General features: G+C 42.2%; 2 protein-coding genes and 1 long non-coding RNA gene across 5 annotated transcripts; 1 reads left to right on the top strand and 2 right to left on the bottom strand.

The window, feature by feature from the left end:
• The first annotated feature begins 377 nt into the window (after positions 1 to 377).
• On the top strand, positions 378 to 56,017 carry RTF2 (replication termination factor 2). The gene is made up of 9 exons (XM_079979859.1): positions 378 to 533; positions 1,917 to 2,011; positions 2,116 to 2,209; positions 2,758 to 2,897; positions 3,956 to 4,034; positions 49,487 to 49,600; positions 51,896 to 51,950; positions 53,368 to 53,460; positions 55,012 to 56,017. The coding sequence occupies exons 1-9, from the start codon at positions 465 to 467 to the stop codon at positions 55,200 to 55,202; spliced, it is 930 nt and encodes a 309-aa protein (XP_079835985.1). The 5' UTR covers positions 378 to 464; the 3' UTR covers positions 55,203 to 56,017.
• Positions 24,712 to 37,010, bottom strand: LOC307217779 (beta-1,3-galactosyl-O-glycosyl-glycoprotein beta-1,6-N-acetylglucosaminyltransferase 7-like). 3 transcript variants are annotated; one of them, XM_079979655.1, is made up of 6 exons: positions 36,650 to 37,010; positions 31,444 to 31,607; positions 30,883 to 31,016; positions 28,655 to 29,693; positions 27,102 to 27,197; positions 24,712 to 26,107 (listed from the first exon to the last, which is right to left on the bottom strand). In XM_079979655.1, exons 4-6 carry the CDS (start codon positions 29,631 to 29,633, stop codon positions 25,878 to 25,880), a joined length of 1,305 nt encoding a protein of 434 aa, XP_079835781.1. In that variant the 5' UTR covers positions 29,634 to 29,693; positions 30,883 to 31,016; positions 31,444 to 31,607; positions 36,650 to 37,010; the 3' UTR covers positions 24,712 to 25,877. The 3 variants fall into 3 exon arrangements, with proteins under 3 accessions (XP_079835781.1, XP_079835782.1, XP_079835783.1); XM_079979656.1 differs by lacking the exons at positions 30,883 to 31,016; positions 36,650 to 37,010 and having other exon boundaries at positions 31,444 to 32,151; XM_079979657.1 differs by lacking the exons at positions 24,712 to 26,107; positions 27,102 to 27,197; positions 36,650 to 37,010 and adding an exon at positions 27,221 to 27,679 and having other exon boundaries at positions 31,444 to 32,455.
• Positions 26,401 to 27,104, bottom strand: LOC307218091. Its single transcript, XR_013839759.1, has 2 exons — positions 27,006 to 27,104; positions 26,401 to 26,953 (listed from the first exon to the last, which is right to left on the bottom strand). It is a non-coding gene; the product is annotated as an uncharacterized lncRNA (long non-coding RNA).
• Positions 56,018 to 60,948: the final 4,931 nt, after the last annotated feature.

Here is a 60,948-nt window from a genome sequence, read left to right as displayed (position 1 = left end):
TTCTCAAGGAAGTTTGCCTAGGCTGCAGCTTTACTGCGATGCAAACACACTTTGGGGCCAGGCCCTTACTTTCAATTTGCAGGGGCCTGGATAAATGTTTGTGGAAATAGCAAGCTAAATCCTCCAAGGGAACAAAAACTCTTTGACAGAATGTCTGGTTTTTACAACGACTATTTTAAACGTGTAATGCATTTTATTGTATTCTGCTTCGCGTATTTTATCTTTTTTGCAATGGCTTCGGCTGCACCAAATAAAACAACAGCCGCACCGAATCACCGAAAGCATTCCGGGAAGTGCATTGCTGGTTGCCAGGTTGCCCTTGGCAACGCCGGCCGCCTACGTCATCTCCCCTCGCCCTCCCCATTTCCCGTTCTGCGCCGGAAATGGACGGCCTCCGTCGCCCGGAAGCTCCTTTGTTTTGGAGGAACCCGGAAGTTCGGCAGCGGAGTAGCTGAGGGAGAGAAATGGGTTGCGACGGGGGGACGATCCCCAAGAGGCACGAGCTGGTGAAAGGGCCCCGCAAGATCGAGAAGGTGAGGCCGGGAAAGGCCTTGGCTCTGGTCCTCTGGGATAGAGGAAGGGTGGGCCGGAGGGCGCGCTGAGGCCTTGGGGGGCCAAGGGAAAGATGGTTTTCGGAGACGGCGGGGTAGTCCCAGCCTCAGAAGCTGCCGTGAGGTAGCTAAGCTTTTGGGAAACCTTTGCCACAAAGGAAAAGAGTGGGTGGACAAAGCATAATGCCTTTTGCAGGAGTGATCCCTCTTTCTGAACGGCTGTTAAGGATGTGTGCTTCCCGCCAGACCCCTCCTTGTTTTACCTTTCTGCTTTCCCTGTCCCTTTGACTATTCTGTTGCACATCTCAATAACAGATGTGGTCTGTTCTGGAGGGTCCGCACTTGCAGCAGCCCTCCGTTCTATCTTTCAAAAACACAGAAAAAGAAGCTGGCACATTCAACACAGGGATGTCTTAACACAGGGATGTCCAACAGGTTGATCACGAAGCTAAACAACTATGTTGAAGCCTCCCCAGAAAAAGCTCATCAACTGTGGGTCTTCCTCCCTCCCAAAAAGCTCAACAATTTAGATTATTCTCCCCCCCCAAAAAAAAAAATAGCTCAACAACTTCGGGTCTTACACCCCAAAAAAACTCAACAACTTTGGTCAATTCAATGGGTAGATCACTGCCAGTGTTTTTATAGTGGGAGTAGATCGCAGTTCTTGGGACATCCCTGACTTTACATATTACTTCACTGCAACCACATGTTAAGTATGGTGTTGCTGATCTTCATGCAGCTGTCATCATGAAGGATCGTACTTGGGTTGTGAGATGTTAACATGCTCATGAACATGAATCATAGAACATTATCATAGAAGGTAAAATGGGGGCAGAACTGAGTGAAAAGGGCCCTGTCAGCATTTAAGAAATTGGAGGGGCACATTTTTTTCTTCTCTACCCCTTTGTCTGAGGGTTGTGTTCTCTTGGGGTTGTTTACTTCCTTGAGGCTGGGCTGTGTGTCATGAGAGCTTTCTGACTGCTCTGCAGAATGCTGGTGAGCAAATGTTTGACACAAAATCTTAAAAGACAATGAAGATTCAGAAATTGTTTTGTCTGAGTAGCAACCTTTGACTAAACAAAGAAAATAATTTGGGGTTATTTTCTTCCATTCCCAGTGGGTTTTCTTTTTCTTCTCTTTCTTAAATGAAATTGCCCCAAAGCATTTCTCCAGTTGCTTATATTGGGTCAAAACCCCCTAGAAAGCTCTGATCATCTTTGTCGTTGCCAACTCTCTTTCAACTCATTTCAAACTGGTGTTTGGGGGTTTCACATAGAAGGGGAAAGCATAATGGAAGATGTCTGTAAAGTTTTTTTCTTTAAGAATTTCTTTCACAAAATGTTAATAATTTTATGTATTCCTCAGGTTGACAAAAATGCAGAATTGGTGGCCCAGTGGTACTACTGCACTCTGAGTCAAGAAAAGTTGAGCAGGCCTATAGTCGCTTGTGAACTTGGCAGGTAGGATTACATTTTTAAACTCCTTTTCAGTGAAACAATATTAATTTCTGAATAAATTGCAATCATGAAGTTTACCGAGTTTTACAGTATATTTTCTATTACAGACTATATAACAAAGATGCAATCATTGAATTTTTGCTGGATAAATCTTCCGATAAAGTCCTTGTCGAAGCAGCATCCCACATCAAGAGTATTAAGGTAAATTCACATGCTTGTAATCTGTCTGAACTTTTCTAGATATCAGAGCCTACAACTATTAGGCATAATTCAGAGAAAGTTTATTTTGTATAATTCCTTAATACAAATCCTATTGATTTTAATGAAACATTGAAGCTCCTACTTTCTCTAGCAGGCTTCTATTTTTTTAAAAAAACATTTAATAGTTCTATTAAATTGTTAAAAAGTAACAACGGAATAATTTCAATTAAAGCTCAGTATGCAGTGCCTAAGTACCAATAATTTAAAAATTGCTTGCTATGTCTTGTTGTCTCTGTCAGGTGAGTTGCTATTTTAGAAATTAACCAGGCTTGTAAGAGTTGAGTAGATCTGTGGCTAGAAAAGCAATTCATTTCCATTGCTTTTTTTTTAAAGAAACCTTCAGTCAGGAGTAGGAATTTAACCTTGAATGTTTTGCAAATGGTTTTATTAATATAGAATGATAAAGGGAAGAACTGCATTATTTCAGGAGGTCACTTCAACTTGCTTCCATTTAAAAACTTGTGTAAGAGACTTTTATTTCCTTTCAGAACGTCATAGAATTAAATCTCTCAGACAATCCTGCTTGGACTGGTGACAAGGGGAATACAAAAGGGGATAAATATGAAGACATCCAGAGTGCACGTTTCATTTGCCCTATAGTTGGGTTGGAAATGAACGGAAGGCATCGGTAAGTATTTAATATCCTGTGTGGTGGAGAAAAATTACTGTTCTTAGATGGTTAAGCAAGTTTTCAAAGAAACTAACTGCCACTGATTTCAATGGGGCATGCTACTTAGGAAGGTGGGAGTGGAATCACAGTCTGCTGCTGTCCTGTGGGGCTCTGAACAGGAGCATGATGTGCAGATATGTCACATGCACCCCAGTATTGTGCATGCTTACTCAGAGGTATCTCTCTCCCTGTGCTCATTAGGAATTACTTCCTAGTGAGTATACATAAGCCTTCAGGATTAATGACCAAAATCTAGACACATTAAATAGTTTGCTATGAGAAAAATCAAACCTTATTTGAATATCAAGGGACAACCTATTCAGGTCAAGTTGGGAAGCTTCTAAAGGCCTGCATATTGTAAGTTTTATCAGCGTTAATGTCATTGAAGAATATGGAAATGCCTATGAAATTTGAGTATCTGTAAAACTAAATATGTACTGTACTGTGACAGCACATGTTTGGCTTTTATTGCTTGCTTACTGAAATGGGATAGTTCTTACTACGTTAATGAATGAAGATTTTGCAGAGGCCTTTTCTTAATATGCACTTCCTGTGTTAACCACATGGGGGTGTTTTGGGATACACAGGCTAAATTGTCTGCTGGGGACAAATGGCAGTAACAAATGGATTATTATTATTATTATTATTATTATCACTTTTCTTTTGCATTCTTGTATGACTTGAAAAATTTTGCTTATAAATTCTGGCCTTGATCCAGCTAAATTTAGTTCGGATGTGCAGCTCATCCTATATACGCTCGAAATGTTACGTTCCACTGAGTGTGATAAGACTAAGTGTGTATATAACTGCAGCCTGGGTCCCATTAAAATAATTAATACAGGTTAGCCACAATTATCTTACACCCCATTGCTTACAGCAAATCTATACATGCTTACTCAGAAATTACTCCCGGTTAAGTGTGCATAGGATTGCAGTCTTAGTTAGAGCTGTCTGTAGCTTCATTGTTGCCTGTGTATTTAACCTCTGAACATCATTTTCTCTCTGCTTTGCCAAAGATTTTGCTTTCTACGCAACTGTGGGTGTGTCTTCTCTGAACGTGCTCTCAAAGAAATTAAAACTGAGGTTTGCCACAAGGTAAGCTTTGTCCCTTTCTCTCCTCTCCCTCCAGCTTTCTAGTATATGTTTGTGCTGCATCCCAGCCCAAAATTACTTTGAATTAAGCCAGGGTTGTGGAACTGGATTGTCCAGAGGGCCAGATCTAGAAGTGCCCTGCTCTCTGGGGGCCACTTTGGCAGGTGTGTAGGGAGTGTATCTGATCCCTGCTGAAAGCAATGCAACAGGGTAATGTGTTACATTCAAACAGTGCAGAATACAACCTGCAGCTGCAAAGAAACATTGAATTTAGCACTGTTTGAAACCATAGCTTATACCTGTGCTTTACCTGGTGTCTTATGACATCAGGCAGCTGACAGATGGGTATGATTTTGCCTAAATGACCTGGTGGGCGAATTGAGAAGGCCTGGTGGGCTTAATCAGCCCCACAACCAGATACTCCCCAGTGCTGACTTAAGCAGTCTTATAAACATACATAACTAGAGTCTACTTTGCAGCTCTTGGTTTTCTCTTTCATGCACATGTGCACTCAAAGAGAGGACACAATTTGTTTAACCCAGGGGGACTTTGGGGTCCTGTTTTCAGTAGACTGGTGAAAGTCATTCAAGTGTGTATCCTTTTACTGTGCCCCAGACTGACATCTCATTTTCTCTGTCTCCTCAGAGCTAAGAATTGGTCTTTTCTTTTTGTCTCTCTTTTTGTCAGTGAGAAGGTGGGTCTAGGGTGAGGTCTGTTGTGTTTGTTTTATGGCAGTCATAGGTTCAATTTAATGACCTTTTGTTCCTTGCAACTTTGTGATTTTGTAAAGTAATGTGAAAAAGTCATTGTTATGCATGTCGAAATGAAGCCAGCAGTGACCGATTCAGTCCTACCACAGAGAATACTGTGGACTTTGGTATAATGATGCTTTCTTGGCTTGCTACATTGAAAAGTCAATAGAAACTGATCTATTGATGTATTGATTCCTTTTAGAGCTGGCTGTTCCACTTGTGCTGGTTCCCTTTCTTGTTCATGGCAGCCAAATAACATTAAAACAGGCCTAAACAAGTTTTCTATGCTACTTTCTGTTGGAGCCCACTTGACTATTAAGTGATATCGAAAAGGAAATATGAGCTGCAATGACTGTTGGAACATCAATAGTTGTATTATATAACAATGGGCATACTGCCCATAACAATAAATCTTTGTGCAGTGGTTATCTTATAACTCGTAGAAGTTCGGCTTTCTACTGCGAATCCTGATCAGTGTTTGTTTTAAATGAAAACTGGATTTGCAAGAGTCATATTTAACACAGCTATATATATGAGCCCCATGACTGAGGATAAAAGAATGTAAATTGTGCCTGAAAAGTTTCCAAAAATGGCAAATGTGTGTGTTTAATGTCTTCACCCTGCAAATCTTTCAAGTCCAGCCTTTCAAACCTACCTGCCCACTGCTACCCAGCACTAGATAAAGATCTCTCAGTGGCTTTTCTCTGGAGCCCACCCTCCTCCGGCTAGGTGGACAACTAACAGCCTTTGTGGCCATAATGTGAGGCTTTCTTCCAAGACGTGTTTGCTTGGTGTCATGGTTAGTACCTTATAGGCGCCAGGCAAATGCTATCTTTTCCCTTTGAGCTTTTAATGGCACTTAATTACTTTGTTGTTATGGGACGCAGGTCGCGCTGTGGGTTTGCCGATCGAAAGGTCGGCGGTTCGAATCCCTGCGGCGGGGTGCGCTCCCGCTGCTCGGTCCCAGCGCCTGCCAACCTAGCAGTTCGAAAGCACCTCCGGGTGCAAGTAGATAAATAGGGACCGCTTACCAGCGGGAAGGTAAACGGCGTTTCCGTGTGCGGCTCTGGCTCGCCAGAGCAGCGATGTCACGCTGGCCACGTGACCCGGAAGTGTCTCCGGACAACGCTGGCCCCTGGCCTCTTAAGTGAGATGGGCGCACAACCCCAGAGTCTGTCAAGACTGGCCCGTACGGGCAGGGGTACCTTTACCTTTTAATTACTTTGTTCTCCCTCTTGAGCATAGTTTTTTATCACTTGTTTTACTGTTGGCCTCCTTTTTCTGCTGTTTTCTGCTGCATTTTTATTGTTTCGTGGATAATGGTTTTATTGTGCCGTATTATTGTTCATAGCCACTGATAAGATGAGATATAAATTCTGAAAACAAGCCTTTCATTCTTCGTCCTCTGCGAATAAGTCCAATGTCTACAAGTCACATCTGGTCCTTACCCATTTTGGAATTCAGGGAAATTCAGATTAACTAGATTTATTCACATCCTATATACCAGGGGTCAGCAAACCTTTTCAGGAGGGGACCAGTGCACTGTCCCTCAGACCTTCTGGGGGGCCGGACTATATTTTTTTGGGGGGTGGGGGAATGAACGAATTCCTATGCCCCACAAATAACCCAGAGATGCATTTTAAATAAAAGGGCACATTCTACTCATGTAAAAACACGTTGATTCCTGGATTGTCCATGGGCCGGATTTAGAAGGCGATTGGGCTGGATCTGGCCCCCAAGCCTTTGTTTGCTTACCCATACTATATACTAATAGTTAACTTTTTCTTAAAGTGCTGGTCTTTATGTAACCCAAATGGCACCATTTATGTCTAAGAAGTTCAGCAGGTTCAGGAGGATCCCAAGGTTTGCAGAAGTACCATATAACACCTGTCTTGAAAGTCCTACATTGGCTCCCAGTACGTTTCCGAGCACAATTCAAAGTGTTGGTGCTGACCTTTAAAGCCCTAAACGGCCTCGGTCCAGTATACCTGAAGGAGCGTCTCCACCCCCATCGTTCTGCCCGGACGCTGAGGTCCACCGCCGAGGGCCTTCTGGCGGTTCCCTTATTGCGAGAAGCAAAGCTGCAGGGAACCAGGCAGAGGGCCTTCTCGGTAGTGGCGCCCGCCCTGTGGAATGCCCTCCCACAAGATGTCAAAGCGATAAACAACTACCTGACATTCAGAAGACATCTTAAGGCAGCCCTGTTCAGGGAAGTTTTTAACGTGTGCTATTTTAGTGTATTTTTGGTTTCTATGGAAGCCGCCCAGAGTGGCTGGGGAGGCCCAGCCAGATGGGCGGGGTATAAATAATAAATTATTATTATTATTATTACAAAATAGTGTTGGTGTAGAAAGACCCCTAAGCTGAGGAAACACATCCTTGTTAGAACTGAGCATGCTCAGTAGTCATGGAATACTGACTTATTATTGGGGGAGTGGAAAATATGGGTGTATGTGTGAATGGAATGAAGTATCTCAAAAGAAGGCATGGCTGGCTGGTGCACTACACCAGGGGTTGTCAACCTGGCCCCTACCGCCCACTAGTGGGCGTTTCAGGATTCTAGATGGATGGTAGGGGGTTCTACGGCACAATCTGAATCCTCCTTCCATCGAGCACTGGTGGGCGGTGAGGAAATTTTACCATCAAGAAAGATGCATTAGTGGGCGGTAGGTATAAGAAGGTTGACTACCCTTACACTACACTGTTTTAATGCAGATCCCACTTGTTTATTTTATGGTTTTGTTTGCAGGATAGAAGCTAGGCGTGCACATATGTGGGGTTAAAGATGCCAAAGATTTCTTCTCACCTTTCCCCTGCGCATTAAACCCTGATAGGCATATTTTCAAATGAGCAAGGACAGTGGGGTCAACAAAGTTAGCTTTGCCCAATGACTCATGCACATGAGCTGTGACCCATACAAAGAGTTTTTAAATTGACTCTCTTCCAGTGTGACCACCAGCAACAACAAAACCCTCTGGAAACATTAATACTTCCTTTTATCTTAGGTTTTGTGTATGGGAGAGAGTAGTTGCACTAAGTAGTAAGGGAAGGTCTGCCAAAGCTTCTCACTCTCAGTCTATGATGGAATCAGTCTCTCTTATCGGACACCAGTGTGCATTTACATGCGTGTGCATATAGCCATTCTTATCTTGATGTCAGTTCATCTGAAGACCTGGCCTTTTCCTGGAAAGTCAAGATCTGGTGCCCTACATCCAAGGGCCAGATGTGTTGATTCATCTTCTCTTCAAGATCTTATCAAATGTAGCACAATCAAAATGGTTCTTGGATTTTCTGGTAAATTTTTGTGTGTGGGAAGGTTCCTCCCAAAATTCCTTAATGCACATGACACAAAGTCCCAGTGTGAGTTTGAAAACATTTTTCCTGCTGACTCTGTTTACAATGCCTCCTATGGTGGCTCACAAAAATCATAAAAACAATATCACAGGATCATAGAATTGTAGAGTTGGAAGAGACCCCAAGAGTCATCTAGTCCAACCGCCTGCAGTGCAGGAATCTCCGCTAGATCAAACATGACAGGTGGCCGTCAGTTACAATAGAGCACAATCTTAAATTTTATTTTATTTATTAAATTTGCAAGATTAGTATCGCACCTGTCAAAATGGTCCACCTCTTGCCTACTTCCCCAAAGTTGTTACAATCATAACATGAGGAGGAGGGAAAACCTAAACATCTTGAGCTACTTGCAAGAAATGTGGGATATAAAATGGACTAGATATATGTAAGTTCTCTCTGAATTGGGATTTTCAGAGCTACATAGGTTATGTTAATGCACCGGTGTTCAAGAATTCTTAAAACTGACAAGTTTTTTTTTTAGAACTGTCTGGTTTGCACCTCACTTTAAACCAGTTAAGTTTAAGCTTAACTATGACCAAGCAGTGTGCTGATGCATCATTCCTGTGCTAGGCCAAATGGTTGCTTAGTTCCCAGCAGCACAGCTGGAGGAGCAGCAAAGCAGCTATAATTTTAGCCCCACCAACATGCTACATGTTCACCTTTCAACCATGGTGCAAACCACCCAAGGTTTAGCAGTTGGTCACTGAGGGTGCTCTGTGAAACTTGAATTTTATGTAGACTTGGGCTGATTTATTGGCAGTTGACTACGTTCCTCTCCCAGCACTGGAATGTGAAGGCTTTTAAAATTGAGGTGTTAACTGAGGCTTGTTACCGCTCACGAGGTGACTGTTGTTGCAGCAGTCTTTCCTACAGTTTGGTAAAGGAGACTGGCATTATTCCCACATTGCAGATGAATGTGGGCTGGGGGTGGAAAGAGTATAGCAAGGAGGCTGAGAAAATAGAATTTCCTCAAGGCCGCCTGATAGACTGAGGTCTCCTGCTAGATAATGATTATCTCCTAGTTCCTTTTGTAACTTACTGTACCTCCATAAAGCAAGGAGGAGATAAGGCAAAAGAACAAATAGCATTAAGGAGGTCATAATATAGCCTTCAAATGATATGGGAATGATAAGCCCTTTTGTGGCATGGTAGTATCAGCTCAACCTCAGGGATCTAGATTTCTGAAGGTCTAGTCCAGGCCATTTTCTTTCTGATCAATGGAGAACAGCCTTTACCAAAGGTGTCATGGGCTTTGAAGACACTCAAACTCAGGGTGCAAGGGAGAAACGTGATAAGAAGAGGGCACACTTGGCAGATCCACACTGTGATCAACTCCTGCCCGGAAACCAATGTCCTCACTGTGGAAGGATATGTGGTTCCAGAATTGGCCTCCACAGTCACTTAAGGACTCATTGTTAAAACTGTGTTTATGGAAGACAATCTTTCTTTCTTACTTAAAAGGTAAAGGTAAAGGTACCCCTGCCCGTACGGGCCAGTCTTGACAGACTCTGGGGTTGTGCGCCCATCTCACTTAAGAGGCCAGGGGCCAGCGCTGTCCGGAGACACTTCCGGGTCACGTGGCCAGCGTGACATCGCTGCTCTGGCCAGAGGCAGAGCCAGAGCCGCACACGGAAACGCCGTTTACCTTCCCGCTGGTAAGCGGTCCCTATTTATCTACTTGCACCCGGAGGTGCTTTCGAGCTGCTAGGTTGGCAGGCGCTGGGACCGAGCAGCGGGAGCGCACCCCGCCGCAGGGATTCGAACCGCCGACCTTTCGATCGGCAAGCCCTAGGCACTGAGGCTTTAACCCACAGCGCCACCTGCGTCCCATTCTTACTTACTTACTCGGCTACAAAGAAAGAAGAAAGAAGCCCTCATGGAGTCAAGCTCTCATAGACTTCTGTGCCAAAAAGTTTCCAAGTGTATACTTCCAGGCCTGTCTATGACCTTGCTGAGCTGAGAAGGTTGAATTGAAGCCAGTGTAACCTCACGGAAGTTAGTAGCAGCATATAATTGGCTTTAGGTTGGTTTGTTTTTTATTTTAAGAAACTCTCAAAAACTCAGCTTTTCTTTCCTACTTACAGCAGCTTACAGTAAGCAGTGAATCATGATGTAAAGTAGGGAATTCCAGTGTAATCTAATACTTCGGCATGCTTCATATCTTCCTGCTTTGCTCAGTGCCTCTAAACATTTTCCAGGCAGGCCAGTGAGGCAGGTTGAGGCAGCTGTCCCATCCACTGCAGCCTTTTTGAGATGCTGTGCTTAGTCCTACCTGTCAGAAAGCTTGCAAAAACTGGCCAAGATGAAGTATCTGAACCACCTATGTCCCAGGTGGACTGGCATAGCCGCCTCTCTCTCCCCTTGTGTCGGCAGATGGCTAGAAACATTCTAGACAAACTGGAGGTCAGGAGGTTACACAGTGTAGTTGCTCTGTAGGATTCCCTACCACCACCAAAACTGATTAGAATAGTTTCTACAGCTCCGGCCACAGGATAGACTGTGACAGACTTACAGATCCCTATTGAGCATTGGGACTAGCAGGTATTGCTGTTGCCTGCACACAACTGGATTTCGTGGTCTCCTGATCACAGACCTACTGGGAAATGGGAACTGCAATGGGAGGGCATCAACATGGTCCTGAGGGTTACAGGAGTGTTGTCGATCAGGCTTAAGAGTAATTGTCCCATATTTAGGTTCAAATTGTAAGGTTTAATGCAATGGTGGGTTTGTCTGTATTACTGTCCAACAGTTATGGCCTTTTAAACCAGTACATTTTTAATCCAGTGTTTGCTAATAATCTGTCCTGCCATGTGCAGCGAAGTTTTGTATATAATAGCATCCTTCACGTTGTTTCTGACATTTCATTGCAATGATAGTTTTGGTTTCTCATAAGTGTATAATCAAGGAGGTGTTGTGCATGTGTTTGCTCCTTGTAAATAGACATGATTAGAATGAATTTTTGCTTATATGTAGAGGCTGAAATTTTGAAAGCAATCCAAGAAGCCTAGTCATGTAATAGTTGGATGAATGAGTCTCCTCAATTTCATCTGCCAATCTTCCCTGAAAACACTGCCATAGACGGCACAGAAATAAAAGAACAATTAAGGAATGTTGTAGAAAGTTAAGTGCTAATCCACAAACTGCTTAACCTTCAGTAGTCACAGTGATAATATATCAGTGATAATATTCCGAAATGATTGCCTGTCTCTTGTGTTTAGGGCTGCACCATGAATCAAAACATAGGGTCCAAATAAACATATTTGTACTTAAATTCTATATCCCAGTGATACTTGTTTGAAACAACTGAAAACCAGTTCTTATTTTCAAATAAATACAGTACCTTTGTTTTCAAGGCTTTAATATTTGTAGTTCCCGCACCCCTGATTGGCCTTAAAGAACAACCTGCTCATTTCGTCCAAAAGAATGTGGACAGCAGTATCATATTCAGACATCAATACACCAAAGTATCTGAAATCCCTTCTCGGTTTCTTCTGCTCTATTGTTAAAACTGAAAACAGACCACAGATTACCCACAGAAGCAAGATGAGGTATGACAAATGAGGCCAAAGGGAGTTGGTTGCTAAGTTTCTGGTAGTTAATGTTTTGTTTTTTATTTAAAGCAGCAATTAGCTTTATTCCCCAGGTGTTCCTCCTCCTTTAAGTATATGCTGAGACCCAATACAATACCTAGACCCAATACAGACTTGTTCAAAGCAAGAAATAATAATAATACATATAGTAATCTACATTTCTTTGATATGGCATATGTAATTTATGTGCAGCAACCCTTTGCATTGCCCTCAACATTCTAGCTACAAATGGGCTTTTTTTGACAGCTAAGTGTGGGTGTTGTGACTGTGGATCATAAGCTCCACCACAGACTTCATTACTTAATACAACAGAGGATAATTAAGTGTTCTTGTTTTATTCATTGCCTCCTTTGCACACACACCAGGATTTAGATTAAAGTTCATTGTTGTTATCACTCAGCACTCCATTCCTCACTTAGATTAAGTCACTTGATCCAGTTTGTGTCGTTTCGGTACTTCATGTCCCGTGACTTTTCCTTTATAGAATCTCCATCACCTATATGGTAGGGACTATCCAAAAGTTGCTACAACTCCCAACACCATTAGCAAGTATGGATGGGAGTTGTAGTTTAGTAATACCTGGAGGACGAAAATCTTCCCACGCCTGATCTACAGCATTGGCTTTAAAAGTTGGTAGTATTTTTGAAGCTGTCTAAACCTGTATTCTAAAGGTTAGTCGGAATATTAGGTCTATAACCCAGGGAGTTTTACAGTATTTCCTAAGAAATCCTGGGGTTTCTCAGAATCTTAACAAGAATTAAGAGTGGAAAGAGGTTTTTCCACATGACAGCTTGCTCGCTGCTGTCAGTCATACCTTAAAATGTGCAGCCTTAGGGCATGCCCTGTTTATGTGAAGTGACGATGCGATCCAACAAGTCTTGCTACTGCCCTGTGAATGGAGTGTATCACTGAACACTTCCCAGAATGTTCTGCAACACACAAGGCTTCTATGGCAGGAAACTCTTAGCAACACTGTTAGTAGGCAATCATAGCCCCACAATGTAGATCTTAATGAACAATCTTCATTCAAGTTGTAGTTTTATCCATTTTTAAGAACAGGTATTGACTCCCAAAGCAGCTCATATTGAAAGAGAGAAACAAGGTCCTGCCACCAGTTGTATAAATGAAAAAGGCAAAGTATGCTAGGGAAAGTGAGTGGAGAGTAAAGGTAAGGTAGAGGAGGCAGAACAGTTCTTCGGGGCCAGAACAAAGTGGTGAGCATTTTTATCCAGTTTGGGCCAGGGTGACCTTCCCCTTGAAAAACAAATTGATGTTTCTTTTTTCATTAGTTGATAGAAAGGTGCCAGAATGTCTTTCCCATTTTGTTTCTTCATTCCTAGGCAACTGGCAGTTCATGCCAAATGTTATTTCAGAAAAGGAACAGAGGTGGGGGACGACAGCTCCTCCTTTGATTTGTGAATGGGACCATGCTGGTCTCCCGTTTGCCAAGATGCAATTTCCTGAATTTCCTGGTTGATGACAGGGGTTAAAGTATACTGTTGTCAGCTCTGCAATGCCAGGGCTCTTTTTATGGATGCAGTGTAAATATAGGAGCGGTGGGCAGCCCCAAAGAGTGCTGTATAAGCAACATATAGCATATTTCAACATTTAGAGACTTGTAAGTCATTCATACTATGAAGAGACAAATTATAAATTTTTTTGAAGTTCTCTGAAAATTTAGAAATCAGAAAAAATCTGAGAAGGGATCTAATATTCACCTTCACCCTGCAGAGCGTTTGTTTTGCAATTGCTTTTCTCTGGAGTGCCTGTTCTCTTCATAGAAATAATCATAGAATCATAAAGCTGGAAGGGACCACAAGGGTCATCTAGTCCAACCCCCTGCAATGCAAGAATCCTTTGCCCAATGTAGGGCTTGAACCCATGACATTGAGATGAAGACTCATGCTTTACTGACTGAGCTATGCTCCCCATGTAGACTGGATTGTGTAAACAAAGTAGTCTGTGGCAGAGCCCTGAACGATAAATGGTCCTGACTCAGTGGGTTTTGTGTAGGTGTATTATGGGATGGCTTTTTGATCCCATCCAATTCCAATTATAATTTGAAATCCTAAATCTGAATGTAGTGCTGTTTGCATTCCATGATTCTATCCAAGTGTAGAATCTGAGCAGGGCATGATGTGAAAATTGGCATCCTGAGAATCTCCACTTTTTCTTTTTTAAAGTAAATTTCTATCTTTATGGCTAAGAAGACTAACTTCAAAAGTGGGTGGGGGGGTGAAACTTCAGCTGTCAGAGGTAGAGCAGATGATTTCAAATGATTGGGATAGTGTGTGGGTTGGTGAGAATCTGTTATAGATAAGATCATGACCTTTTCTTGATTAGCTTAAGCAAAATAACAGAACAATCCTTATTTGGCGTTTATTTTTTGGGATGGGAAAAATCTACCACAACATATATTTTCTCACTTAAAAATAATGTTTATATATGTACAGAGTTTTGTGGATTTAATGGATAGATTAATTTATTAAGACTGACATGATCAATTAACTTTAATTGGGTGATATTCTTGCCAACAAGCCAAGCATGCTTAATAACTTCCTTGGAAGATAAGTCTTTTGCTAGGCAGCCAGTTCACTCAATCATGAGCTTTTGTCTTGGTTGGCTATATATTAGTATATATTATTATCTGCCCATTATCTGACCTTGACAGATTAGAGAACTGGGCCAAAACAAACAAGATGAATTTTAACAGGGAGAAATGTAAAGTATTGCACTTGGGCAAAAAAAATGAGAGGCACAAATACAAGATGGGTGACACCTGGCTTGAGAGCAGTACATGTGAAAAGGATCTAGGAGTCTTGGTTGACCACAAACTTGACATGAGCCAATAGTGTGACGCGGCAGCTAAAAAAGCCAATGCAATTCTGGGCTGCATCAATAGGAGTATAGCATCTAGATCAAGGGAAGTAATAGTGCCACTGTATTCTGCTCTGGTCAGACCTCACCTGGAGTACTGTGTCCAGTTCTGGGCACCACAGTTCAAGAAGGACACTGACAAACTGGAACGTGTCCAGAGGAGGGCAACCAAAATGGTCAAAGGCCTGGAAACGATGCCTTATGAGGAACGGCTAAGGGAGCTGGGCATGTTTAGCCTGGAGAAGAGGAGGTTAACGGGTGATATGATAACCATGTCCAAATATATAAAAGGATGTCACATAGAGGAGGGAGAAAGGTTGTTTTCTGCTGCTCCAGAGAAGCGGACACGGAGCAATGGATCCAAACTACAAGAAAGAAGATTTCACCTAAACATTAGGAAGAACTTCCTGACAGTAAGAGCTGTTCGACAGTGGAATTTGCTGCCAAGGAGTGTGGTGGAGTCTCCTTCTTTGGAGGTCTTTAAGCAGAGGCTTGACAACCATATGTCAGGAGTGCTCTGATGGTGTTTCCTGCTTGGCAGGGGGTTGGACTCAATGGCCCTTGTGGTCTCTTCCAACTCTATGATTCTATGATTCCATAGTGAAACAAGCTTCTTCCTTAGAAATTCTGTTTATTCTGAGTTTCTTATTAAGCACTTTAACAAAATGTAGTAAGGCCCAGGCTAATAAACAAGCAATCTTAACAGCATTACAGCTGGGACTGTTGACATGTGAAAAATTTCAGGCATTGGTGTATGACGTATCAGCTTTATAATGTACAATGGCAGATCCAGCTTATGGGAGCAGTGAGTGTGCAGTCCCATGGAAATTATAAAGTCATGGAAAGTGCATAATGCAGAAAAAAGTCCCTTGAGGTGAATGTTCCCGGGATAGCCTGAAGGGATTCTGTACCTATAGCTGCTTGTTGTGCACAGTAATAAGCATTTTTCAAAATGTCACTTAAGTCTACAGTGCTGTGAGAAGTGGTGGATGGCATAAAGATTTCTGTGAAGGCAAAAATGTGTCCTGTCTTGAATAGGAGAAGGAAGGTCCATGTTACCTAGCTTTTATTTGTTCAGATAGCTGTTCTGCACCCGTTGTCCTCTTGCTGAGAAATAAACTGAAAGATTTTAAGCATTATTTCAGGAGCAGGATAATAGTTAATGGATTGAATTTGATGGTTTTCTTTTTAACAACAAACAGAATCCCTACATAGTCTCTGGCTGTAGTGAGTTCCAAAATACAGCTCTCCATCTGGGTGTACAAAGATGGGGAACAGTCTGAAGACACATGAGAATACCACTTTGCTGGAGCAAGCAGCTCTGGGTCTAGCCAGTGCCTGTATAGGTAGCTGTCTGAAAACCATGTGTACACTACATTGGGTTCCATGATGTTAAAATATAAATAATAAAGAGCATTGCCACAAAATTCTTGTCTAGGCAGCAATCTGATCATATACATACTTATTTGGAGGTAAGTTCTGGGGTCTTTAGAACTCTCACAGAAGTGTGCAGAAGCCTGGAGCTGTGGAAACCAGGGAGTTGCATTACTTTAGAAACATGTGTAGGTATAGATGAGGGGTGGCCAATGTTTTGGGCTCCAGATGTTGTGGACTTCAGTTAGCTCTAGCTAGCTGGACCAGTGGTCAGGAATGACGAGAGTTGTAGTCTAACATATCTGGAGGACAACCAAGTTGTCTACCTCTGAGATGAATAGCTATGGGAATTTTGTGTGAAGATGTGTAGTATGCCCAAAAGATACCATATCAAGGACATCTGATCTTCTTTTCCTTCCTCCCTTCTCTCTTTTTCCTGATCTGTTGCTCATTTGTTTTAGACAACTGTAAATGCAGATTTCAAAGAACCAAGGTATTTTAATTTGGAGAATTTTTTTTTACAAAAGAAGGTTGAAATTGCAAGGACAGTGTTGAAGAACAAAGGGGAGATTGCAGTATTAAGCAGGGATGAATAAGACAGTGGTGGGATAAACCATTTCAAACAGATTCTTCTTTGCTGCCATGGTTTTCAGAAGCCTTATTCTCTTTTCTAGTCTCCTGTTTGTATGGTAGAATTGTATTTTAAAAATGCTTGTGTGTGAGATAGTTGTGAATGGTATGATGGGGAAGAGCGATAGCTTAATGGTTGAAGAAGATGTTTTGTATGCAGAAGGTCTTGTGCTGAACATGTCTAGCTTAAAAGGATATCTGGCAGTAAGACTGAAAAAAACAAAGAGCCACTAATAGTCAGCATAGATAATACTGGGTTACATGGATGACTAGTCTGTTGGTATAAAGTAGCTTTCAGAAATATTGTGGAAAAGATTACCTTTCTCACAAAGGATGAATAGTTTCAGCAGCTAAATGTTAGTATCCACATTCTTTCTTTATACTCTCTCTCTCTCTCTCTCTCTCTCTCTCTCTCTCTCTCTCCCCCCCCCCCCCCTCCTATTGCATGTGGAACACCCTGCTCTTCTATTCTGCAGTCCCTGGGTTCCATGCATCATCCTTAATGGCATGCTGGTGTTCATCACTACAACCTCATAAGATTAAGATTCCCCATCTAGTTGTTGCTGTGCCTTTTGAACCCAATCATTCCCAATGTTAGGGCCATAGCTCTGGAGTCCATGTCACATTGGATGCTGGGTGTTCTGGCATTCTTACTGGAGCTGCAAGGCCTATTTCCAGCCCCTAAAAATTGCCTGAAGCCATCACCTGTATTAAGCCTGCTTTACCAGAACTGCCTGTTGGAATGCTTTTTTCCTCCATCACCTTCAGGCAGCTGGGTCGCGTTCTTGATGTGGTTGAACAACATTTTATCACGTATGAGATCTTTGCAGGTACCACCTCAGCCTCAATGACTGCTCCAGTTCTTGTTACAGATAGGTAGCCGTGTTGGTCTGCCATAGTCAAAACAAAAAATTCCTTCCAGTAGCACCTTAAAGACCAACTAAGTTAGTTCTAGGTATGAGCTTTCGTGTGCATGCACACTTGTGTATCTGAAGAAGTGTGCATGCACACGAAAGCTCATACCTAGAACTAACTTAGTTGGTCTTTAAGGTGCTACTGGAAGGAATTTTTTGTTTTGCTCCAGTTCTTGTACATTGTAATTATTTATATTTTGATGGATTGGTCCTCGATATGGCATGCAACAGAACACAGTAACAGAGTGAAACCCCCCCCCCCACATGCAACCCATACTCCTTAGCCTTTTCTTCTTCCAAAGATGTCCTGCAAGGCAGCAGAGGTTTAGGATCAGAGTTCTCCTTCTCCTAGATGGGCTACCTTCCCAGGTTGATGAGCCCCATCTATCCCTCACTTCCATCTACAGCACATGCAAAAACCACCTTCTTGAGTCTTATCTGCTCAATCTGCACACAGGGCAAGCCTCTAACTCACCAATGAGGGTTTGAGGCTCATCAGCTACCCTCACCTGGTTTAGCCAGCCAGTTAAAGCTGTTTCTGGAGTGTGGCCACTGTCACATGCTGACAGCTTCTAGGAGCCACAGGTGAGAGCTGAGTGCAGGGTGGGGACCAAAGGTGGACAAGCTACCCCAGAAAGAGCACAGCATGTCCCCCAGCAGAGGTGGTACCCCTCCCCTAACACCCCATACACTCAGCCTTATAGTGAACCTTGTTGATGATTGAACCTGGAACTTTCTCCATGTAAAGTAGGTGCTCTCCCACCAAGCTGAGCTATAGCCACTACAACTCATTGGCAGTGCCTGTCCAAAACCCAAATCAATTGATACATCAAAATAATTTGAGAAGCAGAAGTTTATTAAATTGGTTCGTTGTAACTACATATTCTGTTGCTTATTTGCACCACTACCTCACTGTGATACTAAACATGAATGTTGTTGCTAGGCTGCAAGCAGAGGGCAAGGGCTGGGGCAGACTTTGGATTCATTTTGTAAATGCATGTTCAGAAAAACAACTGAAGCATGAGTAGCATTGATGCGTATCAGTAGAAGGAAGGAAGCTCTGGATGAGGACAACGCTTGTCCTATCTAATCTAATTATTGTACTTTGCTCAGAAGCTGTACCAGTTGCTAGGCTCTCTGAAGGGATGCAGTGACTCACCCTCTTAACAATTTTCCATTTCCCCCTCCCCCCAGTTTGCTGAATACACACACACACACACACACACACACACACACACAGAGCCTTTATCTCACTGTAACTAGGCTATGGTTGAAACATCTCCCTCCATTAGTATTTTGAAAGAGAGAGAAGAACCAACTGTTTTTTCAACTTGCAAACACTTTCTTTGCGATGTGGGATGGAACCACTTCGTAGCAATTCCCATATTGGCCTGGTCTGCATGTCACAATGAACCATAGTTAAAATAAAATATGATTTAATGTGATGGTTTAATGTGATGTGTGCACTGGGCCGTTGTGAATATAAAGTCAAAACAAGCCATTTCTTGCCAGTGGTCACCAGCCAAGTAACTTGTTTATGAACCTGAGTAAAATGCTAGTGTATTGAAGAAGCGCAACACACTTAACTATTTCGAGGGAGCAAAACAAAACACTTCGGATGGAACCATATGTAGTTTGCTTCTGTACTATTTCCAGTGTCTCCCCTAGTTTCAGCCTAAAGATCAATGCGTTACAAAATGATATGTACATGGGAAACAAATGAAGACCCAGTTAAGGCTTCTGCAGAGCAGAGTTCACCTGTGAACGTCTTTAGATTTATCGTTGCTGATGTAGTGGTTAGATTGTTGAACCTGGGAGACTACTGTGTAGCCTTGAGCCAGTCACTGCCTTTCAGCCTAACCTACGCCCAGAGTGGTGGAGGTGGGGATCAAATGAAGAGTGGGACAACCATGTTTGCAACCTTGAGCTCCTTGGAATAGAAATAAAATTAATAAATGTAATTAATTAATTAGTTGCAGGTACATCTAATGAAATGAAATCACAAAGACTTATGCAGCAGGTTTGAATGTAATCTTAAGCATTTTGTTTTGAAAAGAAGATTTATTTCATCTTATCATAATGCACACTTTTGCATAGGTTTCTGTCTCTTTATTATTTATTTACAGTATTTATAGCCTGCTCTTCATTGAATGTTTTGAATCCCGGAGTAGGGAACAGAATAATAAAAAATTACACAAAAAAATACAAAATCATATTAAAAAGTCCAATAAACAAGTTAACAATTCTGTCACAAAGTGGACAAGCAGCAAAACAACGACAAAAATTAAAATGTCACATTTAACCAAATTCCTAGGTAAAAAAACAAAACAAATACAAGACATTCAGACAAGAAATTTTTCCTCATTTGAGATGGTGCAATATTTGAATTTCTATACAGATATACTGAACTTGGTGATAACAGCTATTACATACGTGCTATGACTTTAAAAAGAAATTGTGCAAAGTCTTTTGTTATGCATGGAATTAATTTGTTGGCTGCCATGCATCATGCTGTTTCCTTTCACATAATCATATTCCTGTAACAGGCAGCTAGGATAATTAAGTGAACAGCACAACCCTAGTAAACAGCAATGGATATGATAAGTTGTTTGCAATCTGTATAGTAGTCCATCTGGAATCGATAAGGTGCATACAGTAAAGCTGATCACATGTTTATGACATCAACTATTTTAAATCTCATTAAATATTTGTTCTTTAAAAAAAAATTCACAACACTAGCAGTGCTATCCAATACATGCCTACTTAGAAGTAATTAAGTTCAATGTTTTGTTCAAGTATATTATCTTCTTAACAGAGCAGTTGACCCAAGCTAAATGTAGACTGTTCTGATTTTTTAAATCAGTTCTTAAATCAAACTTTTGTGAATTGGAGGTTTTGATTCATACACTTGGATGCCACTGGGATCCACATTTGTTTCTCTTGATTTAAATAACAATTTACAGAATTTTTGAATTTTAACAAGAGGGCTGTAATAGCCATGGTCACATGATCTCCTTGGAATCCTGTTTCTTGTGGCTGTGGTGAGAATCTTTGCTTTCATGTTATGTTTCTTTAGCTGTCTCAGTTGCCTTCATGAAGGCAATATGCTCAAAAGGCTCAGTAATTGGAAGGTGAAGGCGTTTATTCCTTGCTGCATTTCTTATTTTATTCTGTAACTGGGTTTCACAGTCCCTGTAGCACCAACAAAAAGTGGCAAAAGGTAATTGGAATTGCTGCCCTACTGCTCACCACATTCTTGCCAATGGTGTTGAATATCAAATGTATGTACAGTACAATATCTGGTTCACTGATGTGCATCTTAGTTGCCCTGGGTTTCCGGTGCTTGGTTCCTTTGGAAGGGATGCATCCATACATGGGTTTCCACCATTAAAAAGCTCTTGGTAGGGGGATCCTTCATAGCACTCTGTTGCCTTCTTCCACATAAGTTAATTGCTCCCACTGATAAAGTTTTGGGCGCTACCGTTGGGGAAAACATAAAGGTAAAATGTGCTCCCTTTCCCCTGACATTGGACAGGTCCCACTCAATTTCCCACCTATGCCTGTAACCTCTCTCCACTCACTACTTGGTTATTTCACTCACTACTTCTCAGTTGCAACTCCTTTGTTCTTTCCTACAGAAGAGGTGTTCATTTTTATTTATTTTTATTTATTTTATTTATTAATTTTTATAAGGGGGTGGAATCATGAAAAGCTGGGATCCTGCCCCAGATTACCATTAAACGGCCTCGGTCCAGTATACCTGAAGGAGCGTCTCCACCCCCATTGTTCTGCCTGGACACTGAGGTCCAGCGCCGAGGGCCTTCTGGCGGTTCCCTCACTGCGAGAAGCCAAGTTACAGGGAACCAGGCAGAGGGCCTTCTTGGTAGGGGCACCCGCCTGTGGAACGCCCTCCCACCAGATGTTAAAGAGAAGAACTACCACCAGACTTTTAGAAGACATCTGAAGGCAGCCCTATTTAGGGAAGCTTTTAATGTTTAACAGACCACTGTATTTTAATACTTTGTTGGAAGCCGCCCAGAGTAGCTGGGGAAACCCAGCCAGATGGGCAGGGTATAAATAAATTATTATTTTATTACTACTACTACTACTACTACTACTACAGGACATCCAGTCACTAAATTCAGAAAATAAATACAGCCCATCACACTGATGGACACTTTGCTAGTGTCCTAACTAGTGTTTCAGTGGCTTTCCTTTGATTTTTCTCTGTTCTCGACCTTGATTCTAAAACTTAGCAGGGCGGAACTGTTCGACAGTGGAACAGACTCCCACAAGAGGTGTTGGACTCTCCTGCCTTGGAGGTTTTTAAGCAGGTTGGGTGGTCATCTGTCATGTTGAGATTCCTGCACTGCAGGAGTTTGGGCTAGATGACTCGTGGGGTCCCTTTCAACTCTACAGTTCTATTGATCCATGATCCAGTGCTGGTTCCCACAAGAAAGCCAGCATTATGGTCCCTTGCTTGAACACCCTTGTGAAAAGAGAAACATAACTGAAGCATTACAGTGGTTTGTTTAAAAAGCTAATTTCAAATTACTGATGTGCGTGAGAAAAGTCCCCACCTGCAGTCACAGCTTTCTGCCAGTTTCTATAGCTTAAATCTAGTCAAAATATCAATTCCACCCCCCACCTTGAAGTAAGTGTGGTACGTCAGTGATTCTCTACAAGATATGAAGCATATAAGATTCATATCCTGATGTGTGTGGGTTTTTTTTTTAATGCTATCTTTTAAAAAAAATACTTGAGAGAGCTAGGGACATGGGGGTTAGTTTCCCAAATAAATAGCAGAGCAGATGACTGGTCCTGAGGTTAGAGGTTATTTAAAATAAACTCCACTGCCAAAGAAAATTCTCGTGGTTGTGGGAAAATGTTTAATGGCTTGTTCTGATGACTTTCTGCTTAAGCTGCAGGTCAAAGCAGTAGGAGGCCTGGCTACTTTTTCACTGTGGTGGTGGGGCCTTCATTTGGCTGCCGCACAGTAGACTTGGTGTAACCCCCACTAGCTGGCTGGTAACAGTGAGACCTTTTTGAAGCCGTGTAAGAAACCCAGTAGAACAGTATGTTGCTACGGTCTGCTTTTCTGTGGCTTAGATTCTCTACCTATAAAAGAGGAACAAGCCTCGCTATTGTATACATAGCTGAAGGCGTTCATAACTCCTAAAGCCTTCCGTGTTCAACTGGAAAGGAGCATTTGTCAAAGTGCAAAATGATGGCATGCTTCTAAGAAACCTCGGAATTCACTGTAATGGGGTTTCTCAGTCTCTGGTTTCCTTGTGGAGGTAGAACATAAGACACTTTCCCTTTTATGCTATTTTGGCTGCTGAATATATATATGTTCTGTTGTAACTAACAGCTAATCTAGGCCGTTGACCTGGATCCCTATGGTGAATGTAGCAGTTGTTTCTGGGATGGTGAGGGGAAAGGGAGCATGTCTGAGAAAACTGCTACTGCCACCTTACCAAACAACCTTTTCAGCTTGTTGAACAGAGGTAGGAATTGGGCTCTGTTGGCTTTGCTCTGTAGCTTTCAGGGAACAAGGGTTTTCACTGCAAACTAGGACTAGCAGTGGAGTCCTCCAAACAAAAAGCTCTATTTCCAAAGTCAGTATTTTATGATTGCGTAGAGATGTTGGGTGAGGCGCATCCTTCCTGTGGCTCCTTTTTATTTTTCTAGATCCTGTTTATGAGCACTCTGTTAAGTGGCTGAAAGCAAAATGTTTGTCTGGCATATATTCCTTTTTGCCCATCATTACGGCAGTGATTATGTGCAGTGTTAGTAGAAATTATCTGGCTTCTGAGTCACATCCAGATTCCTTTCTCTCATCCTACACCATGTGTATAAAACGGCTTTGCAGTTCAGCTTTCAGCAGTTCCCAATAAATATAATTTGCATGTTCAGCTTGCAAGTCTGAATTAGGGCTGAGGCGGATAGGAAGGTAGATCTAAAAGGGACAAGTGTTTGCGTCCATTGACACAAGACTTGGTTCACACCTAAAATGAAGCCTGTCTGCTTCATCATAGGATTCCCCCCCCCCCCACTTATAAGCAAGTTTTTGTGAAACACTTTTAGCTACAATGGGGTTAAAATGTTTGAGTAATCTTTTTTCAGAGCCTTCTTTGTTAAATAATGTCTTTTTAGGCTCGTTTCCAAACTTTTCATCTTCTGCTTAAAATATAAGGACAATAAAACTAGCAGTCAGCTAGCTTCAGCAGAGTGAGATGGTAGAATAGACTTGCAACACTTGAGATTGCAGGTGGCAGAGGGTTTATCAATTTTTGAACCTATATCCAGCACAGAGTTAAGCGTGCTTAAACAGTGGGCCACCATCTGTATTCTTGGGGAAGGGGGGAAAGCCGGGTGGTGGTGGTTAGAAATACATTGTTACAGATCTAGAGTTAGTGAATGTTAGAAATTAGTAAAATGGTAGAATATAGATAATATTTGGAGTATTGAAGGGAAGATGTCAGGCCAGCAGAAAAAATATAGGCTAAGCTTCCTTTCCAGGCCAGGGCCTCACCTTGGATATTTATTTATTTTTATCTGTTAAATTTATACACCGCCTCCGTCAAAAGATCTCAGGGCAGGTTCACAGAATAGAGGCCATGAGCATGATAAAAGGTGTTAATGGCTCATCACAGAGAAATCCAGAGGTTCCCAAGGTTACACTGAGCCAAGGGTGTGGGTTACAGGGAAAATCTCACCTTTTAAAACTAGGCTTGGCATAACAGGCAGAAGGGGAGGAATTGCTTGGCAAGAGGTGTTCGGGGAACAAAGAGGAGGAAATAGGGAGAACTCAATGTGGGTGCTTTGGCAGGCTGACACAGAGGCATAGAGATGTCTCGGAATCAGATGCGGCACTGCTGTGGGGAGCAGATCCTTCTTGAGATGTATTGCTCTGACCTCTCTCCAAAGTAGAGCCAGGTGTAAATATGCGTTGATAAACCATATTTATTAAAGACATGACAGTCTCTGCTGTGTGTTAATTCCCAACGGAAACATGACCCTGGGCAAGCAGCCAGAACACCCTAGAATCTTTCTGCTGCTCGGCAGATTCTGGGGATGGCACACAACCTTTGCAACAATATATTGTGACTTGATGAGATTCGTTCATAGCTGGTAATGCTTTACTCAGTGGCTTGTGAGCAGTCAGTTATGGAGCACATGCACCACCTGCATTGCTAGAGCATTTTATTATATAAAATTCAGAGAGGTAAAACATTAAAGTGTGGAAATAAACTGTTTTTCGGTGCTTCAAAAATAATCTCCCTTTCTCTTACAAGTGAAACAATAGGTCACTTTTCACACACTTTTATTAACAGTAAAAAAAAATTGTTTTGTGACCTTTGGGCCTTGTATCTGACCATCCCTGTTCTAACATGTTCATCTTAAATTAAAACAACAACAACAAGCATTCAGATACAAATCTCTGTCCTGAAAACCACAAGCACACACGCAAACAAAAACAGATCCATGCATTTAGTACAGGGGTTTTTTTTTACCTGACATTAGAAAACTTGCAGCCATCACATAGTTATAATTAAATTTGGTTTCAAAATCTTAGGCAATAATTAATTTAATAGTTTATAAAATTACCTTCTCCCTGTAAGCCTTCTTGTAAACTTTCAGTTCAAAACATATATAATGTCTGGCATTCAATTGAAATAATTCAATGTCTTTGTTCAGTGCCATCTGTTCCTTCACTGCCGCTTTCTTTTCAGTAAACGGGCTTAATTCTTCCTTCCGTCTGAATCAAGGCATATGGTGCACTGAATTTCAGCTTTTACCACAGATTCTTCACTTAGTTGCAGGATGGTGGTAGACTGTATATACACTGGTTGCTTCTCTAGTTAATGTGCAACTTGATTTTTTGAGGAGTGGGGGCAAATTCAGGGCAGTCCTAATCCCTTGAGCAGCACTGCTGGATGGGGTGCAAATTTGTCAGGGAGAGCCTCTGCTGCTGTGGAGGTCCCTGCTGTGTGCCTTCCAGAAGCTACCGCTGGAGGTGGTGCTTGTATTGAAATACTGCTGAACATTTAAAAATTTTGTTCCTTGATTTTCATCAAAGGAATATTTAATTGAACACAGTGTTGATTAACATTGCTGCCCTATTTCGGGATGGTGATAGTAGTCTGGAGAAATCAGTATTGGTAAAGTCACTGGATTCAGAACACATTGTCTCTTCTTTCTGTTAAAAGATGTTTTCCGTTTTTACGCCCTCAGAGATAGAACATGCTACTGTATTGCACAGATTCCATAACTGATATGTGCTTTGGACTGTATGCTTTTTCCTCTCTTTTTTTCTTTTGTTCTTCTTTGTCCTCCAAATATTTGCAATGGTTATTTCAGTTGTTCTGCTTCACGTTGAAATGTATGTTCTTGCAAATACCAGTGTGCTTCCAGTGGGACTTCAGCCTGCTGGAGTACCTTACGCCTATAATGCCTCTCCATGCATTCCATCACAAGTGGATAGGTTGCCGGCTCAAATTTGTTGGCGAACAAGTAGGGAGATTCATGGATCCACTTTAAGTCCCCAAGACCATACACACAAATGTCTCTGACATAATGGCCTGCAAAAGCGAAATAGCAAATTGACAACCCCAGATTGCATGCAACACAGAAAGGGAAATATGTGGTGGACATTTTACATTAGAGGTGGGGAAAGGCAGTTCTGTTGTTTAAGCAAGGTCCCACTAAACCAGGCATAGGCAAACTCAGCCCTCCAGATGTTTTGGGACTACAATTCCCATCATCCCTGACCACTGGTCCTGTTAGCTAGGGATGATGGGAGTTGTAGTGCCAAAACATCTGGAGGACCGAGTTTGCCTTATGCCTGCACTAAACCCTAGGATTCCTCCCCCCCCCACATTTGCTTTTGATCCTGCACAAATACTATCTCTCTGAACATGATCAACAAAGGATGGGACTTCTTAGACGTGCAGCATCCATCATAAATGCATCCAGATCTGTTTCAAAATTAATGCAGATCTTTAAGGAATAAATGAACCCTTTTTCTTATTCACAAACCATGTGTTTCTTAGGTGCAAGCTAAATAAGTTTGGTACTGTATTAAGGTTAGTTTGTCAGATTAGGAATGGGACCCAGGTTAAAATCCCCACCCAGCCATGAAGCTCACTTGAGGTGAGTTGTGATGATAAACTGAGGGGGTGATGAGTGCCATCACTGAAAGCTGGGGGATATAAATAAACACATTGCTGTAAAATTGCTACTGGATTCTCAGCCCATTATATCTGTTCCTACATATGTCAGTGCATGTTGCTTTTTAAAAAATGCTTTGTGAATGAATATTGAGGTACGTATTGGAAACCAGTTACAGGAAAGGAGTTACAGTTATCCAGTAGAAGCAACTCATCCCTTCACCGGCTGTAGTTTTATCAGCTCTGTTGCTGTACAGCCTCCATTTCCTCAGTGGGGAGTCTGCTGCTCAACTTGAGTCTGCTGCTCAACTTGCAGGTTTCCAAATGCATGGAAGTTGTGCTTTCTTTGTGTTTGGCCGATGGCTGTCCCAGGGGATGTGTGCTGTGTGCAGTTTATTATATTTACCTTTGCAACCGTTGTGGCTTTTCCCTTCTTGATCTCTCCACTTGATAGCACGTATGTTTCCTTCCCACTGTGCATCTGGTGTTGCACCTGGAGCATCTAACAACCAAATTGAAAGCAACATTAGCTGTTATTTTGTTTGAATTCATAGGCCACCTCTCAGTATTGTTACTCCCAAGGGGTGGCTAGCAATCCCGAGCTTTTCTGGACTGGGGGTTCCTCTTCTATTTGCAGTTCCAATATTTCCTCATCCCATGAGATACACTAAATATTCAGCAATCATAGCTCTCTTTAGAAAAGCACTGCGTTTTGTTCTGAAAGGTGGTGGTAGTGCAGGAGTCCTTCATCGCTATGTCAAAATTCAGTGATGCAAATCCCAACATCTGGAGAGGCCTCTGAAAAATTCTGCCCAATATGAACTTGCATGGTTCAGGGGTGCCAATTATTCTCCATTAGAGCACCACATGTTCCAGAAAGATGTGATCGTGCCTGATGTAGGGAAACTGCTTCAGCATAGGACTGTGGCATAACACCCTTTATAATTCCCCATTGCTTGCAAGGAGCAGCCTGCCAGGAGCTCTCTAAGGAAAAGAAGGAAAGAGAGCTTAGAAGGCTGTAGATACTACTAGAATGAATTCTACTGACTCTGCTATTCCTGGCAGGCAGATAGGAGATGCTGTTGAGAGAGCTTGCATGAGTGAGACCTTTAATTCCAGTCTCCAGTCTCATGCTCGTACTTCTAAATCTACGACTGCGGACCCTCATATGGGACAATTCCACCAACCTAGAAAGGGGGTGTCCCACTTAACCAAGGTTTGGGCCATGCCCATACGTTCTACACCCGTTGGCCTTATGTGACACCAGATGTGTAGCAGGTAAAGAATGCAACTAGATTGGCAGAGGGTTTATGGGCACCACCAGTCAGCTGACACCCAGTACTTGCATAGTGCCGGGTGTGATGCTTTGCAAGCCTCAACACTCAGTTGATAAGCCTTTGGAGACAGAATTTATTTTCAAACCACATGGGCAAAAAATTGGTTGCCTGCCACCATTGTGCTGAAACTTGGCCTATCATCTGGATCTAGTTCCTCCTTATTCCTGTTATAAACATTGCCTAGAACACCTAGTATTGTAACAGTTTGTGGAATTGGTAGACCCTATATCAATACCAAGTGGTTTTACGGTGTCGTTTTTCTGTTTAAAGGTAGAAGAGGCCAGATTTCTATTTTTAAAATATACATTCAGATAGGTCCTAAGGATTGGAAAAAAATCTGCTTTTCCTGCCTATAGATTTTATAAAAACAAAAAACACAAGAACAACAACCAATGGGTTGTGTGGAGTCAAGAAAACCCCCTTAAATATCAGGATTTTTTTTTTCATTTCGTACCTGGCAAGTTGACATCACATTTCAGTGTTGAAAACTGTTGGTTTAATATTTGCTCAATACTGAAAGGGTCAAATGATGGAGAAATAGCTTAGGAAAGCTGAACTCACTGGCTCCTGGACTTGAATATTCAAGACTTGGAAACAGTGTTCAGTATAAATAGCTGCTTACCTGGTAGGCGGTTGAGGGTGACCCAGTAGTGCTCATCCGGACTATAGGTATCCCTTGACCATTCAAGCAAATCTCTTGCACGTGTATCAGTCAGTATAAACTCTACAAATTCTCTTGTGAGTACATAGTAGGCACCCCCAAAATAAATAGTCAAATTATGGGGCGGTTCACTTTTCACATTCTTCGTTGGATACACATAAGATTTTTCTGAATGCACATATTCTTTGTAACTCATATGTGTCCGGTATTTCATATGAGGCGGTTGAACAATTCCTGGGGTCATATTTTTACCATTCCATTTGCTTTTGATGTACTGCATAAGTTCCTTATTAGTTTTGATGGGATAATCCTGGCCACAAAGATTAATAACATAATTCCATTGATTTTTTGAATGAATCAAGTCCTTCATACAGTTGATATCAGCTTGTAATCTGGAAAATCCTGCATAGACAACATTCTCTGTCCTCGAAGCGATAAAAATATTTTCAAAGCAGTTAACCAGGGTTTGCACAGCCGACTTGTAATCCTTTGATGATTTTTTGTCAATGTGTATACAGTAAACATTCTGAGGCACATAAATGGCTCTGAGTAATTTTATAAACATGTCCAGCTCCTTGTGAATGGTGATGATGTATGCGAAGGAGAAGTTGCCTTCTTCTTCTGACAGAGGACTTGTAATGAAGTGAAGTCTCTTCTGAAGTGTCGAGCAGTTGCAAGGCGTCTGTATGCAGGTAGACATTGCTTGCCTGCGGATAACCTGCTGGCACAAGTGGCCAATTTGAGGAGCAGCATCTTTCCCATCAAAGAGGGCCGAGCAAAGCTCATCGGGGTAATCGCCACACTCTGCTAATTCTGGGAGGAATTTTTGCTCATCGCCTTCCTTGGGGATTGTATTCCTTACGTAGACGAAAGCACAGATGATAATGCAACCCACGATGCATATAAAAAAGCCTGATTTTGCTGTCTCAAGTAGGTTCATCTTTTGCACTCCAGTTGTTTTGTTCTTACCATTGTTCAGTGAAACAGCGTTCAGTTGTACCTGTGAGGGGGAGAAAGGAAAATTAGTGTTTCGTTACCTTCACCCTGATGACGTGTTCATTCTGTTAGAGGCAACCAGGATTGAACTTGTGGTGAAAATTTTGTTTCCTGAAAGACAGGCTTAATTGTGGCTTAAGCTTCTGCAGTTGGCTGTAGGTTTTTATTGAAGCAATTTTCAGTTTTTGTTCCTGGTAAAACCAGACATGATGGTGGAAGGTGTGGTTTTTACCAAATCCATTCTATTGATATCAGCTCAGCAATTCTGCAGTTTCTTTAGGCTGAATATACCTTGTTCCTGGAATGGTGGAGACAGGGTTTAAGTCTGAGAAAAAATGCAATGTCTAATCTTTTAAAACCAGGATCCAAAGAGCTATTTAGTTGCATCTAGCTCTTTTAATTTGTTAATTATTATTAATTAACCCCCTCCCCGCCTGCCCTTTGTGCAATTGCTTTTGCAACTTCCCTGGGTTTACCGTTCAGTATTTTGAGGGGTGGGAGCATAGTTGCTGGCTTGAGAGACACAATGCAAAGTCCTGTTGCTTATGTGGGTCTAGATGAACAATTGTCTGGATCCTGGCAGTGATTTATAATTTTTTTTAGCATGCATGCTATCATATATATCAGGCATGTCCAACCTTTTGATCGCAGGGGTGTTCCTGGTCGATCGCGGGACTAATTAACCCCCCCCAAAAAAAGCTCAACAGCTTTGGTTAGTACCCCAAAAAAGCTCGGAAACCCTTGGCAATAACAATGGGTATATCACTGCCAGGTTTTTTTATACTGGGAGTAGATCACAGTCTCTTGAAAGTTGGATGTGCCTGATATGTATGATTCACTATCCCTTTACTTAAATGGGTTTTTTTCCAAGAAGAGTAGGGATCTTCTGTTCTAGTAATACAACCAATACATTACCACTTTTACAGCAATTTGTCACTGCAGAAAAGGCCACACTGTTGCCACAGTTGTAACAAAGTTTAAATTAAAACACTTTTATTATTTACATTTTATTAGCACTAAGCGTGCTTTTGAATGCAGTTTATAAAATGAAAATCAGTGTGTTTAACACACTTCAGTGTTTTCCTAGGTAAAGCATTCTAACCCTAGCAACATTGTTTTGCCTTGCCCTACTATGTAAGTTTGATGCTTCCAGACCTATTTTAGCAAAATTGTTTACTATTTCCCATGTTTACCTTTCTGAACGTGGTCTTACACAAACTTGACTTCGTTGTAACATCCTATGCTTCTCAGCACAGTGGTATGTTTTCTTGCAGCTCAGAAGTCAAGTCTCTGTCCTTGAAGTCTTAGATGCTGAATATATGCAGTACTAGAGGGGAAAAAATATTTAGCAGAAGGAGCAGTCCGTTGAAATGCTTTGTGACCCTAAATAGGCGGTCAGGCAGTATGGATTTCACCAGGTTTTTCCAGGTTTGAAAACTTTATTCAGTAGAAATAATGCCAATATGTAGAATCAAAAATATCATGTCATTGTTATTTTGTTCAGCACTGATGATAATTTGAATTCCTCCTATCTGATCAACAGCCAGCACAGCAAAATCTTTAGATTATATTTTTTTTATTTAGCTGGTGTTGTGTGTTTTTTTTTGTAATATCTAAGCTTTAGTTTTAATCAGTTATACTTATTCAACCTGCATACATATTCTGACTGCAAGCTTTCAAGGGACAACATGCAAAACAAAAATGAAACACATTCTGAAGGCACTCGCAGAAGAAATGCAACTCATTTTCCTTACCAGTCCATCCTGGTCTTCAAGTCAGAAGAGTGTCCTTTCCCCCAATTCATTGTGCTGATGAAATCCTTTCTGTGTAGTGCTAGATGGAAGATGCATCCATTTTGCTGCTTACTCCTGTCTCTGCCTTAGCCACACTGTTCTTCTGCGGTGCTGCCTGTGCGGGCCTAAGAAAAACATCAGGAATAGTAGTCCCAGCAGAATAGCGTTTGCTTGGAGGCTCATAGGGGATTGGCTTACTGTGTAAACATACACATGGAAGCAGTCCGCCGTATTCTTAATGCAAGCCTCATGCGTCCACTGAATCTGCAAAGGTTCAGTTCTCGCATCAGGTTTTGGATGATGTGAGGAAGGGGGGGGAGAAGGGGAGGAGGAGGGAGTCTTTGAAAGGTGGGCGCAAAGTTTTCTCAGCAAAACAGAATCACGCTTGCTCTGAGATTGCAGTCTGCTGCCAAGTGACTAACAGAGCCAAGAATAGATTAGCATAATGGACATTATGTACCCTGTTGTGAGGGTTACGAGTGTGTTTAAGGGGTGTTACAGTAGGGAAGCGCTGGCTGTGTCACAGAGCCAAAAAGGCTGTGCTACGGTGGATGAGCGATTTTTTAAAAAAGGGAGTAGAAAATCGCTCTGGATTAGGCAGACCTATGGCTGATGTTGTAACAACACTGCCACCGGGAAGTGCGTGAGCAGAGCATTGGGGGTCAGCAAGTTCCTACAGTTCACTAAAGGCTTTAAAAGCCTCTGCACATGTAAACATCTCTGAAAAGCAATTTGCATCCGTAAGATCCACCCTGCCTACCGAGACAGACTGAAGCCACTTGCATTTGGAACTGACATTTCCCTGCTATAAGAGGCTAGGTAGGAGGAGAGCCAGCACCGGCTGTATTCAAGGTCAGGCTGTGGCAGGGCACACAAATGTGACTCCAGACACGTTTGACAGGAAGTGTCACCAGGACATCATGTTACAGCATTTCACAGGTGGAAATAGGGATGTTAAATGCAGTATAAGGAGTCTCTATTAGGAGTATATTGCATTTTAAAATGGGGTTTCAGAGGTTTTAGGGTTTTTTGAATGTCTTATGTAGATTTTTCAGTTTCATTGTTCTGTATGGGACAATGACAATAAAGATATTGTATCATATTGTTCTTCCCTGCTTGCCATGCCACTGTTTCGAACACAAAGTATTGCTGCCCGAGCAACAGCATCAAAAACAGATTGCTAAAGACTCTTCTCCACCTGCCGGTGTCTCTGTTCTGCAGATATTTCAAAGTAAAGGTTTTGTTCTTTTGAGTAGAGATGCTAGGAAAACAACATTGTCCTAATAATATGTCATCAGCAATTCAGAATGAAGCAAAAGAGGAAACGGCCCTAGCAGCACTGATACTTTAGTGTCAGTACATTTGGGTTGACGTGCATTTGCACTAGAATTTTTTCTGAGGCTGCCATGGTGTGACATTGTGTATCCTGCCATAGTTTTCCTGGCCCTCCTCATAAGCTCCTCCTCCTTTTTATGTTCCTCTTTGAGTGGCATTTCCTGATTGTCTCACACCCATTTTATATCCAGTCGCTGATCATTGCAGGTGAAGGCTTCCTGCAGGTACCATCTTATCAGGTGGTCTCCACACAATATAGGAATCAGGCCTTTAGTATGGTGGTACCAACCCTTTGGAATTCCCTCCGGTTAAATATTAGGTGCCCTCACTGTTGTCTTTTCAGTACCTACAGAAGACCCTCCTCTTTCAACAAGTCTTTTTAGTAGAGACCTTTCCTAGTATTGGAATTGTTTTAAATATTTTAGTTGTTTTGTCGCTTGTGTGTTTGCCACCCTGGACTCTTTAGGGAGGATATAAAGGCAATTAATAATGCCATTTAGTTTTTCTTTACAAGTGATTTCAGTGCACCTTAAAGACTACCAAATTTATTACAACGTAGCTTTCATGGACCACCACAAACAGAAGTCCATGCAAGCTAATGTCATAATAAATGTGTTAGGCTTATAAAAGTGCTATTCAGACTAGACCCTCTGAAATCATTGCACAAATACTCTGAGTATAACTTAGTTGCATAAATCTTTATGTATACAAAGGAAGCTCTTGTTTTTGCTGTAATGCTATTAACACAGATAACACAGAATTTTAAACCGTCTAATTGATAAAGAAGATGATTCCTGTGCTGGATCCAAAGAGGAGGGGCAACAGAAACAAGATGGTTCTGGCTAGTTATTTAACTTCTAGAAACTTAATGAAACAATGCATACAAAATTAAAGGTATTCCTGAAATCATACGTACCCCTTGAAAAATAGAGACAACATTTCACCAACAATAGATATGGTGGCGGGATTATCTATCAGATTTCACCTAGAGCAGGCACGTCCAACTTCCAAGAGACTGTGATCTACTCCCACTATAAAAAACTGGCAGTGATCTACCCATCAAAGTTGTTGAGCTATTTGGGTGGAGGATGAGCCAAAGTTGTTGAGCTTTTCTTTTTGGGGGGGCCATTGGGGTCCCAAGAACATCCAGGATCGACCAGAGACACCCCGTGATTGACTGGTAGATCGTGATTGACCTGTTGGACGCCCCTGACCTAGAGTTTTGCAGTATCCACCATCTTTACTCTGTTTTTCAATCTCTGATTATCATGTTGTAGAAACTTCACTACTATCAAAGAGCATTTTCCTTTTTATATATATAACATTTGAGTATACAATTGAAGCATATTTTGAGACTTCCTTTTCCTTATTAGCTATTTAGAGGGATTCATGGGCTGAATCTCATAGGATAATAGAACAACACCTGTGTTCAGTTTGTGCCGCAAAGGCACAACAGAGCTGCTGATGGAATTGGAGCAGATAGAGGTACTTGGAGGTAAACCTTTACAGACCCTGAGTAAAGTACAGCCATTCCTTTCTTACTAACTGCTGCAAGCTTGAGAAAAGTTATTTTGTAATGGTGATGTGTGTATTAATGTTTAATGAGGAGGGGGCCAAAGCTCAGTGGTCAAGCCTGTGCATTGTATGCCGTTGGTCACTGGTTCATTCATCAGCGCCTTCACTTCAGGGTTTCAGATAACTACTTCAACTGTTTTTGAAGAGCTACTGTCATTCAAAGTAAACACTACTGTGCTAGATGGAAGCTGTTGTGAGACTCATACAATCTGTAGCTCTGTCAATGATAGATCTTCACCATATCCAGATTTCCTTTTCTGCTTCTTAAAGTATGCATTATGAGTCTCGGGATTAGTTCTCACATTGCGTTTTCCCTAAATACATTGTGTGAAATTTCATGTGTAGATTGTCACTTGCCTTTTGTTGCCTATAGTTCACAGCATGTACACAGTGGCTCAGTTCAGACATAATGCCAAACCATGATTTGGTGCATAGTCTCTCACACAGGCTCCCCTTTCAATAGTTTTTTTTTAAAAAACAAAACAAAACAAAACCATCTTTGGCCAGTGTTATGTCAAATTATGATAGTACCTCACCTCCAAATCAGTTTGCAATAAATAAAATAAAATAAAATTTTAAGTTTGCGTTTGCAAATCATAGTTTGGGAGCACTTAATGTGGTTCAAATGTTCTAGTATGTAGAAATTTTTACTGGAATACTTGTAAACTTTTAAAGATAGCAGCATGTAACTTACTTGTGTTGTTTGCATTTAACAAGAAAAAAGTAAAGGTATTGAAAACTGTTGACACAAAATTAGGAACCCAAAAAATTGTGGTTGATGCGCAGACATTCATACTTGCTAGAAATAATCACTTGAAAAGCATTAATTACAACTTGGAAACTGCTACACTTCCCTCCTATTTTATTTGCAGTTAGGTACCTATTCATTGTTACTAGTGAACGTACCAAACTGATTATTTTTCCACAGAAAAATAAAGCACGAATTTCCCCCCAGGAATTTTTCCACCCCATATCACAGGCCCGCAGATGTGGTCCTAAGTTGCCAAACCATAGTTCATCATTTCATCAGAGCCCATGTTAGGTGCATTGAGAAACCATGGTTTATGGCAAGTTCCCAGCATCTGTGTACACAGTAAAAGGCATGTGCTGAATGTTTCATGCTGTTTGCTCCATGTGAAGTGGCACTAACACTGCGCCATGATTCTGGAATAGCTCAGGGTGAACAACTTTTTAATGTTCAGTGCTCAAAAATCCTGGCTTTGCATATTTTGTAGAACACATAGCATAGCCATAGCCTCATGAATAAGATAAACTGCCTTGTCCACAAAACATAAATCATAAAGCTTGGATAGACCAGAAGGGCATCAGGTCTAGCTGTCTGTCCGAAGAAATATCTTCCACAAATCAGTTTCCTCCACAAATTAAACCACATGCTTGAGAGAGCCGCACACCACAGAGGAAGACTTGCTGCCAGATTCAGGCTGGAGTTTGTTGGGTGGGGGGAGTTAAAAGCAACAGTAATGTGGTGGTCTGAATGGACTAACCCTGGGGCATATTGTTCGATTGCTTCTTCCTGCAGTGTAAGCAAAACAGACCACCATCTTCTCCTTCCCTAAAAGATGTTTAAGAATAGGAGCAGTGGGTGAGCTCTCGGAATTCAACAGAACCTGAACACGCTTAACCAGTACAAGTGATGGCCACTTTTATTGTCCCTTCCTTTCGTTTTTCAGATGAAATCTTTTCTCTTTTTAAAATCAGGAACTGCAGTGAAATATTACTGCCAACTAGAAACCAACAGCTGTAAAGCTATATATGTAACACTAGATAGTTATTCTGTTTTGCCTTGTTCAACATGTTTATTCGCAAACAAGGATTAACTGTTTAAAATTGTGTTCCAAAAATGTTAATCTCAGGAGTTAGAGGAGGTGACTGACATGGGATTGTTTATGGTAGGGGTGGAAATTGGCTGACTCACAAGGATTTCGATTTTTAAGTGAACCAAAAGAGCCCGTTCTCCAGTTTTAGTTGTTTGGTTTTAGCTCAATACCTACTAAGAAAGAGATTGGCACATTTATTCAAGAAAATGCTTTGGCAGAAAATAAATGGTTAATAGACAGGTGTGAATCTCCCCCCCCCCCAGTAAAATTCTATATACTTCTGTCTACTCAGAAGTAAGTCCTGTTAAGTTCAAGAGTAAGCAGATATTGGATTGCACTGTAAGTGACCCTGATTTTGAAGCAGGTTGTAATTTAATTTTTTTAAAAAACACCATAAAGTTTAGAAATAATAAACTCACCCTCTGCTGGAAAAGGCAGACTGTTTGAAGCCAAATTTGAGAAATGAGAGAGAAAATTCTCAGGATCCATTGCCCTTCAGGCAGATTCAGACTTCCCTTTCTCATGTGGAGACCTTCCATCACATGAAAGTAGTTAATAATTAACGTGAAATGTTTGTATTTTAGGATTAGTTTTCCTTAACCACTTAAGTCCCGTGTTTTTGGATTCAGCAGCAATAATGTTCTGGATGACATAATTAAAAATAGCTTGTGTTTTTCTGGATTTTGTTGTTGTTGTTCAGACAGCCTTTTAAGGCAGTGAAACCAGTCTTTTTACATGAGATCTGTAGATAAAGCATTGCTGTTGATTATAAATAGTCTTGGTATGGCTTTAACCTCTAGGCTGCTAGCAGAGTACATTGAACAAAGTGAAAAAATCTTGTGCTTTTCTTTTTCTTTTTTTAACTCTCCGGTTGCTGAAACTTTCCACTTGATGACAGGCATGTGAGAGGAGTGTAAGGATTTTTTGCCTACCAGGGAGGAGTGAAGAAATAATGAATCAGGCTGAGGAATCTGGCTTTGTGCCTTCCTCCCAATCTAAATAATTTCACTTCTTTTGTCATCTTAATGTGTGAAGGCTTTTGTGTTTCATTTAAGTGGTTGGTTTGGAAGTTTAAATAATGAATTGAGAGCTGCAGGACGCATGGAGTGGGGAAAAAGAAATTTTAAATGGTCTCTGTGCAGAATTCTGTAGCTTTGTTCTAATTCTAAGTTTTAACTAAAGCTGTTCTAATAATAATAATAATAATAATAATAATATGGGTAGACATTTGGATGCAATCAGGAGGAGCCATGCACATACGGAAATGGATTTCTATGTGCATATTCCTAGCTGCCTAGAAAAGCACATATGCAATTAGGTGGGAGCGGGGTGCCCATTCTCCCCAGTTCAGCTGTTAGGGCCATGCACTGAGCCCTGTGCTAAAATCAGAAATTGTTCCTATAAACTGTCTGGGGGGCAGCAAGGTTTTGATTTAATCCCCTACCATTCCTGCTTCATTAAACACTTGATCATTGTGCTTTTTTGGAAGAGTGCTTCATTCACACACTGAGATTGAGCCTTTCAGGAATACTCAAGTTATTTTAGAGAAGTGCTATTGTGCACGTGTAACACTGAAATTTTGATTAATGATTTTTTTAAAGGAGACTGCAGAATTATTTCCACAAAAGCTAAAGGCAACTAACATTCTAAAGTAGTTATTTATCATGAATTCCAAAGATATAAAGTATGGTTTAGGCTCTTGCCTACAGAAGCTTTTGCTACAATAAACCAGTTAAATCACCATCAACCATCACCAGCCATTTTATTGCATAATCTAGCCTTCACCAGCCTGTTGCCCTCCAGATGCTTTAGACTACAACTTCCATCATCCCCATGCAGCACACAAGACTGATGGGAGTTGTAGGCCAAAACGTCTGGAGGTCAGCAGGCTGGCAGAGCAGCATCCAGCAAAGATTTTTATGACAATTCCACCCATAGTGACAGACTATCTGCGGAACAGATATCTGCCTCCCTCCCCTTTAGAAACAAATATGGCTGCTTGTAGAGCCATAGGAGTTCCAGAAAGTGCCGTCAAAGAAGGTGGCAATGTTGCACTAGAGTTTTGTTTTTGTTTTTTTAAATGAAGCTTAAATGGCCATATAAGTACAATAAAATGTGTACGTTCCTGATGGTGCACAAAAAAGTTCTCTGTTGTGGGCTTAGCCCAAGCAGACATGCTGTATGTCAAAATGCTTGAGGCAATAAAACAGGAAACTGCCACTTTCTGCCCAGCTTTTCCTAAGCCCTATCAACCTTTTAAGTGCAGTGTGTGTGTGTGTGTGTGTGTGTGTGTTTTAAAAATCCTGCTCTTAATATGTGATCTTATTCATATATAAGTATTTGCTTTCTTTTGTCTCCTTGCTGTACATCCCTGTTATGCCCACCTGTAAACACTTCAGAAAAATATTTGGGTTGTATCCAAAGTAGTGCTATGTGAATGCTCCATCAGTGGAAGGCTTTCTTGTTTGCACAGTGCTTTCCTCCTCCCTCTGTGCACACCTTAAATCTGTACTAGAGTTTTCCCCAACCCTCTGGAGTAGATTTGGGGAGGGCACAGGAAATGGCGAGGGAGGAGGATGTTTTGTTTTCCGAGTGTAAATCCTTGGAACGAATGAATTGGATACCATCTCCTGAGTCTTAAGATACATTGCTTTTGATGAGTACTGAAATTTGTGATGAGACGTTATCCATTTTCCTTCCCCACTAATTTTAAAGATATATTTTCATCATGACTGGAACTGGACAGTTCTACGTTCTAAATGCGTTGTTCTACGTTCTAAATGCGTTGTTCTGTCTTTGAAGAGTTGCTGGCCTGCATAAGATTGTATTCTGTATTTATGGCCCTGCTACGCAAGACATTAACTTTTAGGGCAGCACAATTAAAGAGAAGAGATTTGAGTCATAAGTGCAACAGTTGATTGGTTGGCTGGCTGACTGCAAGTCACTATGGGTTGCCCTGGGCAACATAAAACAACCAACATATTTAATTAATAATAAAACAATATAGCAACATCATCTGTAGAACCGAACTAGATATCATTGTGCCTTTTGCCTCTCAAAAAGCATGAAAATCCCCTAGCTGCAACAAAGCTGCAATAGCAAATATCTGAGTCTGCTTGTGGGCCTCCCTCTGTGGTAAGGGGGCATGTGGGGCAGCCTTCTTTCTGTTGGCCCCCAACTTGTGGAATGAGCTCTCCTCTGAGATGCACCATGCACCATCTTTGCATGTTTTTTTGAACAATTGATCAAGGAAACACTTCCTAGTTAATACAGCCCAGACACTGGCAGAGGAAGAGGAGTGCGGGGGGAGCGCACCGCCCCTGCTCTTGGGTTGAGCGGGCATTTTCCTTTCTGCGTTGTTCTGTGCTTCTGCTTTTTGTTTTCGGTTAGCTTTCTGGTTTTTATTTTATAGTTGTTTTAGTGGTTATATTTTTTATCGCTCATCCTGGAGCCATTTGGTGAATGGCGGACTGTAGGTATATACAGTATGGCACGTTTTCTGCAACATAGGAAGTTGCATTATTTAAGGCCAGTCAATTTGCCTGTCTAGCACAGCATGGCCTATCTATCCTGACATCCTCAGGATGTGGTGATAGCCACCAATTTAGATGGCTTTAAAAGGGATCTGGACAAATTCATGGAAGATCATTCTATCACAGCCTGATACTGAGGATTCCAGAAACAGGTGATGACCTAACCTTCCTGAAATTGGCTGTAATGCAGCCAGAGGTTGTTGACCTTACAGGGTGAACCGCTGACCTTCTAGAGACTAGCTAGAAACTGTTGTCTTATACAGCTATTCCTGTTGGAGCAGGAAGGCTCATGGGGGCCCAGTTGATACCATTACACTCCAGAGCTGCTCTGTACTGCTGCTCTTCTTCACAGGAGAGTGGAAACTGACTGCCTCTGTGAGTAGGGAAGATGGGTGAGAGCACTAGGAAGTGATGGTGTCTGCTGCATCTTCCCCAAGGTTAGATGGAACCTACCCCCACCCCCTGCAAAAGAACCTCACCTTTTAGCACATGAAATATCACACACACACACAACAACAACAACAACAACAACAACAACAACAACAACAGCAACCAATGACAACCCCACTTCTTTCAACTCCCTCAGACTGGGCAGACCAGTTTCATCCCTTCCCACTTTACCGGCAGATATGTTAGAGTGGCTTTAAACACAGTGCAGCCCAACTATTCACCAAGGACAAGCCTATTCCAAAGAATAGAAGGAGGACAGCCTTTGTACATTGCATAATAGAACAACAGCTGCATTTATATGGTTGATTAACCTTCTTATTCCAGAATATAGGGATTATATTATTTCTTACAGGATAAGTAGGAGAGGTACTAAAATGTTGTCTGAGTGAGTTTGTTTTCCTCTTCCTGTCCCTTTCTTCCTTTTGTTTCATGTCTTCTTAGGTTTTAGATTTTGAGTGGGGGCAGGGGCTATGTTATTTTTATTGGTTTGTAAGCCACTCTGAGAGCTTTTCTGGCTAAAGACTGGGGTATAGATGTTTTGAAGAAGTAAATAATTTAGGTTCATGTTCTGTGAGTCTGCTACTCACAGTGTGTCAGCCTCTTTATTTATAAATGAAAACAAAAATTAGAAAAACACAGTAACTCTCCAGTCCTCTTTCTTCCAAAGAAAACTTTCCCTGTGAAAGTTGCCCAGAACTCCCTTCAACTCCAGGAAGGAGAAACAGCACAACTACACAAAAACCATGAATTGTTGAAAAGCCTCTTGTTTCCTGAACATTCTTTTGCAACATCCTTGTTTATGTTGGCACAACAATGGTTTTCACTGCTTATTCCAAGGATTAGTCTTCAATAAATAACCTATGGACTTTATTGCCCTTAAAAATAATTCTTTAAAGCCTTCTTTATAGTTATGGTTACATTACTCCAACCTGTCTTAGTTAACTACATTAATGCTTGAAAAAAGGCTTAATGTATAGGAAAAATCTGTTAGGGCATGCATAGTGAGGAGAAGGGGAAATAATCCAGTGCTTCCAATCCAAGCATGAACCTCTATTCCTGTATGCAAACTAATGCTAAACCATGGTTTATGACACTGTGATTTATTAAATCATTGCTCAGTGTTGTGTGTGTACATGGCCCAGCAGCATAACTGTTTGGTTTTGTTTCTTGCCAGCAAACCATAATCTGAATCCATAGTTTGTTGTTGGTTTATGAACCTTGGTTTATTTTAACTGTGGCTTGGTGTCATGTGTAAACGCAATACCCTTCCTTAACCATTGTTTGCTTGACCCCACCCCAGATGCTCTGCAACATATATATGATTGGGCATGGTGCAGAACAAGAATGGATGGTGGTTGTTCAGATGCTTCTCATCTGAACAACCACCATCCAATATTTGTAACCTACATCATTTGAAACAGGATTCTCAGGCTTCTGTGTAATTCCAAGAGAAATGAACTGCTTCCCAGGTTCTCTCAGAAGCCAAAACAGGATGAAATCATGCGTGCAATTTGACTTGACGACTGCAACATTAACGGCATTCTTGTATGTGTAAAACATCAAAGGAGTTAACATGTGACCTCAAACTACCTCTTTCAGTGGAAGCAGTTGTCTTTTGAGAAATCATGGAATAAGCAGATGTGTGAGTCAGCCCTGAGAGTGACTTAAAACCTGCTGCAATGTATAGTGCAGCAGCCTTGGAGCGCTTTTATTGCCTTTCTCCTGCGGCACTCTGCAGTTTAGTTAGCGCCAGACTCAGAAAACTCCTGACAATACCTATAAGTGGATCCTGTTTGTGCATAGGGTAGAATGCCAAAAACAGTAGCCAGAAAATCCCAAGAACGCAGGAGTCTCTTTCAGTGGCCAAGGGACCAGGGCACCTGGGAGGTGTCTCCTAGGAATAACAGCATCAAGGCAAGAGGAGTCCAACCTGGGCTTGTCTATCACCTAGAATAGGAGCCATGGCAGGGGGCTCACTTCCCCACTTTCAGTCTGAAAGAATGCTCCGATCTAACAACCTGTTGCTGTGAGGCTGAAGAAGCAAGGGGAAGGACCCTCTAGTCCCATCCATCAGCCAAGGGAACAGGTGTCCGCAGCTACTATTCAGAAAAAAGAACATTAGCAAGGGAAGATCCATCTTGGGGCCAACTGGATTTCAGTTCCCACTTATCTTATAGCTCTTCCCCTAGAGCAGTGGTTCCCAGTTAGGGGTCTGGGGACCCCTGGGGGTCCGCAAAACACTCAGGAGGTCTGTGGCCCCATTCCTTGCTCCCCCCCCCAATTTTTTTGTCATTTTTGCATGGCAATACCACAAATTTTATGGTCTGTTTTAGCGCTGTGTGGTTTTTCAATATATTGGCCAAAATTGGTTTTGAAATCACACAGTGATAACAATTTTGACGTAACTACCATAGAGTAAACAAAATTTTCAAAAGTAGGGGTTCTGTGGCTTGGATTTTGAAAAATAGGGGTCCTCAGTAATTAGCTAATTGGGAACCACTGCCCTAGACTTAAATAACTGATTTTTCTCCTCCAGCTTTTCTCTCCACTTCCCTTCCCTTGTTTGTATGTATTTGTAAGCTTGGTGACAGTGCCTTATATCTTTTCCTTTTTTAATTTATGTGTGGTGATTTTTGAGATGAGAACTGCTTGGAAACGAGGATGAAAATATGGTAATCAGTAAAAGTTTCAAAGCTCTTAACTTAATCTGGGGGAGAGGCTGAAATTCAGGAACTAAAACTCATAGATTGGGGCAGTGGGGCAGAGTTGGGGAAATGGTGTGGGAAATTCCCGCCCAACGATCTAGCCTTTTCTTGAAACTGCCCATGTGCTTTCAGACTGCATTTCCTGTTGCCAGTTGTCCTAGAAGCGTATCTTAGAAGCAAATCAGAATCTTACACATCACAGGTTTCTTTCTGTGATGCACTGTTGTATATTAATAGCCATACATATCTGTATATTCCTGCATTACAAGATCCTGAGGTGTATAGGTCCCTAAGGAGGCACCCTCAAGATTCTGTCAACCTTTGACTGTTGACCGTGATGGATGAGAGCATTGTTGCATTGGAGCCCAACAACATCTGGAAGCACATGGGTACCCCTGCCTTTGGGGTCTTTTTAAGCATGGCATCATTGGGTGGTGTAATGGGGTATGGGGTTGCTTGTGCGTAAGGCGCAAACTGCTCCGAGCTGAGTAGTTTGATTAAAACTTTCCCCAGGCTGGACAGTCAGTACATCGTGACTGTCTCAATCACTGGCAGAATCCGTCAGTGGACGTTTCCTGAATTTCTTCCAACATAGAAGTTCTTTCACACCCAATCGACGCCTGCCTTCTCTGCGCGAAAGCTTTCTGCGCAGAGTGGGCGTCCCCAGAGGAGGTCCCCTACTCTCCCCGCTGGCTTCACTGGAAGAGTCCTTCTCTCCGCAGCTCCCTCACACTCCCCTTCCTTCCTGGCGTCACGTCTATTTCCTTCCCCAGAGAAGGTTTCCTCTCTCTCTTTGCTGGTTCCCTCTCCAGCATCATTAGGGAGCCTCACCACCACCCTTGGCTCCGACGGCAGTTTCCTGACAGGTGGTATTCAGTGAAATAGTTACAGTGGTACCTCGGCTTACATACGCTTCAGGTTACAGACTCCACTCACCCAGAAATAGTACCTTGGGTTAAGAACTTTGCCTCAGGATGAGAACAGAAATCGTGCTCCGGCGGCACGGCAGCAGCAGGAGGCCCCCATTAGCTAAAGTGGTGCTTCAGGTTAAGAACAGTTTCAGGTTAAGAACGGACCTCCAGAACAAATTAAGTTCTTAACCCGAGGTACCACTGTACTGGCACACAATTAGTCTTCCTCACTCTCCTTCCCCCATGCATCCCCATAATCACCTCAGATCTGTTCCAGAGGAAGTCTCAGAATAGTTTTAGGAGGGTTGCAAGCAGGAAGAAGCACAGAGAAGTCCCGTTCCACAAGGAGAGACCCATGTGCTAATGGAATGTAAGCCTTAGTGCTACATTGAATACAATACAACAACATCATCATCTTCATCACCACCACCACCATCACTACTGCTGCTACTACTACTGCTATTATTACTATTATTTCTGGCATTGGTGCCATGAGTATCTTGCTCATTTTACCTTTATGGTGTTCTGCATTTCTGGGAGCATTCTCAAAGACAAGACTTCATCTGTGTTCAGTCACAGATCATACTTTTGATAGTAAGCGATAGAAAAGTAGACATTATGGCACTCTAGAACACTCTGTCCAGAGTCCAGTTACATCACACTTTTTAACAGCTCTAGTTGTTATATTTCTTTTACATAGCAAACTCATGCGGTGGACAGGTGCAGGGACCTAGCTATTTTTGCCAATGTGCAAGGTGCTGTATAAATCATATTATTAGCCATTGGTCCTGGGTGAGTGATATTGCCGAAGTTTAGCAGCGGCTACAAAATTGCTCCAGATAATTAAATGTATGATAGGATCTCTGTGACTGTTAACAGATCTTTGTATTCTGGCAATGAGTTTACAACACAAGCATAGAATTTCAACCATCTTGGCTCTCAATTTTTTAAAAGGAAATCTTAAAGGAAATCATGACCAAAGCACTCTCTGATGAAGGCTCGTAGCGTAAGTGTGGCTGTTGGTCTCAACTTCCAGTGACCATGAGACTTGGGGACCCTCCCCAGTTCCCAACAATGATTCTGTGTCCCACACCTCTGCTGCCAGTGTGTGCTCAGCCTCCTTGCCCTTTTCCCCTCCGTCACATTTCCCTTCTTGACCTGTGCACTCATAACATTTGCAGAACAACTAACACAAAGAAAATACATACACAAGTGTACCAAATTGGAACACATTGTTCTGACAGCAGAGTGTGGATTTATTGTGGTGCAGTATACACCCAGACTACTAAAAGAGATACAATCTCATGCTCAACGTGTCCCTAGGCTCTATTCGCTCTAAGCAAGTAACACAGGATTTATCTGAAGACCCTGTAACTGCCTTGTACATTGAACATCACCTCTGAAGGGTCAGAAAATGCATTATGACAGCAGAGTAACAGCCGATCAAGTAAAACAAGTACACTTACCTGCAAAATGTAGAGTGAAAGCACAGAGACAGGCTTGTTCTGCAACCACACCAAGACCTTCTCACTTAAAATCTAACTTTGAAACTGCTGCCTCTCTGGAAACATGCAAATGACTTAAATGTGCTTTCAGTGCCTTCGAGCTTCAGGACTGTATTTCAATGGCTTCCTGTTTCGTAATTGCTAGGAAAGCTAGAAAACAACAACTGGAATACCAAACTATAAAGCTGAATGCACCCACCATTAAAAGATACTTGATCTCCCTCTCTCCTCTCTCCCTCTCTCATTTTTTCATCCGTTGGCATCACCTATCCACGGATGTGTGCTGGCTTCCTGTCATTATGAGAAAAGCATTGCTGTTTTTTTGTGGGTATGCTTGCAGATGCTATCAGGATTTTGTGTCTAAATGAGATAGTAGATAGCAAGAGACAGGTGCAAATAGCAAAGAAGCCAGCAGCAAACCTGTGCTGTTGATCCCCTTTCAGTTCTGAGAAGGTCAGCAACTTTTGAAATTCCCTTTCCTGGAGGGAAAGCCCAGCATTTTGTTATTTTATTTTATAATATAATCCAAATCCAGACTTCAGGTGGGCTGCTTTCACCTCTCAGTGGCATCACCAGTTGTGCATCTCCTATCCACCCAGTTCTCCACTCTTCCCACAGTCTCTTCCATGCTTTCTCCCTACTGGTTTTTGTGCCTGGAACATTTTTCCAATTCTGCCTGTCAACAGTTGTCCCGTATTGCGTATGTTTTATGCTTAACAACAACAACAACATCCTCTGTCCCAGTTTGCAGTGTATGGACCAGTATTCGTGTGGTTTTGCCTTACTAATTGTATTCCAAGGTTAGTGAAACTGAGAAAGGGCAACAAAACGGAGAGCTAAAGGCTACAACAAATTGAGATCCTATTAATGATTCAGCAGAACTGGCAGTCAGAGGAAAAAGAGCTCTGGATGCATGTGTTTTGGAAATGTAACTCTTCCCTTAGTGCTGGGATACAGGAGTATGCAAAAGCTTCAGTTAGTAGTGATTTAAGTTGCAACCTTCAGGAGGGGGGAAAACCCCCCCATTGAACTCAGTTGCACTTTCTTCTCAGGTGATATGCATAAGAGTGTGCTGTTAATTTACATCTCAGTTCATTGAATATGTTGCCATCATTTGTAACTCTAAGTTCATCCTGATGAATCACGCACCTGTGCTTGTCTCAGATGACCTTCTGCTTGCATGCAGGAGATCCCAGGTTTGATCCCTGGCACCTCCAGTTTTTAAGAAAGAAGAAAGGTAAAGGGGAAAGGATCAAGTACCGGGTACTGGGCAAGACCTCTGCCAGAGACTTTGTAGAACCCCTTCCAGCCAAAAGGGCAGCACTGGCTAAAGCCGCTAGCTGGTCACAATTGTCTGGATGACAATAAGGCAGTTTCCATTGTTCCTGCACCTTTTCCCCATGAAGCTCCAAACCTAGGAGGCTTGAGCCTTTACCTCCACCTATTCCCACCCTCCAAATATTTAAATTATGTAATAACAAAAGATAGATTCTTCAAAAAAACAAACCCCCAACCCTTTTTTTTTGAAAATTTGCAAAATTCAAGCTACTTTTTTTTGCAGCATTCCAAGTAGCTGTACTGAAGCCTTGTCCACAAGTCACCAGCAGTCCTAGGAAGTGGCCCCACATCCCCAGCTTCTGAGATTTTTGCAAGGCATTATTGCTTGGAGACTCTCAGTTCAATTTTGGAGCCATAAGGATTAGGAAAGATTGAAAACTTAAGCTGCCTGCAAGTGTCGATTCTGTATAACCACCTAGTGTGTTTCAAATAAATATGCATTATTATAACACAAAGCAACATTAGCCTTCCCCTACCTGTTGTGTTCCAGCTGCCTTCAGCCTCTCAGCCCCAGGCAGAATGGCTGTTGGTCAGGAATTACTGGACATGTAATTCAAGACACCTGAAGAGTACCAGAGTGATGAAGGCTGAGCTAAATGCATCTTTGGTCAGAGGGGGGCAGGATGTGGTTCCTGTGCATATCTGTTTATTAACAGTGTATGTCTCCTTGGTTTAAAGGCCTGAGTCAGTGCTGTTTGGGGCAACTTTTCATAGGGCTAAGGCTTTCCCTTTTTTAATGCTGCTGCTGCTGTAAGACTCTGCTTTCTTTCCCTGCTGCTCGGGGAATTGTTGTGTACAAGATCAAAATATATTGGTATAGATCTGTAATCTTGTAGACTTTGCTATAAATAGCTGCCAGACATGTCAGATTAGCTGTTGGCAAACAATAATGCTATCCGGTATTGTGGCTCCTTAAGCTCTGGCAGCTATGAAATGCCATGAAAAATTCGTGGGTGAGGATGCTGTTAATTATGGGATGGACACCTGGCTTCTCTGCGATTTTATTCCAATTTCACTAGCATAACAGTCCGTTGACTTGTATGTTGTTTTATTGGTTCTTTTTAGATACATATAGTTCTTGTATGCAAATTTGTATGTCTCATGGCTGGACAGATTTTATTCTGATTTTGACAAGGCAAGACTGTTGGGGGGTTTCCCCCTTAGAAATATATTAATTACACACTTTTTCATCATGGATGTTTAGAACAAAATGCAAGCAATAAAATTCTGATATTCCCCCCACCTTTGCGGCTCAATGTCGCTACACCTAGGTACTTCTCTTTCTTTGCTCTGAATTTACGGAGAAAGGTGAACTATTAAATTATTGTGCTGTTGTGTTTTCGCAATTGTGTTTTGCTTCTCCTTGAACAAAGTACCATTTTCCGCTTTTAAATATTCACCTTGTAAAAATTACTAGACCTTACGGTGTAGAATTCCAGTTGAGAAGCTGTGCCGCATCATGGACAGAATCGGGCCTGGGAAGACCTGGGTTCAAATCCTGGGTTGGCCAGCTAGATGGTCTCAGCCAAGTCATGTTTTCTTTTCTTAAAGTTCTAGTAAAGATAAATAGATATAGCAAATATAATGACATCATTAAATACACCTGTAAAAATGGCTATTTCCTCACCTCCCCAGTCATGTTTTCTCAGGATAGAATGCGGTGTCCTCTTTTGACTACTCTGAATTCAGTGAAGGAAGGGTAGGACAGAATGTAATGAACTAAATAGTTTTGAGCCAAGAGTAGCTAATCTTTTTTGCCCAAGGGCAACAATCGCCCTTAGCCCAACCTTCCAGGGGCTGCATGCCAGCAGGGAGTGTGGTCACCATGCAGTATCTCGCAGACACAGAAGCATCACCACCCTCAGCTGAACGGAGGGGATATAAGCCTCTTTCCACCCTAGCCCGTGTCTCCTCTATTTCCTTTTTGCTACTGCCATCAAAGCGCTGTGATTTTGGAGCTCAGAAAAATTGCTCAGTGGATCAGATCAGGCCTTTGAGCAGGAGGTTAGCCCACCCTGCTTTATGCCATCTAAAATCACGAGGGGCGGGGGGATAAAATCCATGCTGAGTTAATGGAACGCACGGCCCCAATCCAGAGGGAGCAAATCAGTCACATTTGCATCCTTTTGCAATCAGTAGCACAATTTGGTTGCAACTTACTTATTTCTCATTAATTTCAAAGTGACAGCAGTTGGCTAAACTACTAACTTGCTTTTGGAGTGGGGCCTATGGATTGAGTCCAGATTGAGCTAGTTGCCCTAGAAATCAATGGTGCTTTGGTTTATTGTGACTAATTTTTCAGATTGATTTTGTTGTGGCCCAGAATGTGGTTAATCCTGTCTGGATCTGATCCTATATTTACTTTGGCAAGTACCATGATTGCTTACAAAGTGATCATTTAGACAGTGGAATGGACTCCCTCAGGAGGTGATGGGCTCTCCTTCATTGGAGGTTTTTAAATAGAGATGGGATGGCCGTCTGTCATGGATGCTTTAGTTGAGATTCCTGCATTTCAGGGGGTTGGACTAGATGGCCCACGGGGTACCCTCAAACTCTACAATTCTATGATTCTATGAAATAAAGAATTAAGCAATCCTCTCAGTCAAGACACAGGCTTATTGCAAAAATGGCAGAGAGGGAGAAGGAAGCAGACTATGCATGTTTGAATTGTAATTTAATTTTGTAGTCAAGCAAAACTCTCCTAATGTAGCTTGTGCCCTTCCTTTTTTATATACATTCAACACATTACATTGCCCGTATGTGGTCATAAAAATATAAAGCCTTGTTAACCTTTTTTCCCTTTCCTCATGAAAGTGTGGGGCCTCTTTTCAAGACGATGACGTGATTGTACTTAATGGTACAAAAGAAGATGTAGAAGTGTTGAAGAAAAGAATGGAAGAGAGAAGGCTTAAGAGTAAATTGGGAAAGGTAAGAGCTTTGTGCATTTTCTGATGTATTTGCACGTGCATTTATGGAATACTTCAAGAACACAGTATATTACAGAGTTTATTACAAACAGCATTTTCAAAATCATCTCCATGGTGGCCTTGGGCCGGTCTCCTGTTCAAGTGGCCAAAGCCCCCAGCATAAAACTGTAGGTGCAGCTCATTGAATCCCAGCAAATATTTATATCAAGTACAGCTCGTTGTTTTTCAATTTCAGCCCTCGTTAGTCATTTTTAATTAGATCAGAGATAAGTAATTTCTTTGGCCTTGCCACTAATTTAATCCAGCTCCTCTTTCAAATGGAAATAGTTCTTCCTTCCTTCCACAAATGCTGTCATCAAAATAAATAAACCCATTGGTTTTCCTTTTCAAATCAGTACCCAGTTGTTCCATTATCCAGCTGCTCTTAAGCAGAACTGTCACTCTTCCTTGACGTAGTTTATGTTTTACATTTTACCCCATCCTCTTCTCACTGTTAGGGATAGGAAAGTGTAAAACCAATCAATGTGGTCCAAGCTACATGATAACTACTCACACATTTGCACTGCATCCATTGATCCGGGGTTCAGTTCATTTTACCCCCTAATTCTAAACTTAACAAGCATGTAGACGCGCCAGTACGTACACACATTCTGCAATGTACAGAGTATCCCTTCATTTACTTAGATCCCTCCCCTCATGGCCTTAATGACCCTCATTGTACTCATCAATATAAGAACCACAGTTCTATCTTTAACTTCTGAGGGTGTTGCTGGTGTGCTAAAATAGCTTGCAACGAGAACTTCCTCTTGCAGGGGCCTCCTTTCCGTTTTGAATCTGGCTTCCTATTTGACATGATAGTAAATCAAACATGGCATTCTGCAAGCAGCGTTCGTGTTTCAGACTAAAATTAGGGCAGAGCTTTTTTTCATGCTGAAGACTTGATGCCAAATAAGCATATAACACTGCTAGGCATATCTGTGTTGGGATTAGGAAAGAGAAGCAAAGCAAAGCAGGGCACCTTTATAGGTATAGCTGAGAGACCAGCAACATTTGGCAGGGACTTGCAGCAATCTTAAAGGTACTTGTGAGCCACCTTTGAGGATAAAAATTCTTTGACAATATATCGGTCTCATTCCCTAGTTGCATCTTCCTACCACATGTATTTTAGTTGCAAGACTTTAGTTGCCTCTAAAACTGCTGCACAGGAAGGTCTGATGCATTGCTGCCACCTCCAGGAAGACATGAATAATCTGCAGAAAAGGGAATAGCTCAGTGGAATCAGTGCCTTTCTTGCAGCTAATAATGTATGCAGCAGATCTGTGCAAACGGGTGACCATCAGCTGCATATGGAACCAACTAAGTGCTTCATAGTGTCCTGCTTTTTCTGTCTGCCTCAGGCTGCTCAAAGAAGGCAGTTATCTGCCACCTCCTAAGCCACACAGCATGGCTTGTGGTGTGCATCCAGCCTGGCAAGTCCGAAATTGAGCAGGCCTGATGCGTTCTAACATTGTTTGGGGTGTCTTCACTTCAATCCACTGTAATATTGCTGGGCCATCCAGCGCTAATTTTTATTGTGGCATTTATTTATTTTTTGTCAACAACCCAATTCATCAGGTGAAAGGGCTCATTGTCTAACCATAATTAATGGTGGGTGTAATTAATGTCTGTCTGTCTGTCTCTCTCTCATGTTCTTATGTAGGACTCGCTGTGCTTTTCCCATTCAAGGGGCTGCTTAGGTCCATACCTGCTTAGTTTTGGCAATGCTGCAGCCTCAGATGCTCCCAGACTATTAACTGGATCTCAAATAAGATTATTTTAAACAATATTAAAAAGGGACTTCAAACAGCTAGCCAGCTAAGATTTCCAAAGGAGACAGGCAGCCCCTATGGAGAAAGCCGTGCTCCTAGTGTTGGCTTAATTTTAATTGTGTGGATAATGGAAGAAAGAACATATCTCTGTGTCTCTCAAGGATGATTAGAGTTAGTTTCAAGGATCAGAGTCAGGCTATTTTTCAAAACATCTTGATCCTGCAGGCAGATAAGCCTGGCCTTTCTCTTCAGGGATTATTCTGTCTCATACAGTTTGCTCCCTTTGCACGTTACAAGCCTTATATGCCCACTTTTAAGGGAGCACAAAGTGGGCACTGAATTGTGTGAGTGGATTGGATTGTGTAGCGATGTAATATGAAAAAAGCACTGAGTAACCTTATGGCAAAGTTGTGCCGATGGAACTGGTGGATTTGTTACCAAACACAGTGTGGGCTGTTGTCACTCATGTTTGTCTCCATTGCTTCCAGAAATCCAAGAAATCTAAGGCAGCAGAGACCACTGTGAAACCCGAAGCTGCTGAAGGTAAGATTGTGTCCATGTGCTGATGCAACAAAGTGCTATTTCAGATTACTATTCTTTTCAGTGCAGTAACATGCAGCTATTACCTTTGTTGGCCAGAACCCACACATTTTCCTTCAAGGTAGCACTGCTTTTGCAGAGAAACCAACTTTTCCCAGCACACACAACGGTATTATGTTGCTAGGATCACCCCACCCCTGCGGCTAGCACCTCTGTCTTGATTCATTAAATCTGCAGTAGCCATGCAAACATGATACGCCCCTATTGGCTAGTTACAGTGATGGATGACCTTTCCCTATCCCTATGCCACTGTGTTCTTTTAAAAGGCCATTTTGCATGTTGTTTTGACATAAATAGGTTAGAAACTGTAAAAAAAAGAGTAACAGTAAATAGAAAGTTGGGTGCACATTATGAACTAAATATCCCCTTAAGGAAAAACAAAAGTGATAAACATAACTAACCTGCAGTAATGCTTTTCTCACTTAACGGATTCTCTCCCTCTGCCCCACCCCCCATTTTTAAAGGGACAAAAAATAAAACAAGGAGCCTGTAGGTAGATCACACGAAGGGGCAAATATGGACTTCACAGGACTTTGTGCTTAGAAGATATTGGCCAGATTCACTCACAACATGAAGCCATGGTTTGTTTGGGCAATTTTGTTTTTTGAAACAAATCATGAGTTAACCACGTTGTCCCACAAAGGATCAGACAAACAGTGGCTTGTTTCTCCAACGTTTGATTTGTTTTCCAGCTTCTGTTGCCTCATGCCTTTGGAATTTGTGAAATGCCTGAGTTACAGAGTCCAGACCTAACCATGGTTAAGGAAATGTGCTGAGTTCACATGTAACACCAAGTCATAGTTAAAACAAACTAGGGTTCATGAGCCAACAACAACCCATGCCTTCAAAGCGTCATCTCTTGGCAGTAAACAAGCTTGTTAAGCTGCTAGGCAGAGTTTGCATGCCACAAAGCTTCTGCTAACCTGGCCGTTAATTAAGTACACAGGTGCTGATGCAGTGAGCCATTTATTTTACGCTCTCCCCCATCTGTGTAACATTTAGTATAACTTATGCCTTGATATTGTTATGGTTCTACTCCATGTCCTTGGCTTATGGTGGAGAACATTGGATATCATGGTGTTACAGCACATATAAGGCAATGCAGAAAGGGACTGAAGGGAACTAAATACACAACTGTCCTTTTCAGTGGCAACTCTCTCTGTGTTGATCATTAATTGGTCCAACTCTTGAGTGAAGATTTATTGTTTAATTACTTTTGGTTGCAGTGCTCTCTTGCTGAACAAATATTTTGCTATTGATTTTAACAGGATGCAGATTCCACCTCTTTTCTTTTTAATTTCTTTCTCTCTCTTCCTGTTTATGTGGGTTGTTTTTTTTTAATTATTTTGGTCTTTTTAAGATTTGCCTACATCATCTCAAGTAAATACTGAAAAGGATACAGCAAACATGAAATCCGGAGAAAATAGAAGCATTGCCTTCTGCAAGAGTACAGGTTAGTATAAAATTTTCCATACAGTTTCATGACATTGCATTCAGTAATATTGTGGATAATCCTTTATTAGCCATTTTCAGCCAGATGTTCACCTAGAACTCTACTTTGAGCTGGTGCAGCTGTAACTGGGACCATCTGTTCGTGGAAAGATGAGGGCTGCATATGAGTCGTGGAATGGCAGGCTCTCCGTCATTTGCCTGTTGAATGAATTCACCCCTCCCTTGCATTTCCGCTGCTGCCTTTAACCATGGTCAATTGTATCTATGCCAGCCATAACCAACGTTAACACTAGGAATATTAGACTCTGCCTTGTACTGAGTCAGCCTGTTCATCATATTGTCCACACAGACTGTCAGTGGCTCTCCAGGGTTTCACACGGAGGTCTCGTCTCAATCCTTCCTGGAGATGCAGAGTCTTAAACCGGGGACCTTTTGCATGCAAAGCAAGATGCTCAACCACTGAGCTTAGTTGTTGAAATTAGCGAGGGAAGGGAGCTGAAAATAATGCCAATACAGTTCACATCTTTTGTTCTAGGAGGCTTAGTTTAGTCAGAATTGAGTATAAACTTCCAGAGTCAATGCTAAATACATTATTTCTGGTAAATGAGCCACCATAGCCACTAGAGGGCTGTGAAAATTTGTGTTCCAGGCTTTTTAGACTCATCCACCCAGGAACTGTCCTGAAACTAAAGGGGTGCATTGGTTGCCAGATGTGATTCCCCCCCCCCCCAGCTCTCCTACCCCACTAAATTGGTGATCTGGCTTTAGATGCTTCCCTGGTCTTTGTGGACTAGCTGTGGGTGCAACATAACTCTCTTATTTGCAAGGCCTAAGAGCTTCCATGAGCCATGTCCTGTCTAGTTGTGCTGACTACTTAAAAAAAATCCACACACCCTCCCGATTTCAGGACTTCCAACTGTTTGTGAGCCGTCCTTTGGTGTCCGTGTTTTTAACAAAACCAACTGTTCCAGTTGCGGCATGATTTCAACAAGGTTGGCTCCAGTTTGAGGGGTGGGGACCCTAAACAAAGTGCCCTCTTGTTTGGCCCTCCTGTGTTGGTGGGCCTTGGTAAGCTTATTTGGTGGCAGGAGCCGCAGGACTCTGACCTGCAACAGGCAACTGGGTTTGAGAACTATCACTGTCATTTCCTATGGTGCAGCATCACCCTGGACTCTTTTGAGAAGAAAATTGGTGGCTTCCAGACCTAGTCACCAGATGCTGATTTGAAATTGTTTTAAGGGAGAACCAGCGTAGATATTGGCTGGAGCGCTTGGATCCTGGCAACTGCTAAAGGGTGCCAAGTGCCAGCTGTGCAAAATAGAAGTTTAAGCAACTTAATCTTGACTTTAGTTTGAACAAGCCTTAAAAAGAAATATGGGCGTTGATCATCCCTAACCATTGGCCGTGTGCACTGGGGCTTATGGGAGTTGCAATCTCAAACAACTGAAGGGCACCAGGTTGGCAAAGGTTTCTTTAGTGTGGTGCTTGTGTGTCTCTACATGCAAGTTTCGTGGGTGAAGTTGACGCGTGTTCTGTTTGCTTCATTCTGTAGCAGTCAGCGAAAGTCCATCGTCTTCATCTGGAAAAAGCAGCAAAAGTTCATCCGAGGGCCCCAAGCGATCCTTCGCAAGCAGAGGAGAGAAATCAGAAGCATACAAATCTATTTTTACATCACACAGCTCTGCCAAACGCTCCAAGGAAGAGTCTTCCAATTGGATTACGCATACAGCATACTATTTCTAAAACAGAAAAGTTTCCAGTTTGTAGCAGGCCCTGCCCTTTCCCACCCTGCTGCAGTTCCTCTTACAAGGGAGGACTTAGTTATTTGGCACCGAGTCACCAAGTGCGATTTGCTGTCGATTTAGAAGGACCATCCATATATAACTATGTAAAGTAGAATATAAAAGCAGTTAGCAGAAATCAGTTTTTTGGGTTTTTTTAAGGGATGTGTGATTTGAACAAGTACTAATTGTTAGGGTCACAAATGATGTGCTCTTGATTCCACCTTCTGCCCGCCCCCGCCCCCACAGGTCCTGGTCGCTTTGAATAATTTGGATGCATGTAGAACAGAAACAGGTGACCTGCCCACATCATCTACCTTACATGGGTACCTTCTGCTGTCTTTCAGGCATCCTGACTTTCAGACCTTCTTTTGCATGGAAATGTAGATTGTGGGGCTAGAGTAATTAGATAGGAGACTAGCATGACCACTTCCTGTCCTGTTCTTCTCCTTGGTTTGCTAAAGCTTTGTCTAGGTGGGTCAGGCTTCAGCAAACGGAAGGTGTTCCACCATCATCTTTCCCAAGTGTGAGGAGGCTATAGCAGAAGCCAGCATCCTATGTTCAAGAGGGCTGTGGAGTGATGAGCCACAGAAAACAAATTCTTGGGGCCCCCCAGCCCAGAGTGTCCATCTTTACCCTTGCCAGCTTTATAGAAGTGATACTGTTGAATATTTAATTTTGGTTTCTATTCCTGTCACTTGTCAGAGAAATAAAGCAGAGCCCTTTGTGACTTTTCTTGCACACCTTGTACTTACAAATAAAAGCACAGTATTCTAATATTGTCCCTTGATTGCATGGTTGAAAGCTGTCCAGCCCATCCCACTTTCATCGTAAAAGGTTTTGGAGATCTTGCATTAGAAGAAACGCAAATGGGAGGAGAAAATGCGTTAGTACTCTTCTGAGACATGTAAGAGACTACAGTTCATCAGAGATGCTGTTGCTGTAAAACAGGCGCAGGACCTCATGCACAGCAACCCCAAGTCTGGTCGTCCCACTCTGAAACCGTGAGGGAAGGTTGTAGTATTTGAGACTTTGTAATTTAGAGAAAAAGCAAGTAGGAGGTGATTGACATAAATAAAATAATGGCATGGGAAAAGTAAATGGGGGGGGGAGGTCTCCCTCCTAACACTTGAATTCATGGCTATCCAATGGCACTGAATGTTGGACGATTCGGGATAGATAAAAAAGCATTTCTTCACACAACACGTAATTAAACTGTGGAACTCACTCCCAGAGGAGCCAGTGATGGCCGCCAAGTTGGGTGTCTTTAAGAGGGGATTAGACAAATTCATGGAGGAGAAGGCTGTCACTGACCACTAGCCATGCTGGCTGTGCTCTGCCTCCACAGTGGTGGTGGTTGTTGTTTAGTCGTGTCCGACTCTTCGTGACCCCATGGACCAGAGCACCCCAGGAACTCCTGTCTTCCACTGCTTCCCACAGTTTGGTCAAACTCATGCTGGTAGCTCCGAGAACACTGTCCAACCATCTCGTCCTCTGTCGTCCCCTTCTCCTTGTGCCCTCCATCTTCCCCAACATCAGGGTCTTTTCCAGGGAGTCTTCTCTTCTCATGAGGTGGCCAGAGTATTGGAGGTTTTGTCCATGGAGTTTTCTTGGCAGGGATACTGGAGTGGCTTGCTGGTTCCTGCTCCAGGTGGATTACGTTTAGTCAAAACTCCACTATGACCTATCCATCTTGGGTAGCCCTGCACAGAATAGCTCATAGCTTTGCTGAGTTATTCATGCCCCTTCGCCATGACAAGGCAGTGATCCATGAAAGGGGCCTCCACCGTAGGATACAGTAATGCTTCTGAATACCAGTTGCTGGAAACCTTTGGAGGAGAGAATGCTCCTGTGCTCGGTTCCTCCTTACAGGTTTCTCATGGGTATCTGGTTGGCCACTGTGAGACCAGGATGATGGACTGAATTGGCCACTGGCCTGATCCCGTAAGGATCATCTTATGTTTTTATTAGGAATCTTTTGTTTTATGTGTGTGTGTGTGTACACCCCCAATTAGCACATGTTGAACAATTAATGAAAAACGTTGACAACCCACTGGACCTACAGACCTATTGGTCACAAATCCCTAATTTAAATGAAACATCAACACCATAATTTTTAGAGGCTTCGTTAGGACCTAGACTTGTTTTGAGTGGAGATCCTTAAACGGTTTTCCATGCAATGTCACATCACCACCTCTTCCTGTGCACAGCGAGTGAGAGGTAAATTAGTCCGGTTAACTCATTTTGAAACATGTCCCGAAATGCAATCGGGGAAGGTTGATTAGAAATTCAGATGACTCTATTTACACTCTGCTAGGATTTCTGATAGGCGAGTGCTGACTGTAATGGCTGCAATCGTTTGCCATTTTGCAAGCATAATTAGCCATGTTTTCCACACAAGGTTCTGTCATGTAATTTGCATAATACTTCTCTTCCCCCAACTTGTTAACCAGTAGGAAGCTTTTTGCCACCTTTCATTCCCGCCCCCTACCCCAGATCAAAACATTGTGAAGTTTGCCACGTTTTCTATTTATAAATTTGTGCCTGACATTTTCTTCTGTGTTTCTTCCTCTTTCCTCCTTTCGTTGGTTAAGCACAGAGGCAATAAGCTTCTCCTTGTTTGAGGCACACACACTGTGGAAGTCTAAGCGTAGTGTCATTATGTTTTGACATCACTTTTAATTTTCTCCAAGGGAGCATGCTTGCCTTGGGGAAATAACTGCTAAAAATGCTTATTTGAAGCTTAATTATTATATATTTGGCTCACAATCTAAAAGGAGAGCAAATTCCACTTCATAAGCAGGGTGGCACCAGCTTTCTATATAGATAGAGGCTGACCAGAGAATTGTGAACGTGTTCCTTCTCTCTCTTCTATTTCTGTGCTCAAGACTGGGCAATAGAGTTTGCCCAGAGAATGGGCCAGCTTGTTGTTGTTGTTTAGTCGTGTCCGAATCTTCGTGACCCCATGGACCAGAGCACGCCAGGCACTCCTGTCTTCCACTGCCTCCCGCAGTTTGGTCAAACTCATGTTAGTAGCTTCGACAACACTGTCCAACCATCTCGTCCTCTGCCGTCCCCTTCTCCTTGTGCCCTCCATCTTCCCCAACATCAAGGTCTTTTCCAGGGAGTCTTCTCTTCTCATAAGGTGGCCAAAGTATTGGAGCCTCAGCTTCAGGATCTGTCCTTCCAGTGAGCCCTCAGGGCTGATTTCCTTCAGAATGGATAGGTTTGATCTTCTTGCAGTCCATGGGACTCTCAAGAGTCTCCTCCAGCACCATAATTCAAAAGCATCAATTCTTCGGCGATCAGCCTTCTTTATGGTCCAGCTCTCACTTCCATACATCACTACTGGGAAAACCATAACTGTTACTATACGGACCTTTGTTGGCAAGGTGATGTCTCTGCTTTTTAAGATGCTGTCTATGAACTTCTTTGGACATGCAAGGCGGTAGCTGGATGTTGGTAGGCTGCAGCAGCCAAGCAAGCCCCGTCAAGTGCAAGGAGTCTGCCAAATAAACCAAGAAAACACAACGAGAGTTGCAGTCAATGGCAATCCAAAAGACCAAGAATGCTTTCAAACACAAATACATTATCTCATCAGAAAGGGGGAAGCCTCTAGACTCATCCTAGAGAGTGAGGCTGACGTTCACAAACCATTTTTGCCAGTTCATTTCTCCTGCTGTTTTTAATTTCAAGTTAGGGTCAAGGGAGAACTCTCTCCAAAACCCCAGAGAGCTGCTGCCCATCAGTGTGGGCATTACTGAACTAGGTGGATCAATAGCCTGACTCAAATGAAGCGCAGGAGCACTTCATGCTGCAACATTATGTTGCAGGTGACACCTGTGAATTGACCCACCTCCGACACTGGAGGAAAAAACCTAATCGGCCAGTGTAAATGGAAAATTCACCACCTTTCAAATAGCAGTGTGTATTTGTTTGAACTCTAGCAGGTGAGTTAGGACAATTTTACAAGAGAAGAAGAAAATGCCACCTGTCATATTGAGATGCCTTTTGCTTGCTAAGCATGATGCAGACTCCCACAACTGCATTCCCCACTGCAGCAAGACAGGTGTTTTCCTCTCTGTTATTGTCATCATCTTCGCTAGATTATAGGCTCAACATTGTTCCTTTTATATGCGACTTGGCTTTGTCCCTCTGTAATTGAGGTGCCAGTTGCTGTCAGTGTAATTTAATTTATGATGAAGATTTGTAATATACATGCCCAAGTGGTCAGCTAAGTTACAGTCTTTGCTTGAAAAGGGGATTGCCTGTACTCTGTAAATCTAGGATCTACAGCCTCCACAGAAAACAGATTGTGTGAACCACATACCTTGAGGTATTGCGGTCTTGTGCCATTTTAGGCTTTATAGGTCAAAACCAGCACTTTGAATTGGGCCCAGAATCTAACTGGTAGCCAGTGCAGTTGAACCAGGATCGGTGTAATATGCTCAAACCGTCTTGCTCCGGTGAGCAACCTAGCTGCTGAATTCTGCGCTAAGTGAAGTTTCCAAACCGTCTTCAGAAGCAGCCCTGTGTATAACACATTGCAGTAATCTAACCTTGAGGTTACCAGAGCATAGATTCATGAAACACACACCGCTTTAGTGACCTGTTGCCAAAGGGGGATTAAACAGTGCCTATGTTGCAACTCCTGATGGCATCTTGTAGGAGGACACAGTGCCTTCCAGGCAGTTGCAACCGTTAATTAATATGGAACATTTGGATTATCCGAGAGAAACCAACAGATTGCTCTGGCACATTTGCTGTGTAACAGCTTAAAGAGTCTTACCTGCCCATCTTTCCTGGCTCTCTGTTCGTCTCCCCACCCTGCACCACACATAGATCTTTACTTCACCTGTGCTACAGTGCACAAAATTAAGAACTTTATAGGGTGGGTGTTTCTTCATTTCTGCCTTCCTCTTTCTGGGAGCTGGGAGCTTTCTGAGCTGACAGAGTAGCTCGTAAAAAAACCTTTCCCATCACCTTCTGCCTACTGGGCCAAATCAGGTTGCCACCTCTAATAGTCCCATGACAGGCAGATGTTCAAAAGGTCCAACTTTTCTTCACCCAAAGATGCTGCTCCAAAGCACAGGTTTAGGTTCCTTACAACAGGGAAGACAGAAGTTAGATTGGGATCTGCTGGTTGGTCTCAGATCACACAGTGGTTTCTGTCACTTCTAGTAGTTCAAGGACCGCTAAGCCCATCCTCTTAGGATGCTGGAAAAGAATATGCATGGAGGGAGGGAGGGAAACCAGGAGTTGATTTTTGGGTGGGAGGACTTGTTCTGGGACTCGAAGGAGCTTGGTCCTGGTGTGTTGACAAATTATGAGCTGAGCATAAACTCAGAAGCACATTGTTCCTTAGCCTGTGTCCGCTATTTCCCACCTAGTTGGTGGGTGTTGGAATTCCTACATTTAAAGCATGCTAAAAGCACATGTTCCCCTCGCAAGAACCCTGGGAAGTGTAGTTTTTATGGGTGCCAGGAATTGAGGAGATTTCACCCCTCCCATACCCAAGAATCTCCTGATCATCTCCTGAGGTCTCTGCTGACTCTACAGAGAGGAGGAGCAATGTACTGCTCTCTACTTAATTAGTCAAGTGAGTGAATCACTGTGTGTGAGAGAGAGAGTCAGTCAGTGTGTCGGAGAGAGAGTGCAAGAGATCGTGTTTATAGATAAGATTGCTGCTAAGAGCAGCTGCAGGCACT

The sequence above is a fragment of the Podarcis cretensis genome, assembly GCF_951804945.1.
Source record: "Podarcis cretensis genome assembly, chromosome: 6".
NCBI lineage: Eukaryota > Metazoa > Chordata > Lepidosauria > Squamata > Lacertidae > Podarcis > Podarcis cretensis.
The sequence above is the reverse complement of the archived record's forward strand: the minus strand, read 5'-3'. Positions and strand labels throughout refer to the sequence as shown.

What these genes read in the sequence shown, in the direction of transcription:
- RTF2 (XM_079979859.1), top strand. Translation starts at nt 465, where the DNA reads ATGGGTTGCGACGGGGGGACGATCCCCAAGAGGCACGAGCTGGTGAAA. An exon ending in GTCGCTTGTGAACTTGGCAG is followed by an intron (nt 2,012 to 2,115) that starts GTAGGATTACAT and finishes TTTCTATTACAG; the next exon opens with ACTATATAACAAAGATGCAA. An exon ending in GAAACCCGAAGCTGCTGAAG is followed by an intron (nt 51,951 to 53,367) that starts GTAAGATTGTGT and finishes GGTCTTTTTAAG; the next exon opens with ATTTGCCTACATCATCTCAA.
- LOC307217779 (XM_079979655.1), bottom strand. Translation starts at nt 29,633, where the DNA reads ATGAACCTACTTGAGACAGCAAAATCAGGCTTTTTTATATGCATCGTG. An exon ending in CACCCTCAACCGCCTACCAG is followed by an intron (nt 27,198 to 28,654) that starts GTAAGCAGCTAT and finishes TTTGGTTGTTAG; the next exon opens with ATGCTCCAGGTGCAACACCA. An exon ending in AAGCCACAACGGTTGCAAAG is followed by an intron (nt 26,108 to 27,101) that starts GTAAATATAATA and finishes TCGCTTTTGCAG; the next exon opens with GCCATTATGTCAGAGACATT.